Raw genomic sequence first — 71,777 nt, 5'->3', positions numbered from 1 at the left:
CTATATTCGTCGGCCGATATTTGCATCTTGGGATCGACTCTTCCAACTTCTTTTGATTTGGTTCATGTTAGGACCTTAGTCTTTCATTTGATCAGCCTAGCATCAACCATATTTTGATCTCCTGAGAAAGGATTATTATCAACTTTCATTTTTCAAGGCATATCAAATTTGAGCCTCCCTTGCTAAATAGCACTCTATATATGCTGCCAAAAAATTCTGCATTCATTAGTGGAATGAGAAGTAGTATTATGGAACTTGCAGAACTTTTTATTCTTCAACTGATCAGGGGGCAACATAACATAACCATTAGGTAGCTTGATCTGCCCCTTCTCAAGCAAGAAATTGAAGCTTGTTTGATTTGGTGACATCAAAGTCATAGCTCTCCATGACTCCTCTTCCCCAAGGATTTGACACCATTATTGTTTTCTTGCCCCAATTCCATTCAGCCATAGCAACCTCTTCTTCTTCATCTTCATAGCCATCATTGACTGAGTATGGATTGTAAGCATCGGCCACTGTGGTACTTTTCTGAAATCAGGTATCTCTACGCATACTCTGGAATTGGCTATTGAGCGCTGCCACTCATTGAGCCAATTGATCCAATTTATTAAATTCTTGTCCCAGTAGCTTTTTCTTTTCACATTAGCAGCATTCCCTAAATGGGTAAAGCAGCTAGTTGATCATCAGCCAAGTTTAAGGAGAAGCACAAGTTCCTAGTCTCTCAGAACCTCTAAAGAAACTCAGTGCCCAATTTATTAGTCTTCTACCTTATAGTTGTCAGATCGGTAATCTTCTTTTCTCCGGCCCCAGTATAAAAATATGTATGAAACTTCTTCTCTAGGTCAGCCCAATTGGCGATGGAATTGACTGGCAGTGATAAAAACCAAGTGAAGGCTAGCCTTGACAGAGACAAGGAGAAGAAACGAACTCGATGGGCATCCTTAATTGATGCTTTGTCTAATTGTGTAAGATACTGACTGACATGTTCTATCGTGCTTGTACTGTCTTGGCCAGTGAACTTAGCAAACTCTAGGAGCCTGTAATTTGTGGGAAGAGCGACCAAATCATACCATTCTGGATATTGGCATTTGTATGAGAAGGTCAACCCTTTTGGCTTCAGACTGAACTGATTCTTCAGACCGAATTTGGAGCAGAGGTCGTGGTGAATTTGGATTCCTTTGTACTTGTTGACCTATCTATGAATTGAAATCCCATGTGCCTCGGTACCCTAGATTCAAAATCATGTGAAGGGTATTATAATCTATGCGATAGTGATACCCTTGTGGAATCTCCATCTGCTGGGTTCTTTACTGGCTTGCTGCTTGAAGTATCTGATTATAGACATAAGGATCTATATCACTATGGATCCTTTGAATTGTGGGTGCTATTTTTTGAGCCAATGATGGTATGTGGCCTATTGTGCCAAAATTGATCATCTGGTTTTGACCTTGCCCCGCCGGCTGTTGCACATGCTGTACTGATGGTTTAGGATTATACTGTATTTGATTCATAGTAGTACCTTGAGCTTGTTCAGATGGACCCTGAACTGCCTAGACATCACCATTACTAGCTGGTGCTGCTTCTTGATGGCTGGTACCAACTTGATTAGTCCCTTAGGGTCGATGGATCTAGAATATTGTAATAAGTCGGCCCAACTTGACCAACTAGAAACCCATGAATCACTTCTTTTATGGCGTTGTGGAATGTGTCCAAGAAAGCTTTATTTTGGCTTGATATGGCATCATGAACAGATTTGTCCACAACTTCTATAAAGAAACGTCTGTCTTTAGCTTCAGTTGTAATTGTCTACCCTTATAATAGAACTCTTGGTAGTGGAAATTTCTGAACAAAACATTTGCTCTGAAACTCTTCTGTAGCTTTGCTGATGACACCTTTATCTCCATCAGGTAGATCTTCGTAATGTATCATAAGGATGTCATTGTTGTTATGAACCGCCATGATGATTGTGGGGTCCCACCGAGCGTGCTAGAAACATGTGTCGACATAGAATTTCGTCCCGTGCCGAGGGCACATGAGCAAGCCAGAAGGGTTTGCTCGATGGAGCTAGAGATCCGCCTAGCTTTAGTGCAGGGGTGGCCAATCCTGAGCACTCCTCCCAAGATGTGTCAGTTAATTTGACCCCGCAATTGATAAGGAGAGAAAGGTTATCAGTAATTAAGGCGGAACATGCTAGTATTGCCAGACAGTCCCGAATGTGCGGCTCTGAGAGCTGATATGAAAGAAGATCGACTAAATAGTCGATTCTAGCATATTTATAAGAATAAATTGGTTAAAGCTCATGGGGTTGTGTAAGAAGAATCAGTTATCGTTCAGGATGAATATCATTCTTTAAACAAATATTGGTCAATGACAATAAGATATTAATAATAATTAGTTTATGCTAAGCCAATGACTAGTAAGTAACCGAACTCCTTTATAAAAGAAACAATTCATCATCATTCAACTATTTAATAGAGATAAATCTAATAAACATATTAGATCTCATCTATCGCTATAACCAGTGGGGCATGAGGTAGAATCATGTAGGCCGTAGAAACAACAATAGACTCGATGACCCTAACTTAATACTAATATCTGTGGGGTATGAGGCAGAATCATGCAAGCCATAATACAATAATAAGATCATGGGCTAACACATCTTTCAACCTATCGCTACTTCAATGATCTCGTGATGCGAACTGTTTGTGAAAGCGCTCGATATCAGCTAAAACAGTCGATTCAGGCATAGCGCATAGTTAAGGCCATGTCCTCTCAGGAATAGATCTACCAAATAACGATCCCCACTCCACGGTGCTAATAGGGGGGTGTGAGGCAGAATCACACAGGACGTGATAACAAGCTATGAAATAGTTTTCGCTAGACAATAGATCTACTCAAGATCAAACATGCCTTAACCGCATGCTATGCACGATCAAGATTGATGTAAAACAGCTGATAAAACATAATTCACCATTTAAAGTGCAGATTAGATCAGTTTAGATTAACAAATGATGGGTTAAAAAAGAAATAAGGCCGATCTAGATCAATCCCAATCGGGTAATGTGATATTGTTGTAACTAAATAAATAATGGAAGCAACAAGCAATATTGGTAACTTAATGAATCTATCTGAAGGAACACTACCCTTAGATAGAGCCATCAGGGAAGCCACAAGCTTCTTTCTAGCAGCTTCCTAGTCATCGAGAAATTAGCTGGGCATCTGTTAGGCAGGTGGCTTTTTCCCTTCTCTATCATATTTTTATTAACGAGCTGATGTGACTCGGTTTATGATGACTTTCGACCCTATGGGGATTCGAACTCCTTTCAATCCAGAGAAACCTTGGTGGGCAGATTGCTGGTCAATGTAAATCTTTTGTATCCATCCCATGATATTATGTAACTTGGGAAAGTAATAAGTCTGAATCTATTATCTCTTTGTTATCTATTTCCTGAATTCCCAGAGTGTCGATCCATTTCTGTATCTGATTTCAATTTCATACCCTCGGCGAAATCTATCTCTTCACCTTCCCGGGCTATATATACGGGCTATGGCTGGGGATCGAAAAACAACTCACTTCACCTCAAACCTTCTGCATCCTTAGTATAGTTCCTGCTCTTCCATAGGTTTGAGATCTTGGAGAATAACAACAATTTTGTTGAGGAGGCCCTCAATGGACCTGCATCATCGCGTCAACGCCATCATCGTCCAGAGGGTACAACTCGTGGTGCCCCCACTATCTCAGGGGATAGGACCGGCTCCGTTTAGCCTTTAGGGTCCTTTTTGTTAACAGCTCGTTGCCAGCTCGTTTGTTATCAAAGGAGGCAGATTGACAACGATGATCTGCTTGCCTCCATTGATCAGCATGGCCAGATTGCCTATGGAGCATGTGGCGGAATTCGTCAACGCTAGAGGCACCATCCCGATGGTTTGTCTGCATGACATCCTGAACTGTGTCAGGGAGGTCACTTTGCATGGCATTCGCCATGGTGCTGCCATGGCGTTGGCTTCTACGTAAGTCCATTCTGGCCTTGAGCTTCGGTTCCTTCCCCATGGTTTTCTAGCCGTGGTGCACCCTGGGGATTATGAACTCCTAATTGAGGATTTCTTCAGTGCTGCTAACTCTGTAGCCTTTATCTCCCAGGTCGATGATATAGTAGCCAGAGTGTTTTCTGACCCGTAGTTTGTAATAGGTGATATTAGCAAACAATTTCTACGTCTTGAGTGATTTTTCCTTTTGTTTTGTACTTCATACTATATGCATCACTTTGTTCATGTTTGCTTTGCTCCTACGAGCGATACACATTGTACCGGCTTTTACCCCTCTAGGTTTATCTTCGCACTAGAAGCTATACCCTTCTGGTATCGGCTATTAGAGCTGACAACCGAGCAAATTGGTTGTTAAGTATTAATCCAAACGTTAGGGTAATATTCCTTTAAATATTGCCCATTTGATTGCCCTGTTGAATTCTTCTTCTCCTTTCAGTGTTTCCAAAATATAAGTATTACCAGGCGCACAACGCTTGATCCGATAAGGTCCTTCCCAATTAGGTGACCACTTTATCAGATTTGCTGTCCTTTGACCCGATCGGCAATTTTACTCTCCAGACCAAATCTCTCTCAGAGAATTGCTCATTCTTGACATTTTAACTATAATATTTTGCAATCCTCAGTTTATGGGCTTCAATGTTTTTCAAGAGCACACAGCCGAAGGCAACTCAAGTCTTCTAAGTCATTCATCACAAAATTCTTGTAGACTTCGGCTGATAAATCTCTCTGCAACATAACGCGCCTTGATCCAGTTTGAACTTCCCAAGGAGGGACTGTATTATGGCCATACACGAGTTTATAAGGTGACTCTATCAGCTCTTTTGCTCTTGGCCATCAAGGGTAATTCATCCCTAGCCCTCTCTAGAATCTTATCTCCCTTCTCCATTTTTGAAGATCAGATCCTGAAGGTGACACGGGCTTCAGGGGAGTCTTTTGATCATGAAATTCTTTTGGAAAAGGGGAACTCGAACAGGCATGAGGCTAAATGATTGTCACAATCGATTGATCACCTTTGTTCTGGCTAAAGAGCCAATTTTGAAAATAGTCGATTCCCACTCCATGGTGCTAATAGGGGGGTGTGAGGCAGAATCACACAGGTCCGTGATAACAGGCCATAAAATAGTTTTCGCTAGCCAACAGATCTACTCAAGATCAAACATGCCTTAACCGCATGCTATGCACGATCAAGATTGATGTAAAATAGCCGATAAAACATAACTTATCGTTTAAAGTGCAAATTAGATCAGTTTAGATTAACAAACGATGGGTTAAAAAGATATAAGGCCGATCTACATCAATCCTAATCGGGTAAAGTGATATTGTTGTAATTAAATAAATAATGGAAGCAACAAGCAATATTGGTAACTTAATGAATCTATTCAAAGGAACGCTACCCTTAGATAGAGTCGATAACTTGACCTTAATCTAGTTTGAGCAGTGGAGGTCAACCAGATCGATGCAACCGTACTTGAACTAGACAAGAGTCGATAACTAACTTATACCAAAGTCACAAGCGGAGGTCGACTGGATCAATGCAGCCATACGAACAGAGATATAAGCCATGACGGTACTTATAGATAAGCAGTGGAGGTCGATCGGATCGATGTAGCCATACTTGCTGAAGAACTCACCGAGATCTACTCTACTCCTACTCCTAAGGGGTGGCTAGAGCCAAAAAAAAGTAAATAACTTGTATTGGATTGATTGTGTGTTTTTTACAATAGCCGGGGTTTGATATTTATACCCGGGGCCTACGCATGACTCCTATCTAAGCACAACTCATCACAATCTTTGGCCCTAAGAGAAAACATTCCTAATTTAAGATAACTTGGACTCTAATATTTCCCTTTTTGTAGAGTCCAACATGTCTTGTCCCAGCGCCGATTGTAGTTGTTATCAGTTATCTGCTGGCGCTGTCTGAAGAAAGCCGATTCTAGTGCTGCATTTGAATCAGCTGGTTTTGATCTGCACACAATTGATTCCTTGATAACATGATCTTGGGAGCTTTCGAGTCCCTATGACTCTTCTTCCAAATTTTGGTGTAAACAATGATCTAAATGACATCAATCATAAACTATCCAAGCTCCTCCATAGCCACATCAGGTGTTTTTTCGAGATGAGGAATTCTATTCCTAACATCATGAAAGCAGTAGTCATCACTGCCTTTGTCTGAGGACTCCATTACCGTGACCTTTGCTCCAAATTCAATCATAAGCCACCAAAGGGGATTGGCGAGATGATCACGACCACCGATAGTACACCTGATGCTGAAGAGGCTGAAGTTCGCTTCAATGAGGATGTGGGCACTCACCACCCAACTCACTGCAGTGATGAGCACCCTGATGAACAATGCCATAGTGACCGCCACTATGACGACCGCGACCACCATTAGGATAGTGGTCCGTGATCGGCCGAAAGGGTCCAAAACTGGTCAATATCGCCACCGTTGACTGGACAACATCATCGCCACCATTGATGAACCTCGCGCCAAACGAAACTACGATGAGTAGTACAAGAAAATCCTTGAAGGCCCATGCTCCCTCCACAAGAATAGCAAGCACAAGATGAAAGACTACCTTGGCTTGGCTAAGGAATTCTAGGGCAAAAAGAAGGACGACGACAACGATGACGGAGCCAGAGGTCACCAACCACTCGAGGACAACAATAGCACCTTCTAGGATCACAACAAAGTGGTCGCCACTATCCTCAGGGGCCTCACCTGCACCGAGAACAAAAGAGATCGAAAACTCATCGCCCATCGGGTGCTCGTCGTCAACACAGAAGATGCTATCACCCACCCTAGTTATCACCCTTGGTCTGAGGTTCTCATCACCTTCAGTAGGGCCGACTAGTGGGTGAACATCCCTTACACACGGTGTTCCCCCCTCGTTCTCAATGCAACCTTCAAAATAGTACTCTTTAGGAAAGTACTCGTCGACGGCGGAAGTGCCTTGAACCTCCTCTTTGCCGGAGCCCTAAAGGAACTGGGCCTTCGAGTATAAGACCTCAATCCCTCTGACTCCTCCTTCTAGAGTGTGGTACCTGGTAAGGTATCATGACCGCTTGGAGAGATAACCCTCTTAGTACTGTATTGAAGATGCCTACACCTATAGGAGTTCTGGCCCTATGGGCCAACCTCTCCATTGCCTACGCCTGTGAAACAGAGAGCCTCTCCCTCGCCAAAGTCATTGACCTCTCCATCCATATGGCTAGCATGGTCACCGATGCCAAGATGGTGCCCACCGATGACCTAGCAATCCTAATGCTAAGGAAACGAAGGTGGTCGGCCTCGGCCTCGACGACCCCACCAAGACCATCAAGATTGGGGCTCAACTCGACCCCAAATAGGAAAGTGCGCTCATCTCCTTCCTACGTGCCAACACTGATGTGTTTACTTGGAAACCTATAGATATGCCAGGGGGTACCACGGGAGAAGATCGAGCACTCCTTAAATATCTCACCAACCGCCAAGTCAATTAAGCAGAAGCTCTGACAATTCATGCCAGACAAGGAGGCTATTAGGGTAGAAATAAAATGGCTCCTAGTAGCTAGATATATTAAAGAAGTGTATCAACCTAAGTGGATGGCAAACCTAGTCCTTGTTCAAAAGAAGAATAAAGAATGGAGAATGTGCGTTGATTACACTGATCTCAACAAACACTACCCTAAAGACCCCTTTGGTTTGCCTCAGATAGACAAGGTTGTAGACTCCACCACTGGCTATGAACTCATCTCATTCCTTGACTATTACTCCGGCTATCACCAGATATCCCTCAAAGAGGACGACCAGATCAAAACTTCGTTCATCACGCCTTTTGGTGCGTATTGCTATACCACCATGTCTTTTGGACTCAAAAACTCTAGGGCGACCTACCAAAGGGCCATCCAGATGTACCTTGACCAATAGATAGGTCACAACATTGAAGCTTACATCGATGATGTGGTCATCAAATCCAAATCTACCGACAGTCTCATCATCGACCTTGAAGAAACGTTCGCCAACCTAAAAAGATATAGATGGAAGTTGAACCCATCAAACTACATCTTTGGAGTTCCATCCAGCATACTCATGGGCTACATCATTAGTGCCCACTGGTATCGAAACCCAACCCCAACAAGGTCTCCGCCATTACCAATATGAAATGGCCAACCTACGTAAAGGATATACAGAAGCTCATAGGGTGCATGGCTGCTCTTAGTAGCTTTATATCACACCTCGGTGAAAAGGGACTATCATTATTCAAACTACTCAAGGCCTCCAAGCACTTCTTCTAGGTCAGGAGGAAGCTAATACGGCCTTTGAGCAACTCAAGTTGTTTTTTATGAAGCCTCCGATCATGACGGTGCCTCAACCAGATGAGACCCTACTAATCTACATTGCCACCACTTCTCGAGTCATTAGCACAGCTATCATCGTCGAGCCCAAGGAAGTTAGACACGCCTATAAGGTACAATCTATGGTCTACTTCATCAGTGAGGTTCTTAACGAGTCCAAAACTCATTACCCTCAGGTTCAGAAGCTGTTATACGTCATTCTGATCACAGTCATGAAAGCTCTACCATTACTTCGAGTACTACAAGATCATCATGGTCACCAAGTTCCCTCTAGGGGACATCCTCCATAACAAAGAGGTCAATGGTTGCATCATCAAGTGGGCCTACCATTAAGTCATAGGCTGTTGGCTGACTTCATCGTTGAGTGGACTGAGATCCAAGAGCCCATCCCCATTGCTTGCCCTGAGCACTGGGTGATGTATTTTGATGGCACCCTCAACATCAACGGTGCTGGTGCTGGCATTTTATTCATTACTCCAACTAAGGACAAGCTCTGTTACGTCCTCCAAATTCATTTTCTAGCTTCCAACAACGCCTGTGGAGTACGAAGTATGTCTCCACAGGCTTCGTATAGCAGTCGAGCTCAGCGTCAAATACCTCATGGTATACTGAGACTCCACGCTGGTCATCAACTAGGTCAACAAAGATTGGTCCTATTCTAGTGAGAAGATGGATGCATACTAGTGCTGAGATCATGAAACTCGAAGGAAAGTTCTACTAGTATCGAGTACCACCACATGGTACAAGACCAAAATCAGCTCGCCGACCACCTATCCAAGATAGGCTCTTCTCATGCCAGTGATTTCGCTTGGGGTTTTTGTTCAAGACCTCTTCACACTATCTATTAAGGAAGTGAAGGAAGTTCAAGAAATCCCCCCACCCCCCGCCGAGCAACTGGTACTTGCAGTACCTTTGCCAGCCGAAGATTGGAGTGAATAGTTCATCAAGTACCTAACCATCATCAACGTACCTATCGATAAGATAGAAACTAAACGCCTCATCCATCATAGCAAGCATTACATGCTGGTGGATGGGAAGTTAATGAGGAAAAGTGCCAAGGAAGGAATACTACAGAAATGCATCATCCAAGAAGTAGGGAGTGAAATTACTCCTTGAAATTCACTCTGGCTCCTGTGGCAACCACATGGCCTCCAGAAACCTAGTCGGCAAAGCTTTTTGAGTTGGTTTTTATTGGCCCATGGCCATTGCTAACGCAGAAGACCTCGTTCGATGTTGTGAAGGATGTCAATTTTTCACCAAGCAAATACACGTGCTGGCATAGAAATTGTAGACCATCTCAGCTTCTTGGCCTTTTGCGTGCTGGGGACTGGACATGATCGGGCCTTTCAAGCCTATGCCTAGGCAGTTTTCGTTATGTATACATCACCATTGACAAGTTCTCCAAATGGATCGAATACAAGTCCGCTTGTTTCAGCCACTACAAAGAAGATAGTCGAGCTCTTCGAAAATATCATCCATAGATTCGGTCTCCCAAACAGCATTATCACTAACCTTGGAACTACATTCACTAGTCAACATTTTTGGGACTTCTGTGAAGATCGATGCATCTCCATCAAATACGTCTTTGTTGCCCATCCTAGAGCCAACAGCCAGGTTGAATGGGCGAACAGCATGATCCTCGATGCCCTCAAAAAGAGACTATACTAGAAAGAGGAAAAGCATCCGAGTAGATCACTCAAAGAGCTCTCAGCTGTGCTCTAGGGACTATGCATTCAAGCTAGTCGCAACATCGGTATATCTTCATATTTTTTGGTCTATGGCTCAGAAGCCATACTTCCGACGAACATTGCCTTTCGAGCACCTAGGGTGGAACATTATAATAAAGAGCAAGCCATAGCTGTTTACACTAAGGACATCGACAGAGCTAAAGAAGAACAGCCTGATCACTTGCATCTGCATTGCCAAACACCTAGAAGGCATGCGAAGATACTACAATCGCAATATCAAAGGTTGTTCATTTGCGGTCAGCGACCTCGTTCTCCGTAGAAAGTAGAAAATCGAAGGGATGCATAAGCTCTCCTCCCCCTAGGAAGGGTCTTATGTGGTCAAAGAGGTTACCCAACTAGGATCTTACCGGCTATATGACATGGAGGGAATCGATATCCCCTAATTCGTGGCACATCAAGCAACTTATACGTTTCTATCCTTGAAACGCTCTAGATATGCACTCTTCACATTTATGATTACCATCTCCAAGCTACTCCTTAACAAACTCCGACAAATATACGTGATCTCCATAAATGCTTCACCCCGATTCTCCATACTAAAATATCTTTAAGATATTCTGCCAACCATCGAGCAGCACATATTCTGCTCTATGTTCTTTGGAGAAAACCATGTCTCCTGATCTCTCCCTACATGTGTTATGGGCTCCAGCGCTCTGCGTTATGGGTGGTTGGTTGTGGTTCCTCAGTCATGTCTATTCCCCCTACACGTGCATGGGCTCTAGCACTTGACGTTATGGGATACAGGCTAGCCAAGGCCAAGAGCCCAGTAATGAACTAACTACTCAGACACTACTTATACCACGTATAAATGTGTTAGGGTTAACAACATGTCTCTTTTTCACCGAAAGTGCTAGCAAGCCACATAAACACGCATACGACGTCTACTTATAACATTTATACAAATACATAAATGTTTGCTTAGGCCCTTGTGCATCTAACTCCCTTTCCAATTCTCCCATATAGGTTCCTCTCTACTCAGGCTATTAGGCTTGGCCGTCACTGTCTACCTCACCGAACAGATCGACATCACCGGCTAGCTTCTTTATCGTGTCCTCCACCTCATCTTTCATCTTCTCCTCCATCGCACCCGTCCCTCTGGTGAATCTGGCCCCTATCGCTCGAATATTGATTGCAGGGTAATGAGACCGGACCACCGCAAGAGCATGCATCATGATGGAGACAACGACGTCTCAGTTGAAGCCTTTGAAGTTCTCCCATGCTGCCTTGCACCTATCAATGATGGCGTCCGAATGGGGCAGCCTATCGTCGGGCTAAGGAGCTACCTCCATGTCGATACAGTCGAGCACCGGCCTGGACTCCAGCCACCACGGCATCAAGTTTTAAACTCTAGATTTTTGCCTTCAGCTCCAACACGTCGAACTATGCCTTGGTTCTTTGATGGTATTCTGCAGACACCAAAAGGATTTGTCAAATGAATAAATCATTTTAGCAACAACTCCGACCATAAACTACTCACCTTTCAGATCCTCGGCCAGTTTCTCTGCTTGCCCAGACACCTTCTCCTTCTCTTCTTGGAGTTGACCTAATGACTTGATGCAATCGACTGAGCTCCACATCTTGCTCTACAAACATAATGGTCGTCAGCGACATCAAGATTGTTCAGCAATGTAGAACAAATTCACTGATCTATAGTACCTTTCTTCTGCTCGAAAACACTTTTTAGCTACTTGGAGGTGCACCTTAGCTGCTCAGAAATGCTTTTCTTCTGCTCGGAGGTGCACTCCAGCTGCTCAGAGACTGGTCTTCAACTGCTTAGATAAGGTGTCCTTTTGATACTCTAGGTCCTTGGTGTTTGATTCAGCAAGATCCCTTTCACACTAGGCCCTCTAGATGTTCTTCTCCATCAGTTTCACCACCTCCTTTAGCTTCTTGTTCTCCTCAGTGAGGGGCTCCATCCTTTTGATCAACTGCTGCCGTTGTACGATAGTTTGTGCTATGCCCTGCAAAGCACCAAGATTATAAAGTACCATAGTATCCAATGCCAAAGACAGACACCGCTGACTGCAATACTAACCTTAATTTGCTTCATAGCTGTGGAAAGGGTGGACCGTAGCCTCTTCACCTCCTAGGTGGTATCCTCCTTTTCCATGACGACAACTTTGTTGCCTCGCTTATGGAAGATGCAGGGGGTTTGAGATCTTGATCCTTCACGCTCAATCTCCTCAACCTCGTCCTCTTCCTCCACAGTCAGTGGTGCTCCCTAGGGGCTTAGTGGCCGCACAGAGCGATCCGACCATGCCCCGTAGCATCTCAGGGCATGGTGTTTGCTCCTCTGACGCTGTCGGCCTCTACGCCCTAGATTTTGGCATGATGTTGGTAGCACTCGCTTCTACCATTGAAGACTCGGTGGCTCTTGCTGTTCCTCCTGGTGTCTCCATCGAAGCGCTCATCGTTGTTGCCAACCGCTCTTCATCTCCAACTCCATCAATAGCAATGGTCGAATCCTCCACAAATTGATGAGCACCTAGGGACTTTGGGATGGAGCCCATCGGCAATGTCTCCACCCTAGGACCAGCTCCTAGCTGCTCGCCAGTCTAGCCTAAAAGATTTAGATCCTCTGCGCGCCCTGTTTTGCATCAAATTAGCTCATTGGCCACCGCAACTATAAAAATCAGATAGCAACTGATTCCAAGGCAAAGATACTTACACATCAGCTTCTTGATAAACTGGTTCTGAACCGGTGCTACCTCCCCAAGCATCCAGGCACTACTCTAGGGTCAACCCGCTTGTCCTAGGCTGGAGGTCTTGCGGCCCTCGCCATCTGCATCTTCTCCGCCTACTGCTCAGGGAATCCTTCCCCTCCCTTCGACTGCACTTCCATGCGCTTGTTGCGTGGTGACGCTTCAGTGCTCAGAGGGGGAGCTACTAGAGCCTCGTCGTCGTCCGACCACTCAGATATCACCGTGCTCTACATCCAAGCAGTCCAATCACCACCAAGTGAGATGTCGCCCGGCTTGTGGGGGGCTACATCCACTGTTCTTCTCTTCTTTTGGGCCTAGTTCATCTTTCGCCGCCCTTTTCCCCTGAACTTTCTCTGATACCAGGAGGGACTCTCCTTCCGACCAACACCTTTGCCTCTAGATTTGGACAAGGTGCTGACGGCACCTTCCTTTGACTGAGTGGTCGGCCTAGCGTCCAATCGATCCTCAGCATGCCCGAGAAGTACGCCGCTCGTTCCTACCAATGGATCTTTCCACAAGCGAATTAGTCCACTGGTCAACGCCGGCATAGGATAAAAAGCAGCAGGAACAACAGTCGAGATTTTTACCTGAGGAGGTGGGTTCGTATAGTTGAAGAATTTTGATTGTCTCGGCATGGTGTACGACATGTTTGGAGCGAATAGTTCAGCGGCCTGGTGTAGCATAGCCTCCTTCGCCAGTCTCTCTGTCCTCTCCCGGGTGCCGTCAGTATCTCCTTTGAAGTCAAAGCCTGGATGATCCCTCTCCTTGTAGGGCTGGATGCAGCGCATTATGAAGTTCACCACCACCACCACCACTCCGCTCATCTTCATGTCCCTTATTAGCTCGAGGAGCTCCTTCACCTATTCCATATTGCCACTGGTCGGCTTCTCTGACCAGCTCCTTTGGTTCTTCAGAATCTGGTCGACATCGCATCGGATGGCAGGATGACTCTGCTTCATATAGAACCACCTTGTATTCCACACCTTCAGTGAGGTATTCAGCGGCACAGGAATGTATTCGCCTGCCATCCTATCGCGGAGCTATAGATACACACCACCGACAACTTTGGAACCGCCCCCTCCTTTCTTCTTCAGTCAGAAAAAGTGTCGAAAGAGATTGAAATAGGGGAAGAATGCCAAGGTAGACCTCACAGAAGTGAATAAACATAGAAATGTGCAAAATAGTATTTAGATGAAGATTACATAAGCTCACTCCCCAATACTCCAATAGATGCCGCAAGAAAGGATGTACCAAAAGTCCTAATCCACGCCAGAAATAATCTTCAAAGGCAACAAGTTTGTCGGTGTGTGGCATCGAATAGGGCTCACCGTCAACCAAACGCCATCCAGCGGTGACACGATCAGGAAGAACGCCCACCTCCACCATCTCGTTGAGCTTCGTCTCCCCCAAGAGTGATGGTACCCATTCCTTGTCACGACTCGCCCCGGTGGTCGCCTTCTTCGCGTTACCACCTCCCCTCTTCGATGCCATCCCTAAGATCTAGATCATAACTGGTCCCTTTATGCAAGCTTTTTAGCCCTAGTGGCGGAGCGCGTGTGAATGCTAATAGGGGAGTGTGAGGGCGAGGAGGAAGATGAAGTGGCGGAGTGGCAAAGGTGGGAGCGCGGAGTGTGGCGACGTAGTTATAAAGATACCCTGCCTACTTTTCTCATTCAAGGGTTTTTGCAAAACCACACTATGCTGATTTGCGCCTCTCCGAATTGCCCAAAGCAGCGTGCTGGGTCGTTATCTGGGCTTTCGTGCAACTATGGCCCATATCACCCATTTTTCAACGCAACCCGGTACTACACACCGAATATTCGGCGACCTCTCCACAATACCATTAAGGCTCAGTAATTTCTACTGTATAGTCGTTACTCTAGTTTTTTCTCCATGATTTGAGTCATCGGCACTTCTTGATTTACTTGAGATTTTCACTTGTGGCTCGGGGACTACGTCATCACTATGATTTGATTTCTTGCCATACTGGGGACTTTTTTGTTACTGTTGTTTCTGACCCTGGCACCATGTGACCACGTCACCTACTGCCAGGCTTGGGGACTAAGTGGGCACACTTCACCTTGCGGTAAATGTGTGCTTTTCATTTTAGGGCTCAGCCCATAGACTGGTTGTCTGCTCGGCTGGTCTTCTGCCTTTCTTCTACTTTCTGACCCTATCACCACGTGACCACGTCACCTACTGTTAGGCTCGGGGACTAAGTGGGCACACTTCACCTTGCGGTGAGTGTGTTTTCTTTAATTTAGAAGACTTCATGCCTCTAGAAGTTGAAGAAGATTATCTCCCTTTCTCGTGGTCGGACTCTAAGTGGGCACACTTGGTCCACTGTGAGGAAATTTTTGATTTTGAACTTGAGCTCCTTATATCCTTCTGGCAAGCCTTACTTGAGTAAGCCCATGCTCGGCCAGATAGTTAAGCTGGTCGGTTATGGTTCACAACTGCTTGGTGACTCATTATGGTGGTTGGATTATGAGTCTGACTGCTTGGCTTTGTTTACACCTACTCAGACAAGATCAAGATGGTGTTGCATAGTGGATACAAGGCACTCAGCGACTAGCTGTGGGGGGTACGACCCCAGATACCCATGGTAGACTACATGGGTTGTGCCTCCTAGGGGTAGTCCAGCCCACAAAACAAAGACTTACGATGCACTGATACTACTCGGTGTGTACCGCAAGACATCAAGGGCGATATCCTAAAGATGCTACGAGACCTATTAGGATATATTCGATCTCATGATTCCTATAATCTGTTATTACTTATCGGTAATCTCCTAGATCTAACCGACTTGTAACCCTACCCCTGGCTATATAAGGCGGGTAGGGGACCCCCTCAAAACACATGTAATATCATATGATAGCCAATACAAACCAACAGACCACAAGAGTAGGGTATTACATCATGTGGACGGCCCGAACCTATCTAACTCTTGTGTCTCTATTGCCTTCTTGTTCTTGATTACACACACCTCTAGCCGATCAATCTACCTTCAGTGGAATACCTCTCGGAGGACTGCCGGGCATCTTTTGTCGATAGTATTCTACTCCTCCATAGGCTCAGGGGCTACTATCGGGTATCGATATTAAGGATAGCCAAAGCAAGAAAGTTAGTGCCCACGCTGACTTCCCCGGATGGCTCAAGACGTATTAAAAGGTCTTGCGCAACCCCAAGGCCACGAGCTCTATCTTCGCCCAAGGCCACGGGCTCTGTCTTGCCCGACCTCGAGGTCGCGGGCTCCGTCTCGCCTGACCCCTTAGGTGCGGGCTCCGTCTCGCCTGACCCCTTAGGTGCGTGCTCTGTCTTGTCCGACCCCAAGGACACAGGCTCTGTCTCGCCCAAGGTCGTAGGTTCTGTCTCGTCCGATGGGGACCCATACTGCCACCAACCACTCTAGGTCCAAGCGTATGGGCCTAGCTCAAAACTCTAACATCAGGGAAGAGGTTGGCACACCTCGATGTAATTCATGGCCATGACAAGTCATACCTAGGGATTCACATTAAGAACAGTGTCAGGTGTGCCGGTGTTGTTCTGCCTAATCCTTGTACGAACGCTGACATGCGCGTCAGTTCACCACGACGTCTGTCGGGACAGAGTGGAACACCATGACCGGTAGATGACGCCTACACATGGCGCCAGTGACGAACAGGGCCACGACATGGAGTCGTCCCTATTGACATCTATAGGATTGGTGGGACCCTGCATAAAGGAGAAGGACCCGGCAACCTAGGAAGCCTTCTTCTCTCTCTCTCATTCTTCTCCTTTTCCTCCTCTGTAGCCCACGCTTTCCCTTCGCCTATAAAAGGGGAAGCAGGGCGCCCCATGAAAGGGGGATTGGAACATATGAGCATGACATGAGCACACGGCTGAGTGGCAAGCGAGCTCTCAGCACCCATTCACTCCTTCCACCAAAGACTTGGGATCCTCTCCTCTCTCGCCTGTTTGTAACCCCTACTGCAAACCAAGTGCCGGTAACACGAGCAGCAGCGAAACTATACATAGGGACGTTTCGCCCAAACTAGTATAAACTCTTGTGTCCTCCAAGCACACTATCCGAGCCAAACGAGCAAATACAAATTTACTCGTCAGTGGTCCGAAAACACTGACAGTAGGGTTAGGAACAATCCGATGCTCACAAAAAAGTGTGTAACGACTAGTTTTGGATGTTGGGGCTATATATTCCATTGCTCGGCCATTTGAGGTGTGCTACAACTGAGGAAAGTGTGTGGAGAGTTGAGGCTTATCCATTTGTGCTCTAGCCACAAAAAGTGCTTAGGGAAATATTAGATGCTTAGCGTAGGTGCTTTGCAAAGTCCTTGGGCTAATTAGACCACCATTAATGTGCTTGCCCTAGGTTTAGGCCTAGTGTTTAGTGAGGTTTGGATACCTCTTACTATTTGGTGCTTGCGCCCACCACTGTTGTACACTGGAAGGGCTTGTAGTATTGCAAGACCACACCACCGCGTTTGTGTGGCTACCATCGTGTGCTAGAGGGAATGAGACCCGCATCGTTTTGGCAAGAAGCTCGATAGTGAAGACGGGGAAGCGGTTCAAGATAGGTAATCTCGGAGACCCACTTGTGTGTGGGAAGGCTCGAGGCTATCCATGGAGTTACCCGACCGAGAGCTTGGTCCTTGCGAGGGCTCCAGCGAAGACTAGGGGGAAGCAAGGACCTTCTCGATATCTTTCGCACTTATATTATATACCTTGGTTGTGTGCTTTACATTAAGCTTAGTTTGATAGGCTAGTGATAGGATTAGAACCTCGAGTGCATAACTCTTTTGCAGTAGAGATAGCAACACACCTAGCAGAACCGTAGTTGCACATGTCGATAGATTAATTCTTGCATAGGAGTTTAGAGTAGATTTTAATTTTACAAAGACTAATTCAACCTCCGCTAGATGACATGTTAGGATTTAAAGTGCTATTGTTCTTTTAGTGGTAAGTGACATGTTAATCCACAGCGAGATGTTTGTGATGATTTTGCTAATTTCAAGATTTATCGACTCATTTTTTTTGAAGGTTTGAGAAAAAAAAGGCAACAACCAATTATGTTTAGCGGTCCGCATGTCCTCACATTTATCCATGATTTTTTAACATATATATGTCACTTCTATTAATCAATATCCCGTGCAGGGGTATGGATTGCTGGAGTATTTACTGTAATTACCATCTGATGGGAAAGGTCGAATTTCGAAGCTGATAGATCTGGCGGAAATTTGAAATGTTCTGCCCTGTTTATTTAGAGAGAATTCCTTATTTGACATTGGGAAAATGAGCCAGTTCCTTTTTTGGCCCTGAAATTTTTTTCGTTCCTTATTTGACACTCACTTGAACTTTCATCCCTAATATGACACTACCGTCCGATCCGTTAGCTTCTTCCGTCAGAGAGCCTGGGACGCGCTGTCAGATATTTTGATTAGGACAAAATTGGCCTCCATCGACTCTCCCGTGCGTGCGGTTCCCAGTCCTCGCTCCCGTGCGTCCTCTCTCCCGTTCGTCTGTCCCAGGCTGGATCCGGCGGCGAGCGGCGAGATTCCTGGCGGTGGCCGGCTGTCGGCGGCGAGATGGAAGGAGATCCGGCGGGGGAGGATGTGGATCCGGCCGGCGGCTCCCTCGGGCGGGGCTTGGCGGTGGCGGCGAGGTCCCCCGGGCGGCGCGCGCAGGCGGCTACGGCGAGCCCCCCCCCCCCGGCGGGTTGCGCAGGCAGCGCCGGCCGCGAGGTCCCCCCGGTGGGTTGCGCAGGCGGCTGCGGCAAGCCCCCCCAGCGGCGCGTGCAGGCAACGGCGGCGAGCCCCCCCCCCCCCCGGCGGGTTGCGTAGGCAGCGGCGGCCACGAGCTCCCCCCAGCAGGTTGCGCAGGCAGCGCCGGCCGCGAGCTCCCCCGGCGGGTTGCGCAGGCGGCTACGGCAAGCCCCCCCTGCGGCGCGCGCAGGCAGCGGCGGCCACGAGCTCCCCTGGCCTGGTTGCAGATGCGGCGGCGAGCTGGGGTGAGCTGATACGCGGACTCTTGTGTGCATGCCTCTGTTTACCTCTTCTCTTTGATTTGCACAATGCTTTATTAGTTTCAGCATTGCTATTTTGCATTTCGTTCAGCTCATGGGCTGTAGAATTCTGTTCCATGTGGATCAATATCATTATCTCCTCTTGTGCTATAGGAAATATTGTTCTGCTTATCTGTCATGAGAGACGCCAGTGATGACTGCTTTTAGAACTCTGAATTCTGAGAATGGTGCCAGGCAGGCAGTCTCCCCCCCCCTAAAAGAAACCGTCTCTCCTTTTTTCGACTTAAAATTGAAATATGATCTGCATTTTCTTTTTGCAAATAGAACACATATATATTGTTGCCACTATCGAAATATGATCTGCATTTTCCTTTTGCAAATAGAACACATATATATTGTTGCCATTCTGGCTTGCTGATCCAATGAGTTCAACATATTCTAGTACTTCAATTTTTGCTTCAGCCACACCTTTTCTTTTGAAACAGAATTTATGTCCAAAGTACCTATTTGCACACTGCTTTTCATTCTTGTGTGTGCACACTAGTAATGGGTGCTTTTAGAGCTCTGAAAGTCTGGGAATGGTGCTAGCCAGGCAAGGTGGTCTTTCTTAAAATACAAAAAAGGTGTCCCATCTTTTGCAACTATGGATATCTAAGAAATTGTCACTTAATATGCCTTTCCTTTTTCATAGCTAGAACATATATATGTTGGAAAAATCATATGGCACCCAGGAGGGCTGGCGCCATCGTTAGCTAAAAGACTAGAATACCATGTTAGAATGTTTCAAAAGTCATCATAAAAATCATGTATGTCAGTTAGCTTGCTGATTCGAAGAGTGGAATGCATTATATCACTGGATAGAATCTTTGCTTCTACCCAGGGGGGCTGGCGCCCTCTGTTGTTTTGTTGGTTCATTATTTATATTCTTTTGATCAAAAAAATAAATATATTTCCGGCCAATTGATGGATGGATTATTCAATTCATGATATCTGAAAGTCTGAGAATGTTGCTCGCCAGCATATATAAGCACGCTCATTGACTTGTATTCAAAATCCAGGCAGCACGCTCGGGCGGGATTTAGGGGGCCATGGAGGGTCTGATAATGCTGGCACAAAGCCAGACTGGCTCCTTGAAGGGTGAGTGCTAGCCTTCGATTCATCAACAAGTCATTTCTAGTATTGGAGCATCAACAAGCGCGGAGATTACATCCAAGAAAAAGGCAAATAAGGGCAAATCTAGTTCTGGAGCATCAAAAAGGTAATGAAACGCAGTTCATGATATAGCTACTGTACTTCTGTATCTCGTTGAACATTCTTCGTGGGGTTTTCTAACTCAATAAGTGAAGGTTGAGCGTAACACTTTTCAACCTGGCAAAATTGACTGGAATATTTTATGCACTGTCATGCTAAAAGAGAATGATCATTCACAATATTACTGAAATCTAGGATTTTCTTGGCCTCATTTGATATGGTATTCATGTCAGTAGAATGATTTGTTCTCAGCTCCCTGTCTCCCTGATGGAGCTACTAGTTTGCCTATTAGTCAATAGTGTAACAGTCTTCTACACCAGATGTCTGGTGCTATATATACAACCCTTTCTGGCAAATCTAGTTCTGCCGTTACTTTGTTGCTACTGTTACTTGTTGTCTCTTGTTCAAATCTAGTTCTGCCGTACACAGGTCAATATCAGATTCAAATGAACCTGCGCCTACTGCTGCTCTAGTCAAGGCAAAGAGCAAAAAGAAAAAGGAGCCTACTAAAAAGAAAACCACCATTCCTATGCTGCCACTTGACAGCCCTGCAATGGGCACAAGAAGCAAAAAGGTCGATCCTGATAGCCATGCAATGAGCACAAGAAGCAAAAGGAGGAGGTTCAGCCTGTGATCCTCATGTATCTGTGAATTTGGACTCCGCTTTGTGTGTGAACTTGCATGTATCCGTGAACCTTTGTGTGTGAACTTGCATGTGAATTTGGACTCCTATGAACTTGCATGTATATGTGAACCGTTTTGTGTTTGAAGTTAATGTGGTGCTGGTCTGTGAACTTGCTATATCATGTGTCATCATCATGCTGTGTAATTGTTGAAAAAATAGTTGTTAGAAATCATAAAGCATGCAGCTGCATGCCGGATTGCTGGTCCTGAGATCGATCGAGTTTGTGTTGCTGCAACTGCAAGCAGGCATGGAATGAAAAAGAGAAAAAAGGGAAAAGGCCAGAGGTCACAGGACACGATCTACCATCCTATCGGCCGACTGGTTAGCTCAGCAAAAACATGTTGACAAAAAAAAGAGCAGCCAGCGACCAGATACGCCTCTGCATGCGCCCAGCGCCCGTGCCTCTGCATGCGCCCAGCGCCCGCTGCATGCATGCGCCAGCACCAGGGGCAAAAAGGTCTTTTTAAACACCACTTAACGCGGTTAGCTGATAGAGTTGACTACGGTGTCATATTAAGGATAAAAATTTAAGTGAGTGTCAAATAAGGAACGAAGAAAATTTCAGGGTCAAGAAAGGAACGGTTCATTTTTCCAGTATCAAATAAGGAATTCTCTCGTTTATTTATGTTATGAGTCATACTTTTTTAGCAAAAAATAATAATATTTTTCTCTCGTAATAAATTAGTAAACAGTATTATTAATTTATTTTTCCGGTGAAGCAAATGTTGAAATTTTCGCAAGAGGCTGTGTCTTGTCAGTACCGTTGTGCTATTGATCCCGACTTTGGAGTGAGAGATTGGTACCAGGTTCAGACGTCCAGGCCTTCTTTAGATTGGGTTAGGAATTAATCCCGACTTTGGAGTGAGAGATTGGTACCAGGTTCAGACGTCCAGGCCTTCTTTAGATTGGGTTAGGAATTAGTATTTGGTACTATAGTACTTTCGTTTATATTTGATAATTATTGTCTAATCATGACCTAACTAGGCTCAAAAGATTCGTTTTGTAATTTACAATCAAACTGTATAATTAGTTATTTTTTTATCTACATTTAATACTCTATGTATGTGTCTAAAAATTTGATGTGATAAAAAGAGAGTGAAAAAACTTGTAATCTAAACAAGGCCTCACTTCAGTTCAGTCGAGTTGTGGCAGATCAGATCACATGCGCTGCAGGCTTTGCACTTGGCGGCACTGGTCAGAGAGTCAGAGACAAAAGAGAGGCTAAAGGCCTGGTTTAGGTTCTCTCTTCCTATCTCATCAAATATTTAGATAAATATATAGAATATTAAATATGACTTTAAAAAATAACTAAATACATAGTTTACGACTAATTTGCGAGACGAATCTTTTAAACATAATTAATTTATGATTTAACAATGTGGCGCTACAGTAACACATATGCTAATGACTAGATTAATTAGACTTAATAAATTCGTTTCATGGATTAATGATGGATTCTATAATTTATTTTTTATTAGTATCCGAAAACCTATCTCTATGTGACAGCTAATATGACACCTTAAATCTTTATATGGTACCCGATGTGACAGCCTGTATAACACCCATGTGATACCTAAATTTAAATAAAGGCATAATTGAACTTGGACCAACCGGGGGCCTCCACAAGTCTGTCTGTCTACAGACCACACAGACGGCAGCGCACTTTGCCGGGGCATGAATAATTCCCCGCTACAAACTCTCGTGTTTGCCCAGTGTACTTGTCTGGTACACCATACACTAGATGATTGGGATGTCTCCTTGGGTCTATCACTCTCTTCTCGCAGTGGCGGGTACTAATTGCTAGGTTAAAGGCACGTTTGACACCGAGAGCTAATTGCCAGGTTACTTAAAAATTAGCTAAAATTAATTCTAGTGCATCTAAATAGAAGGACTAATAGGTGAATTAATTTTTTAGCTAAGTTTTTAACTAGTTGTTAACCAACCAGCTAGCCAACCTTAACTAATTTAAACTAGCCCTTCTGGCAAGTATTTCTAGCTCATCCAAAGAGGCTCTAAGTTTAGTTCAGATTCATTAGAATGCTCGAAAAGCAATTGTAGATCGTGCAAGTGTTGTAACACGGCCTCCAAGAGTGGCGGAGACCTACGCGGCCAGCAGTTCGCAAAGACATCTCCGACCAACTACCTAAGCAAAGGCTCAGCTACCACGCCTCCAGACCCAGACAGATGACGGTTTCTCAGACTGCTTGTAGGACACTACCGGTGACCATGGCGCAGCCTCCGCCCGGTTAGCTCGTAGGCGTCTCCGGGCGGAGGGGGTGTAGGCCGCCCCGCTGCAAGGCTAATCAAGTGCCAACATTACCTACGTGTGTGTGCAGGTAACCAGAGGAAGGCGCTCGTGGACGGCGCGGGCGCGCCGGTTCGGCCTCCGCTCGTAGGGGCAGAGACCCAAGCAGGAGGACAGCAATACTAGGCGTCGGGGGTCTGCGGCCTCGGCGTCCCAGGGGCGGAGACCGATGGCGGAGGTCCAAAGGCCCGTCAGCCGAATCCTGAGGCCTGATGGGGCGGAGACCGACGACGGAGGTCCAAAGGCCCATCGCCGAATCCTAAGGCCTGATGGGCTGGCTGATCGCGCAGGCCCAGTACCTGAGGGCGGCATGACAAGATTACCCCTGAGAGGAAAGGCGAGTAGTGGAATATTCCGAGAATGTACTGTAGCAGTTGAAGGGTACTATTGTAAACTCTGTAAAAGTGATAGTTGAGCCCTATAAATAGGTAACACTTGTAACAGTACCGGTGGTTGGAAAAGAAATTAATGAAACCCTAGTTTTATGTGCCATTTCCCCACACGCCCACTTGTTGTGCCTGTTTCCCGAGCCTCCGCCCAATGGCAGCGCTTGGCGGGCGGAGGCCTCTACCTCCTCCACACTGTCTGAGACCGCAAGTCTCAAATTGGCGCCCACCGTGGTTTGGCCAAGGCAAACCAACGATGGTAGGGAAAAGAAAAACCACAACCAGAGCAGCAACGACCACGGGTCAGAGAGGAAGGCCTAGGCGCACCACTCGTAGCACCTATGCAACCTCAGCCAGTGGAGGATGACACCAGAGCAGATGCCCAGGGTCAACCACCGGAACCCCAAGATCTAGAGATTCAAGATCCGGAGGCCCAACCAAATTCAGGCACAACACTCGAGCAAGAATTGCAACAGCTGCAAGCACAGTTGCAAAGAGCGCAACAAGAAAGGGACAGAATGGCAGCAGCATTCAGCAACTAATCAGCAAGCTACTCAAGCGTCAGCACAAGCAGCAGAAATAAGGCAGCAGTTGGCAGTCCTACATGCTGAGATGCTAAGTATGCAGCATGCAGTACCAGCGTCAACCTCTGCAATCCTAGCCTCCGCAGCAACACCAACTGCAATCATACCTCCGCCAGTGATCAGCCCGACCACGATGCCATCTCAGGTGATGCGGAGGCCTATCGATCCTAAGTCTCCACTCTCTAAAGGCATACAACAATCGCCATGGCCAACGGCGTACAAGCCAATCACACTACCAAAGTTTAACGGAAAGACAGACCCCCATCAGTTCATTATGAGTTACTGAGGCAGCAGTAGCCTCTGTCGGCGGAGACGACGCCGTCCTGGCAAAGTCATTTGTTATTGCTGCCGAAGGTGACGCGCTGGCTTGGTATTCCATGCTCAAACCAAGCACGGTCTATTCTAGGGAAAACCTCCAGGACAAGATATTGGTAAATTTCAAGGGGCTAACTAGCACAGTCGCTGACATCCACATATCTGTTCTAGTCCAAGCAAATGTAGGGAGAGACACTACATGACTACTTCCAAAAATTTGTGCAACTAAAGGCGAAGGCACCAGACGTCCCAGATGAGATCGCCATTGAAGCAGCGATCAAAGGCCTCCGAATTGGGCCGTTCATAGCACACCTACAAGAAAGAAACCAACTTCCATACAGCAGTTGTATGACGAGTTCGAGAAATACTACAGATCAGATAACGACCTCCAGAAAAGTCTAGAGGAGCAGGGTCAAAACAGACATCAAAACAGCAGCAAAAACTCCCAGAAGTGCTATACGAACCAGAATGCATCAAATCAGAAATCAGGCCAGGGGCAAGTGCTCAGCATCGAGGGTCAACCTTACCCCGAACAAGGGCAACTGGCAGCACTAGCAGGGCCGGAGACTCAGACTAGGAACCAAGGTCGGCAAGGTTACCAAGGCAAAAGCTGGGACAAAAACCACAAGCAGAAACAACGCAGGCCATATTGCATTTTTCACGGCGAAAGCGCAAGGCACCGCACCAAAGATTGTCTGGAGACAAAAGAGACACAGGAAAGGATGAAGAACAAGCAGACTGCCCAACCTCTGAACACAGCAGAGCACAAGAGAGGTCAACACCACCTACACAACTGGACACCAGCAGTACTGCCCAATATACCCAGTGCTAAACACAAACCAAATACATCCCTCCACACTAGCCTCTGCCTATTACCCAAACTTCCTACCAGCATGGCGGTCAGCGCCTTCGCAGTAGCCTCCGATGGGTAACTACAGGTCAAAGGCAAGCCGGACCTACATAAACCCAAAACCTCCCCACATAACCTACCTCGAAACAAACCCACCGCCACAAAACCAAAGCAGGTTCAAGCATCCGCCGCAACAGCAGCAACTGCAACAACTGCCTCCACTGCCACCTCACAACCAACCCCCAACACCAAAAATGAGCCAAACCCAGAAAACCAAGTCAACCCTCATGGAGCACTACCAACAATAGGCATGATACTACCAATCGTCGGAGGATCATCAATGGAGTTTCAAACGAAAAAGCAGAAAAAGGATCACCTCCGCCTAGTAAACAACGTAGCAGTCCAAGGCCTAACAAAATACACAGATTAGTCTAGAGTCCCAATCACCTTCATAGAAGAAGATCTCCAGCTAGAAAGCTACCCTCACACAGATGCAATGGTAATCAAGACAAACATAGCAGCATGGGAGATAAGTAGAGTGTTGATTGACACTGGCAGTTCAGCAGATATCATCTTTGCAAATACCTTTGACCAAATGAAGCTCAGCAGGAAATCAACTATAGCCCTCCGAATCCCCTTTGATAGGATTCGGAGGCAAGCAGATATAAGCACTAGGAAAGATATCACTCCCAGTGTCGTTTGAAACCCAAGCAAATGCTAGAACCGAATACATAACCTTCGACGTCGTCGATCTGTATTACCCATACAATGCCATCTTGAGCAGAGGATTCACAACCAAATTCAATGCAGCCCTACATATGGCCTACTTGTACATGAAAATACCAGCACTCCATGGTATTATCACAGTCCAAGGCAGCCAGAAAGAAGCAAGAAACATAGAAAAAGCAATCTACAGAGCCCAAAGAAACATCAATGCAGTCGAGTCGGCAGACAAAGAACTAGAGCCTCTGGATATGCCCAGAGGAAAAATAGATATGACAGGTCAAGAAGAGACAAAGGTGACCCCTCTAGAAAAGGAGTTACTAGACAGAAAAGTAACAATTAGCTTAGAATTGAGCAAAGTAGAGGAGGAAGAGCTCATAGAAACTCTAGTAAAAAACAAAGACATCTTCGCCTGGTCAGCCTCTGACCTCCAGGGAGTCAGCAAGGACATCATACAGCATGAACTGGATATCAATGAAAACATGAGGCCAAGAAAGCAAAAATAGAGAAAAATGTCGGAGGACAGAATCCTGGCAGCAAAGGCGGAGGTGCAAAGATTGCTAGATGCAAAAGTCATCAGGGAAGTCAAGTATTCAGAATGGCTTGCAAACGTAGTACTGGTACCAAAAAAGAATGGCAAAATGAGAATGTGCATATATTTCATAGATCTGAACAAAGCTTGCAAAAAAGACCCTTTCCCATTGCCAAGAATAGATGCCTCCATCGACAAGGTAGCCAGATGCCAGAGGTTTTCTCTCCCCGACTGTTTCTCTGGGTATCACCAAATCTAGATGAAAAAAGAAGACAAGGACAAGACAAGTTTCACCACTCCATTTGGGACATATTGCTACACCAGAATGCTGGAGGGCCTCAAAAATGCCAGAGCAACCTTTGCCAGAATGACAAAGGAAGTTTTGGGCTCACAACTAGATAGAAACATCATAGCCTACATCGACGACATAGTGGTTATGAGCAAGAATAAGGATGATCATGTCTCCGACTTACAGGAGACCTTCGCTAACCTCAGGAGAGCTAGCCTCCGCCTCAACCTAGAAAATGTATATTTGGAGTCACAAAAGGGAAGATGCTCGGATAAATCATAAGCAGCGAAGGCATCAAAGCGAACCCAGACAAAACCAGAGCAATAATGACAATGGCAGAACCCAAAAACAAGAAAGAAGTGCAAAAGCTGACGGGAAGAATAGCAGCGCTCAATAGATTCATCTCAAAATCAGCAGAACGTAGCCTCCCCTTCTTCCAAGCTCTGAGGGGCGGAGACAACTTTGAGTGGGGGTCTAAGCAATCGGAGGCATTTCATAACTTGAAAGAGTATCTGGCAAACTCACTGGTGATCTCCGTCCCAGAATTAGACAGCCACCTATTGCTATATGTGGCGGCCTCCGACCATGCAGTCAGCGCAGTCTTAGTTCATGAGTTAGAAAAAGAATCAGGCAAAACTCAAAAGCCAGTTTATTTTATCTCAGAAGCACTGTCCAGAGCCAAGCTAAACTACACTGAGGTAGAAAAAGTTGCCTACACAGTGCTGATGGCATCAAGAAAACTAAAGCATTATTTTCAAGCCCACGAAATCTCAATTCCAACATCGCTGCCACTACAAGACTTGTTCAGAAACAAAGAAGCCTCCAATAGAATAGGCAAATGGGCTACAGAGCTATCATAGTTTAGTATCTCGTATGTCCCCAGAATAGCAATCAAATCACAAGCACTAGCCAATTTTGTAGCAGATTGGACACCTCCGACAGAGCCTAAGGTACAACTAACCACTCAAGGCTACATAGCATTCACGGATGGAGCCTGGGGCCAAGCCAGAGCAGGAGCCTCCGCCGTCCTAACGGCACCCTCCGGTGTCAGACTGAAATACACAGCAAGGCTAGAGTTCAAATCAACAAACAACATAGCAGAATATGAAGGCCTGATCCTAGCGCTCAGTAAAGCAAAGGCCCTAGGGGCAAAAACATTGATAGTCAAAATAGATTCTCAAGTGGTTACTGGCTAAGTAGAGAAAGAATACACAGCAAGAGAGCCAGAACTCATCAAATACCTATCCGTTGTCAAAAATTTGGAGCAGAGATTCGAGGGCTTCACCCTGAAGCACATCCCAAGATCAGAAAATACAGAGGCAGATGAACTAGCAAAAGCTACGACAAACAACCTGCCACTGCCACCAAACACTTTTTACCAGATCCTAAAGTCTTCGGCAACTATGGAGACATCTAAGGCACCTAAGCCCATACTACACCTGCAAAATGAAGATTGGAGAAAGGCGATAACAGAATTCTTAGAAGGCAAAACCATTGAAGAAGATGAAGCAAAAGCAGCAAGAATATAGCCTAGGGCAAGAAATTACACAATCATAGATGGTGTACTGTACAAGAATGGAGTAGTCTAGCCTCTCCTCAAATGCATATCGTAGAGCAAAGGCATAGAGTTGCTTCAAGAAATACACTCAGGAATTTGCAGGTCGCACATTGGCTCTAGAGCATTATCAGCAAAGGCAATAAGGCAAGGCTTTTATTGGCCAACACACATACAAGACACAGAGCAGATAGTCAGAACATGTAAAGCATGCCAAACATTCTCTCTCGGGCAGTCAAAACCATCGTCGGAGACCAAGCTTATACCCCCAACATGGCTGCTACAAAGATGGGATATGAACCTAGTTGGCCCATTACCACCATCCCAAGGAGGAAACAGATTCATAGTAGTGGTAGTAGAATATTTTACAAGATGGATAGAAGCAAAGCCGCTGGCGAAGATAACCTCAAAAACTATCAGAAAATTCTTCTGGCAAAACATCATTTGCAGATTCGGTGTACCGAGGATTCTGACAGTAGACAATGGAAAACAATTCGATTCAGAGAACTTCAAAGAATTCTGCAAAAGCATTGGGACAAAACTAGCCCTTCGCCTCAGTATACCACCCAGAGTCCAATGGTGCTATGGAAAGAGCAAATAGAATAGTGTTTTCAGCAATATCAAAAACATTGCTGGGCCTACGCAAAGGAAAATAGGTAAATGAATTACCTAGAGTGATTTGGTCATAGAATACATCCATCTCAAGAACAATAGGATTCACACCATTCAAACTGCTTTATGGAGAAGAGGCCATGATGCCAGAAGAAATCAAGCATGAAAGCCTCTGCACAACGAGACAGCTAATGTTGCAAGATGAAGAATATGCAAAAGAAACAATAGAAGCCATAAGACTAGAAGCAGTCGAAAACATTGCAAAATATCAGTCCCAAACCAAGAAGTGGAGAGACTCTCAGGTGGTAAGGAAAGACATAAAACATGGAGACCTCGTACTTAGAAGAAAACCCAACGCACAACTTGTTGGCAAACTGCAACCGAAATGGGAAGGCCCATACACAGCAACAGCAGCAGGACGCCCTGGCTCTTTCCACTTGACCGACAGCGAAGGTGTCACAACAACCCACACCTAGAATATTGATAGCCTCCGCAGATACTACATCTAGGCAATGTACCAAAGGGCAACCTCCACAAATAATAAGCAGAGGCCCCTCCGTTCATTTACCTTTCAGCTCTTTTTTCTTCAACCCAAAAAATGTAAAAGAGCCTGTACTCTTTTCCTCACAGGGGAACTCCAAGCGGAGGTGAGGTTTTTAATGAGGCAGGCTCAATGTAAAAATCCTCTAAAAGTATAAAGAGGTAATTCCCCAAAAGAACGATTGAAAAGTCCAAAACCGAAAGCGGCCAGCTCTGGCGCCGCAATATTCGATGAACAAAAATAAGCATAGGTCCTTTCAAAGCACCAGCCACAGGCATTGGCAATTTGAAATGACCTCTATGGCTAAATAGGCCTTCGACCTTGACAAAGACCTGTCCAGAGTCAGGCATCAAGGAAGAAACCACCTTGGCCAAACAGGCCATCGACCTTGACAAAGACCTATCCAAATTCAGGCATCAAGGCAGAAACCACCTTGGCCAAACAGGCCTCCGACCCTTGACAAAGACCTAACCAGATTTAGGCATCAAGGCAAAAACAACCTTGGCCAAATAGGCCTCCTGACCTTGATGAAGACCTGAACAAATTTAGGCATCAAGGCAAAAACAACCTCGGCCAAACAAGCCTCCGACCTTAACAAAAAACCACCCCAAGCATCAGGGGCAGCACCATTATGGTGCTAGAACCAGGAAGAAGGTCTCCACCATCGAAAAAAGCAAAACAAGGAAAAGGTCTGACAAAACCCTGTCACTTAGGCACTAGGCCTATTTACTTCAAAAGATCTCAAAAGGCACGAATAATTCAAGCAAGATATAGGCCATTAAAGCCAAGATACGTTCCAACAAACAACGTACCAAAAATTTAACAACCAAAAGCCACCACCCCACTATAAAATGGGTTCCCCCCACGCCCTTAAAACCTCAGTCAGCATAAGGCGCAAGGGGGGAAGAAGGCAGAGCACAAGCACAAGCCACAACAACGGCCATGGAGGTAGGGGTCTCCTTAGATATCTAAGTCAGCCGTAGATATTGTATGAAAACTCATAAAATCAGAGGCACCAGTAGACGGTCGGAGACAGTGGGAAAAGAGACAGGAACTAGGCACGGTGATGAATAGCGCAGGCCTACGGAAGAAGAGGGATATCGCATGAAATCTTGTAACATCCTCCTGACGCCGGAGACCTAACCTGCCATCTCCACAAATGAAACATGTCCCACGGGTGTGCAGCGTCGGAGGCCCATACCACCAGACAGCTAAAACACCCAGCTAAAGAAATATCAAAAGTCTCCGCCGTCTGCATAAGCCACACCAAACCTCCTATCGGATCACACACCGATTCAGCAAGCCTCGCCAGGCGGACTTCAAGTACGCCTCCACCGGCCAAAAAACTGCCAACACTTCTACCCCGGCCATCAAGCAAGCATAGAGAAGGAGAGAACATGGGGCGGAGGTCCTGGCCACCACCTCTGTATCACACATGTTTGCCCAAGCAAAGGCCCATGGTGTGCAAGCTTGGGACTAGACAAGATATGTAGACTAGCACAACAGACATAAGACCCCGCACAAACAATCAAGAAAGTGAACCTATTTTGTATTCCATAAAACGTCAAGTAGCATTCTTACAGGACACAAACTTACAATAAAATCCAAACTATTGTGGCGGAGGTCCGCGCCAAGCAAGTGCGTGAGTAAACCCAGCGCGCTCGTCGTCTATGTCAAACTTAACTGACTCAAACACGTCGCGTGCAATGCTACGGGGAAAGACCGAACGCCAATACTCCCAAAGCTCTCTGCTCACATAAATACTGTTGTTGTAGAGAGTCAAAGGCACGACATCTTGCGTAGGCTCCCGATTCGGAACCTGCACAAGGTTAAAATTTTCCACAAAATCATTCAGAACAAAAGAAACTTTATTTACAAGAGCCCAACTGGACTACAATATACAAGTCAAAACAGCTAAGTCCTACAAAGAGCCTAGACCTCCAGCGCCTCAGCCACAGCAGAAGTCCATGGAATGGAGCCCGCATCAATTGTGAGTGGGGACGGCGCCTGCGGCCTCTGACCATCACCACCGCCGATCGTAGCACCCACCGAAGCGCTAGCGGTGGCGGAGGCACCGCCTATGGTCACCGAAAGCGGAACTGGCAGAGGCCTGCCCATAAGACTCTTATGCGCATCCTATAGCACAGGCTAAAATATCAGTGGCGCAGGCAATGAAAGCTTTCACAGCTTCGCAAAAAAGCAAGGAGAGAAAAATAGCGGCTACAAAGACTAGAAATACCTTTGCCCTCTTTTCCTCTGCCAGTTTCCGGGCAGCAGGTCTCCCAAATGGATCCCAAAAGTACCCAATGAAATTTCTCAAGGTTTTTCACAAACCAAGAGAAGTGTCACCAAGCTCCTTTGGACCCGGTAGCGCTCCCTCCAGAATACTTTCAGTATGCGTACACCCACCGCGCACCAAAAGCTTGGCGTAATTCGCTACTCCCGCTAGCGCCTCGTAGTCTGTGCAGCCATTGATTAGACCAGAGAGCTTCGCAAGGTGACGCTTTAGCCAGGAGGCGAGGGCGTAGACGTTGTCTTCCTCCGGAGGAGCGAAGGTTTTGCCTCCGAACTCGGCGACGATGGCCCGGTAATGGCCAACGGTTGAAGCAAGGACCCCCTTGACCGAGTCCAAATGCCTCGTCGTCAAAGACAGCTGCTCCCCCACCACAGCTTGCGGATTCCTTCTTAGAGGCCAGCTCTCGCCGGAGACCCTTGGCCAACTAGTTCGCCCTATGGGCCTGCTCAGGTGGACAAAGCTTCTGCATCCTGGGCCTTGGCGATATCAGCCCTCAAAGCCTCCTTTTCTTGTTCCTTCTCCACCAGAGAAAGGCGGAGAGCTGCAAGGGAGTTGGCCAAACCCCCTTTTTGACCTTCTAGACAGCTCATTCTCCACCTTGAGCACTTCAATCACAGTATCTTAGTCAGGAGACCTCATGAGTGCAGCGCTCTTCCATAACAACGGCCGTGTGATACCCCTACGATTACAAGAGAAGAAGACCAAGGCGATCAGCAATAGAAACAAAAGCAAGTCTAAAGGCGAACATACAACAAAAAAGGCAAATCACCGAAGACGCACCAAGCTCTAGTGTTCTAGATGAACACGGAGAAGTTGGAAGAAATCCATGTCCCTCAGACGCTGTTTGAAGCAATCTGTTCAAAGAAGAACAAACAAACACAAAACCATAAGGTGAGAAAAGCAAATCTCACAATACATACACCAACTGCCAGAGACCACCTCCGACGTCTCCAAGAACCCCAAGATAGCACTCTTCCCAACCTGAGATAGAAGTGTCGGAGGAGCCTGCGTACCAAAAAAACAACAACAACAACAACTCAGGTCAGAGGGCCGATCAGAAATAGATAATAACAATAGGCCAAAAGACAAGTAAGATAAAAAACACTCTATACTCACTCGGACCTAGCGCCATCGGCCACGACTGCCCCAGGACCAAACCTGACGCTGGCAGTGGCCGCTCGCTCCTCCGGGGTGAGGAGTCCAGCCATGACATCACCTACAAAGCAACAAGTACACTGGTATTAGCACTTGGTAGAATATATAAACAAATAAACCGGGCAAAGATAGTAAACACAAAAATATGCGCCAAATAAACTTACTCATAAAAAGTACAGGCAAGGGCCGCCTGCCGAGCCCCCTGGGCAAAAGTCTCCACCATATCATGCGGCGAAGGCCCAAAGGGCCAGTTTTCCTTAGCCAGCGGCCTGGCGAGCGGAGGGCTCGAAGAAGACTGAGCCGCCAGGGCCTGCTCAGCAAGCACGGCCTCCGACTGCCCGATGTCGACCGTCGGCGTGGGGGGAGGCGCAACAACGGCGGGAGACGAAGGAGCATGCTGCAAGACGGCCTCTGCACCCTCTTCAGAACTTGAATACAGCCTGCCAAAAATGTCGGGCATAGGATCAGCGACGCTAGCCTCCGACTGTTCGGCGACACTCGCAGCACCATGCAAGGAGCGCGTCGGAGCAGCTCTGGCCTCCGGACGCTCCGCACCGCTCACAGCGCCATGCACAGGGCGCACTAGAGCTCTAGGAGAGTCGTGATCCCCGCCGCTCGTGACCTACACGTCCACTGACGGGACAGAGGAGCTCTGAACGTCTTCACTGCCGGCAGAGGCAGCGCCAGCACTACTGGCCGAAGGCACGGCCGCCACGATCACCAGAGCAACGCTCTTCTTCTTCTTTTTCACAGGCGCCCGAGCAACAGAGGGGCCCTTCCTCTTCTTGGACTCGGCCTCCGCCATAACATTCTTCGTGGAGGCCTTCTTCTTCTTGTCAATCGAAGCCAGGACCTCCACAGGAACCTCATGCTCCTGGTAGATGATGCCGAGTTCCTCAAAAACTCGATTGAGCCACGGCATGGTGCCTGCCATGGCTCTCCGAGACATGTACTCATGCTTGAAAATTCTACCGACCAACCCGACGACGGCTTCCTCAACCTCGGAGACAAAACTGTCCTCCGTCACCCCCTCCCTCAAAGACTAGCCAAAGCGGGGGAACAGGATCCCAACCTCCGGCCCAAAAACGGGAACCGCCACCATTTCAAGCTGAAAGGATGAATTGTCTCTTCTCAGGGGCCAATAGTCGGAGGCCATAATCTCCTCCACCAGATTGTGGCCCCTAGAGTAGCGGCATGCCAACGCAAAGGCCCGATCACAAGCCTCCCTCACCGGTGACACCGCCTCCGGTGGTTCCACACGCGTATGCGGCGCCATCACCTCCATTCTTGAGGACAACAGATACTCCGTGACCTCCACACCATCCTTGGTGGTGCTACGGACCCCGTAGGTCTTCACGTAAAACCACTCCTCAAGCCAGCCGTGGTCCCATTTGCCTTTCTGGCAAAAAGAAATCTCCTGGCGGTCCACGCCTTGGTTCCTCTTTGACATGAAGGTGCAACTACCATACTGGTAGATCACCTCCACCTCCTTGCCCTCCTGCATCTCCTTCTTCTTCTTCGGCTGCTTCTGCAGCTTGTAGTAAGCGCAGAAGGTGTCCACATCTAGCTTGGTGCCATAAGAAACACACGCCCAGTAGAATTTGCTGAGCGTGAGGAAGGCAGTAGGAGTCAGATGATAGAGCTAGACATTGAAGGTCTCCAACACTTGGCGGAGGAAGGGGATGTAAGGAAGGCGGAGGCCGCAGGTGAAGAAGTCTCAAAACACCACCGCATATCCCTCCTCCGGTTCCGGAACAGTCTGGCCAGGCGGAGGGATTTTTACCCTCGAAGAAGGAAAACACGATTCCTTCAACATCTCCATGACCACCTCTTCAGTAATGGAGGAGGGGCCGAAATCCCATGACTTTATCACCATGTCTCTGGAATCCGCAGCGATTAGGTCTCCGACGGACGCGGAGACACTCCCCAAATCCTCCTCCACTAGCTTTTCAAATTCCACCGCGGAGGCGGAGGCAAGCATGTACTCCTCAAAGCGTGCACTCCAGTCGGTGGCCCTAATGCCGAGAAGGTGGCGATAGGGTCTGAAGAAGGCGGGCCAGCGAGTATGGGCGGAGGCGGAAAAGAAAGCCACCACAGTGGCAGCCTAGGCGGAAGACGCAAGAGGAAAGACAGAACGCGTGAAGGCAGCTCAGGCGAAAGCGAAGAGAGCAGAGAGCGATTTCTCAGAGGCAAGGAAAGCGAATGAGTAGTGCGGGGGGGACCCCGTCACCAACCCCGTCCTTATATAGGCCGTGGGCGGGTGGTTCGTCTCCCGCCGTACAACGGTCATCTCCGGAGAATTCACCTGCCGCCCAACGGTCATCTCTGAAGAAGTTGCAAGATATACAACGAAAAGCAATACGGCGTAAACGGCCACAGCGTAGGACAACGGCTAGTTTTGTAGCCTAACGGCTACTATGACAAGACTAGCGGCCACGCCAGAGTGGGCCAAGGGGGAACCTACTGGGGATCGGTCGGAGACGTGACTACGCGCAGGTCTCCGCCCCCGTGGACATCCTTGCTTAGGGCGTTTTGAGCTCACGACACGCTCGGGCAGGACCAGTGGTCTCAAAAGGGGAGAACTAGTTGTAACACGGCCTCCGAGGGTGGCGGAGACCTACGCGGCCAGTAGTTCGTAAAGACGTCTTCGACCAACTACCTAAGCAAAGGCCCAGCTACCACGCCTCCAGACCCAGAAAGATGACTGGTTTCTCAGACTGCTTGCAGGACGCTGCCGGTGACCCTGGCGCAGCCTCCGCCCGGTTAGCTCGTAGGCGTCTCCGGGCGGAGGGGGCGGAGGCCGCCCCGCTGCAAGGCTAATCAAGTGCCAACATTACCTACGTGTGTGTGCAGGTAACCAGAGGAAGGCGCTCGTGGACGGCGTAGGCGCGCCGGTTCGGCCTCCGCTCGTAGGGGCAGAGACCCAAGTAGGAGGACGGCAATACTAGGCGTCGGGGGTCTGCGGCCTCGGCGTCCCAGGGGCGGAGACCGATGGCGGAGGTCCAAAGGTCCGTCGCCGAATCCTGAGGCATGATGGGGCGAAGACCGACGGCGGAGGTCCAAAGGTCCATCGCCGAATCCTAAGGCCTGATGGACCGGCTGATCGCGCAGGCCGAGTACCTGAGGGCGGCATAACAAGATTACCCCCGAGAGGAAAGGCGAGTAGTGGAATATTCCAAGAATGTACTGTAGCAGTTGAAGGGTACTATTGTAAACTCTGTAAAAGTGGTAGTTGAGCCCTATAAATATGAAACACTTGTAACAGTACCGGTGGTTGGAAAAGGAATTAATGAAACCCTAGTTTTACGTACTATTTCCCTACGCACCCACTTGTAACAGTACCGGTGGTTGGAAAAGGAAATTCCTCCATGATTTGGCTTTGCATGTTCATTAAGCGTCGTCAACTCGTCATAGACATTTCAATGGTTCTTTCTATCTATAAGAATAAACATTGACAACTTTTGGGCTATTTATTTGGCGCAGTTTCCGATTACCAGCATTTCTGACCAGTGCAAAGGTCAAACTTCATTGTATTATTAGTCTTCTTAAATAAAATCACATTTTCTGCCGGAAAAAATGTAAGATACAAATTTAAAAACCAGTATCTTTTTTTGCGACAATTTAAAAACCAGTATCTAGACCAAATAGTATAACTCTTTAATTGCTTAACAAATGACTTATCTAGTTGCTAGGAAAGTATACGCTTCCAATCCCTAACAGGGCTAACACACCTAAATACCTAATCCTTCCGGGCTCGAAGACGTAAAGTTTTTTTTTATATTCCCAAAACATGACACCTAATCCTGTTGCAAAAAAGTTGCATTTCAGCCAACCGTGCGCTCATGCCAAGAGGCATATTTTCCTTGCCACGACGAATGCATGGACCCAAACAGGGACTTTCCCAACCTAATTTGCTGAAACTTGTCGCGGAATCACAAGCGCCGCGTTTGCATTTGGACAAGAACATATCTGAAAGCGACCTCCACATTTGCGAATAGTGCTGACTTGACATGACAATACTTTTTCTGGTAATTAAGCTTAGGCCCTGTTTTGTTCCGAGCTCCTAAAATTTTTAGGAGCTAAAAGTTTTAGAAGCTTTTATGAGGCTGTCAAAACCTACTAAAAGAGTGTTTAGGTTCCATCTCCTAAAACTGACTAAAAGCAATAAATGCACTAGCAAATAGACCATGCAAGCCCTCCTCTTTACCCCTGCTCCTTCTCTGCTCCCGTCGTGGCCCTCGCTGTCTCCGCAGAGGTGGCCATCTCGATGGACGGGAGCGTGAGCAGCTACACCACGCGCCGCCGCCTCGTCTTGGTCATGGCCTTCCCCCTGTCCGTCGGGGAGCACGGGCGGCGGTGCACTGGTGGCGGCGGGGGCCGGCGGATCCGGCGGCGCGAGGGTCGAGGACGGGGAACTGGCGGGAGGAGGTCAGAGGGGCAGCGCCGACTCGGGCCCCATGACGGCAAGGAAGACGGAGGGTACATGGAGGCGTAGTAGCGCCGCCGCCATCTCCAGGTCCAGCGCGAAGGAGCAGCGGACCGGTTTGGGGCCGGCGGATCCGGCGAGGTGAGGCCGAAGGCGTGGGCGGGAGGGGCGCGGGAGACGGATCCGACGGGCGTCACGCGGGAGGGGAGATCCCGGTGGGTGGCGGCGGCGGGGATCCAGCGGGGATCCGTCGGTGGAGGGTAGAGGGCCGCAAGAGGGAGGCGCGGGTGGGAGAGAGAGAGGGGCAGAGCAATAAAGGAAGGGTAGTGGGGGTCTAGGATAGACTTTAGGAGCTTTTAAGAGAGGGTGGAGCTCCTAAAGTTTTTTTCGCCACTCCTAAAGTTTTTAGAAGCTTTTAGAAGAAGATGTTTGGTTCTTTAGACAAATTCTATCCAGATTTTAGCTCTTAAAACTTTTAGAAGGAGTAACCAAACAGGGCCTTATATTGGGCACCACATATTTTCATCGATGCATGTACAAAATAAATACAGTTCCTTGGAAGATTTGGTTCTTCGCATCAAGTGTAATTCACTGATTAGTGTTATAGCACTTCCTATGGTGAAAAACTTGACATCTAGATTTCTGTTTCCTGATTGAGCATAGTTAATTGTATTTATCATTATTTTTTTTCCTTTTATTATAGGGGCACTATATCTGTCAATAAAAAAATGTCTATGGTTGAGATCCGCCGACCCACTCTCTTGAAGTCATTAATGGGGTCAAGATGTATGCGTGTGCGTTTAATTAGATAAGTGCACGTGTATGTGAAAACGTTTACGTTTGTACTCACCACACTTGGGTTTCAGTTTCTGAATCGGCATAGTGGATTGTATTTATCATTTTTTTTTTGTTTTGTTATCGATGACAAAAATGTCTATGGTTGAGATTCCGCCGACCCACGCTCTCTTGAAGTCATTTATAGGGTCAAGATGTATGCATGCGCGTTTAAATGGATAAGGGCACGTGTATGTTTGAACATTTACGTTTGTACTCACCACACCCGAGTTTTGGTTTCTGATTCGGCATAGTGGATCATATTTATCATTATTTTTTATTCTTATTATAGGAAGAATATCCGTCGATAACAAAACGCCCATGTTGGATATTCCACCAATCCACTCTCTTGAAGTCGTTTATAGGCTCTATATCCGTATGCGTTTCAAATGGGTAAGTACACGTGTATATCTGAACGTTTACGCGTTTGTATGATGTTTTGTGCGGTCAAATTTTACACCTTCACATATTGCCCGTAAAATAATTAACATTGGGCGTGCATTGTTTGACAGGCTTAGTCTTGATGTTCAGCTCACCTTTCATTTGTTTTATTTACAGAGAGCCATCAAGAGTGATGCTTCCAAAGTATCCCTACTTATAGATTTTAGATTAGACATATATTCTTTATTGTTTGCTACTATATCAGTGTACTACACCTTTTCTTTTCTTTCTGAGAATGTTCTCCTATTGTCAGTAACATTGATCCCCTTGACACATTTAGCACTAATTAATGTTTAGGGGGGGCTCAATGTGAGATTTTTAGACCAATTAATACTTTCCTATATCCATTTGGCTGCCATGTGAGTAAAGTAGCGCGCTATAGCGGTGGTCAAGGTGAATACGAGCTCACACCTAGGACGAAAGTGAGGCAAAAGTGGTGCCGTATTTCCACACCGCGTCCATAGGTTAAGAATCCTATGACTCATTTTCATTCAATAGTGTTCACATAAGATCAAGCCGAAGGGAGAAACCAATTGAGAAAAAAGAAATCACCATGTACAGACTCTATATAGCCAATTGGGAGGGACCAGTGAGAGAAAAGATAGTTTTTTTTATGAAAGAGAGGGAAGAGAGTTGAAAAATTAAAACCATAGGAACAGAGGAGAGCATTTTTTTTTTTTTGCCATAAAGAGCCATCGCCTGTTCAGGGTAAGGACATGTTTAGTTTTCAAAAAATTTTACCTCTTACAGTAAAAAAGTATATTTGGACATATGTATGTAGTACTAAATGAAGACAAAAAAAAAACTAATTACACAGTTCTCGACAAAATCACGAGACGAATCTTTTAAGTCTAATTAGTTCATAAAAAACCTTACGTGCTACAGTACCCACATGTACTAATGATCGATTAATTAATATTATTAGATTCGTCTCGCAATTTTCTGATGGATTCTGTAATTTATTTTTTTATTAATATCAAAAATCTCTCCTATTATCCTCACATCCGATATGACTTCAAAACTCGACGGCTAAACACACCCCCACCCCATCGTCTCATCGGTCAAACCGCCTTTCTCTCTCCTACTCTTCTCCCCCCTCCCCGGCTCTCCCTCTTCCCTCTCTAAAAAAAGTAGCGGCCGGAGAACCGAGAGGCTGGAGAAAGAAAGGCGGAAAGAGGGAGCAAAATCTCACTTTGTTGGGAGTTTCTTTCCTCTGTTTCCGACTCCTTTGTTCTCTTAGGGTTCTTCGTTGGTGGAATGGAAGCTCAGCAGCTCCATTTGTGCCCCCGAGATCTTCGTCGTTCCCCTCGTTTGTAGTAGCCTTTTGGTAGGTTGGTGGAAGGGCGAGGCACACAAGAACATCGATAAAGGGAGTCCCCATTTTTAGCTCTTCGTGTTCTTGTAGGAGGAATTTCCGTTCACATGATCCGTGCCTGTACCTGACGGCTTTGTTGCGCTCTGCTGCTTCGCTTTCGGGGAGAAGAGGACAAGACTCAAATCATTTGGTATTGGAGACGTCGCCCTTCCCAGTTCAGGTGCCAGTTGCAAGTCCTCTCCTGTTCTATTTTGATGACTGTACCTTTTCTTGCATCTGTGTTTATGTTTATGATGAAGGCGCATAGGTCGGCATAGAATTTTTTTTCAGAGCTGTTGAGGATTGATGAGATCGTTTGGGGATCGCAAAGTTCGCGTCTTTGGATTTTATTTTTCTCATTTCAGTTGCGGCGATTCAGTGCTTTCTTGGGGGAAAGTTTGCAGCTTGGTTTGCAATTTACTTGCTTGGGCTGTAATATGGGTTCTTCGTTCTGCATGCGAATGTGTGTTTTCGGTCACTCGTAAATGAATTTTCTGGAAAATTTTGTAAAGGCTGCGGTTTATTTTAGTTGATTTGTCAACTCTTCAACTCCTGTAAAGGCTGCGGTTTATCTTAGTTGATTTATTTTAGTTGACGTTTTCTTACTGGAGTTTAGTTGGTCTGTGTGCTACTGGCCATATACAGGTTTATTTGTTTTTTGTGTTCTGCCTTTTGGCTAATTTCTTCTGCTATATGATCCCGATTGGTTTTCAACTTTGTTGTCCTCGCTATGTAAAGAGAAAAAGATAAAGGATTTTTTTTGCTCAATTTTACTACCGGGCAACCTATTTCAACATGACTAATGTGGTACGTATTACATGGCACTTATTTCAGTTGAGAGAGAGTTCTGGCATGGCCGGCGCAAGTAACCATGGATCCCTCATTGACGAATGGTTGCCGCCCCCTACACCAAGCCCAAGAACACTCATGTCAAGCTTCCTGAATGAAGAATTCAGCTCCGAGCCATTCTCTGGTTTTTTCAGTGAACATGGCACCAACAAGACCCATGATCAATCCGAAAAGAGCAGAGAAGTTGTGAATTCGAGCGAGGAGGTCCCTGCTCATGCTGTCAATGACCCATTTCAAAAGGGTTTCTCCCTGAAGCCAACTTTGTTCAGTGCTAATCATAAATCAAACTCCAATGGTGGTTTGGCGGAGCGCAGGGCTGCGAGAGCAGGTTTCAGTGTCGCAAAAATTGATACTTCTCGAGTTGGTTCATCTGCAGTTATTCGATCTCCTGTGTCAATTCCACCTGGTCTAAGCCCAACTACACTTCTTGAGTCTCCTGTTTTTCTCTACAATAAAATGGTATGTGATATTTCCTTAATTGGTTTCTTGTGCTATCAAGATTTATCTGTTACTGTTAGAGTACGTCACGAGCCTATTGGGCCTGGGCTGGCGGTATAGCCCTGCTAGTGTTAGGGTTAATTAGAGATAAGGGTCGCTTGCTTAAGGGTCAAGTAAGCCTTGCTTGGGAATCAAGTAAACCTCTTTATATAAGGAGATGAAATGTATTAATCTAATTAAACAAGAATTAAGAAAGAAATCCCTTCCCTCTTGCTCGGCCGTGGGCAAAGCCCCCGGCCGGCCTCCCGCCTCCAGCAGCCCCAGCCGCCACAATTATGGCCACAAACAGTACCGCTTTACTGTAGCACCGCCGGTACTGTAGCCCCGACAGACGCGGCCTCTCCCTCAGCTCTCTCCCTCTCAGTCCTAGCAGCCACATAACAGTTACACTATTATCCAAGGTTGAAATAAAGTCATAATTGGAGCAAGCACTGAAGACTTTCATATTGCAGTTTTCAGACATTGAATTTGGTACAGTATAGAAGAACATTGATTGGTGCCTACTGTATAGAACATGATTTTTCTACAGTATACTTATGCATGTGACTACAGCACCGATTGTTGTCTACTGTGCAAAACATTGTTATATTAGAAATATAGTCCTCTGATTGGTGTCTTAGAAGCTTGGCTTCTGTTTTGATTCTATAGCTGCTAATTTTGGACCAACACTTACAAATTCATCCCTGTGCCTGCGCTTTAATATTTGCCACGCGGACTTAGCTGAATTGGTTATGATATATATTGCAGGCACAGCCTTCTCCAACCACAGGCACATTGCCATTTTTGATGGCTACGAATGATAAGTCAACAATACCACCAGCTGCCAAGATAACTGAAGATTCTACATTTGATAATGATGTGTTTTCTTTCCAACCCCACTTAGGTTCTGAACAAACAGGTTTCTCTACTGCAGAAAAGGTTATTTCCTTGATTGTTAGTGTCTACCTGTATTTTTCCTCCTTTTTGCAGTGTAGTGTTATAGTACTATTTGGCTTCCTTCTAATGCCAACCTCACCACCAAAATAACCTCTTTTTTGTTTTTTTGTATGAAATACCTTTTAATTGATTCATGTGCCTAAAAAAAGTTTTGATCTACAGGACTATGGTGCCTATCAGCAAAAGCAGTCCTTGTTGAATATTCATCAGCAGGAATCCAGTCTTCAGTCAAGCTTTACCGCAGTCACGGATAACACTAGTGCAACAATTGTTAAAGCGAAGACATCTAGCTCCATGTTCAGTGATAGTTACTATTCAGCTGACCAACAGCAAGCTGACGAAACAAATATAAAGGTGCAGGGCAAAGGTGTCGAGGCTAGATCAGCTGCTTTTCTTCCTGTATCAGCGCATAGTGATGCATCTCTCCTGGAGTCTCAAGATGCAGTTGATGTCTCGTCAACACTGTCTAATGAAGAGGAGGAGAGGGCAACTCATGGTACTGTTTCTATAGAGTGTGATGGTGATGAAGATGAGACTGAATCTAAAAGAAGGTTAATATTGTCTATCAGTTAACCACTTAAGACTTGATGCAGAGACTGTACTGAATTCACTGATACTCTTTTTCAGGAAGCTGGAACTAGATGCTTTAGGCGCTACTGCTATTACTACTACCTCCACCACCAGTACCATTGACATGGGGCCTGCAGCCTCAAGAGCTGTCCGGGAGCCTAGGGTGGTTGTTCAGACCACAAGTGAGGTAGACATTCTTGATGACGGTTATCGGTGGCGCAAGTATGGGCAGAAGGTTGTTAAGGGCAATCCAAATCCAAGGTCACACTTTCACTACCATTTCTTACACTGCTTAACTGTATTCCTCCATCCCCTGAAATTAAGTAACATTGATTCACTTGTCTGCAGGAGCTACTACAAATGTACACACCCGGGCTGTTCAGTGCGCAAGCATGTGGAAAGAGCATCACATGATCTGAAATCAGTCATCACAACATATGAGGGAAAGCACAACCATGAAGTTCCAGCGGCCAGAAACAGTGGGCAAGGTAGTTCTGGTTCTAGCAGCGCTCCATCTGCACCACAAGCTGGTGGTTCTCACCGTAGGCAAGAACCTGCACAAGCCAGCTTCGCTCACTTTGGTACGGCTTCTCCTTTCAGCTCCTTCGGTCTCCCACCGAGTGGACAGTTGGGACCAACAACTGGCAATTTCCGCTTCGGGAAGGTTCCGCCAGGCATGACGATCCCAATGCCCTCTTTAGGATCACTTGCCCCTACAAAGATGGTTGGAAATTCATCAGCTATGCAGGGGTACCCAGGTCTTATGATGCCGGAAGAACCAAAGGCAGAGCCTGTCTCGCAACCACTCTTCCCAATGGCAAATGCATCTCCACCAGCTTACCAACAGATATTGAGCAGGCCTCCTTTTGGCCATCAGATGTAAATAAATAGGAAAGAGAAAAGGGGTAGATTTGCTTCAGCTTGTATACATGATAGCGACACTGCAACATGGCTTTGTTCTAGTGTTCATGGATCGTCCAATTCTTAGTTTTATTTTATTTTTCTGCTCACGCATTTCTTTGAAGCAAAGAATGCTGAGGATGATACTTTGTCGTGCTGTTGTAATCAGGGAAAGGATACCTTTCGTCTTTTTGAGACTATCGAAATTGGAAAACGATCAATCAAAATTTCTGGTTGTGAATACAAATCGGATGAATGCGATAGCTTTGATATTTGGGCATAAACCGCTTGTATTTTTTTGTTGCTGCTCCAGGTATTTCAGGCCTGCAACTGATGAAAATCAAGTGTTCTCCCTTTCCCTTTTGAGGGAATAGACTGGTATAAGTTTGAAGCACCGAAAGTGAAAATAGACCATGAAACCGATCAGGTGCCGCTGCGTTTTGACGGCAATTTTGTATGGATTCGCAGGCTGGTTGCCACTGTCTGACACCATGGGAAACCTTGTTGTTCCTACGGTACTGAAACCCTGAAGACTGTTGTCGCCAGGTCTCCATGTCCATGTTAGAATAATCTACTGCTTCTTTGTGTGAACACACAGTAAGGAGAAGACGACGTCGAAAAGGTTCCCTGCTATGGTACCGTAGCCGCTGCAGAGGCAGGCGTCGAACGGCTCACCTGCCACACTGTAGCCACATGCAGAGACATACGTCGAAGTCAGTCCTACTATGTTATCTAGTTACTATTCCAGCATGTACGCTGTACTAGAACTAGGTGTATAGAGTTGTATAAATAGACTGTCACGGCAACTCAGTAAAGAAAGTCCAGTTTTGCCATCTCCTATACAGGGCTCTGGGCAACGCTGGTGCCTATACTATGTGTGTATACTTTGTTCTCTCTCTTCTTCAACATCTAGCCATAGTGTGTGGGGACGGATAACTGCTCGTTCGTGGTCGGCATAGCTAGTGGGTGCTTCGGCAACACTAGCGGGTGCTCGGTAAGACTGGTGAGTGGTCGACTCACCTGAGCCGGTGATCCTGTGGGCTAACAAGTGGTATTAGAGCCGTACAAGCGTCGTCGCCAGACTAACCGCTCGCGATGACGGGCGGTTCGGAAATGGGCGAACAGCAGTGTCACTGTTGTGGCTGCCCAGCCACAACCGGAGGTCGTTGTTCGCACGGTGCGGGAGGTCAGCGGCACCAGTTGGCTGACGCTAACTCGTACCAACTATGTAGAGTGGTCGGTGACCATGAAGGTCAAGCTCAGAGCCCGACAGCTCTGGAATGCTGTTGATAAGAGTACCGACAATGAGGAAGATGATATGTCAGCGTTGGAGGCTATCCTTGCTGTTGTACCGACAGAGTACAGAGAGCCGTTGGGGCGAAGAGCTCTGCTAAGGATACGTGTGAGGCTATTGCGGCGATGCGCTGTCGGTTCCGATCGCGCAAAGAAGGCGACGGCCCAGCTTCTGAAGCAGGAGTACGCCAACCTCAAGTTCAAGGATAGTAAAATGGTGGAGGACTTCTCCCTCCACCTGTAGACGCTCATCAGCAAGCTAAAGAGCCATGGCGTCACCATCGATGAAGAGGAGGCGGTCTCCAAATACCTCCACTCCGTGCCAGTAAACTACATCCAGATCGTTCTCTCCATAGAGACGATGCTGGACTTGTCTATCCTCACCATTGAGGATGTGACAAGCTATCTACGGGCGGTGGATGAGCGCCTAGAGCAGGCGATAGCAACGAAGGACAGCGGCAAACTGCTGCTGACAGAGGAGGAATGGGCTGCTCGGAGGAACTCCGGGACGGCAGCCTCCTCCAGCCGCAGTGGCGATGGCAAGCGCTGCGGCAAGGCTTCTTCAGAAAAGAAGAAACAGGTCAACCCCAACGCCTGCTGACGCTATGGAAAGATGGGTCATTGGGCACGGGAGTGCCCAAATCGCAACCAGAAGAAGAAGGCTGAGGCTCATCTAGCACAAGCTGATGATGATGATGAGGCCACTATCCTGATGGCGACGTTCTGTGCATTGCACGACATCGAGGCCGAGGAGAAGGAAGAGGCGACGACGGTAGAAGGACTTGGGAAGGCCTTGAAGACTGTTAACCTCGACGAACCACGTGCCCAAGTCTACCTCGGACGTGTGGGCGCCAACCAGGAGCAACGGTGGTATCTGGACTCTAGTGCCAGCAACCACATAACAGGCTTCAAGGCATCCTTCTCCGAGCTCGACGACGATGGCTATCCAAGGACGCGACACCATCATCTTCAGGTGCCAGAACAGGGAGCATCACGCGCTAACGAATGTATATTACATCCCACAGCTGCGTTCCAGCATCATCAGCATTGGTCAGCTAGATGAGCATGGTAGCGAGGTACTGATCAAAGACGGAGTCCTTAGAATCAGGGACCGGAAGCAGCGACTTCTTTCCAAGGTGAAGAGGTCCCTGAACCGGTTATACCTGCTCGACCTAAAGGTAGAGCAGTCGGTGTGCCTGGCGGCAAGGCACACCGAGGAATCGTGGATGTGGCATGCTCGGTTCAGACATCTCAGCTTCGACAGTGCTTAGTCGGCTAGAGAAGATGGTTCGAGGGCTACCCCACATCAAGCACGTAGGCGAGCTAGTGTGACAGCTGCCTGGCTAGGGAAGCAGAGGAGGCTACCATTCTCAAAGACAGTCAAGTATCACGCTGAAGGACGCTCTCGAGCTCATCCATCACGACCTCTATGGGTCGATCACTGCTAGCTACAAATGGTGGTCAGTAGGACTTCCTCCTGCTCATAGATGATTGCAGTCGCTACATATGTGGCTGCAACTCCTAATGAGCAAGGGCGAAGCAGTGGCGGCGATCAAGAAGTTCAAGATGCGCGTGGAGGCCGAGAGCGGCAAAAAGCTTCACGTGCTGAGGATTGATCGCGGCGACGAATTCACTTCGGTGGAGTTCGCTGCGTACTGTGTGGATCAGGGTGTGATGTGACACCACACTGCGCCATACTCGCCACAACAAAATGGCGTGGTAGAGAGGCGGAACTAGACGGTGGTCGGCATGGCTCGATCCATGATAAAGGCCAAAGGCATATCGGTAAGGTTCTGAGGTGAGGCAGTGACCACGACGGTGTTCATCCTCAACCACGCTTTGACAAAGGCCCTGACGGGCAAGACGCCATTCAAACATGTCCTTCCTTCGGACATTCGGCTACATTGGCCATGTCAGGAAGACGAAGTGGAACCTCACCAAGCTGGAGGACAGGAGCACACCGATGGTATTCCTAGGCTACGCAGAGGGTACCAAGGCGTACTGGCTCTAGGATCCTCGCGGACACAAGGTGCTTGTCTCGCACGACGTTGTGTTTGACGAGAAGGTGGCTTGGGACTGGACCAGTCCGAGCATGGGGGAAGCTGGTGGCTTCACCAGCACCTTCGTCATCGAGCACCTGGTCATCCACGATGGTGGAGATGCTGGCAGCCTCCTTCAGCCGCGGTGGCAATGGCAAGCGCTGCGGCAAGGATTCTTCGGAAAAGAAAAAGCAGGTCGACCCCAACGCCTGCTGGCGCTGTGGGAAGATGGGCCATTAGGCACGGGTGTACCCAAATCGCAAGCATGAGAAGAAGGTTGAGGCTCATCTGGCATAAGATGATGATGATGATGATGCCACTATCTTGATGGCGACATTCTGTGCACTGCACGATGTCGAGGCCAAGGAGAAGGAAGAGGCGACGATGGTAGAAGGACCTGGGAAGGCCCTAAAGACTGTCAACCTCAATGAACCATGCGCCCAAGTCCACTTTGGATGTGTGGACACCGACCAGGAGCAGCTGGTGGTATCTAGACTCTGGTGTCAGCAACCACATGACAGGCTCCAAGGCATCCTTCTCTGAGCTCGACGATGATGTTACCGGTATGGTGAAGTTTGGTGACGGCTCAAGGGTGGCTATCCAAGGGTGCGGCACCATCATCTTTAGGTGCCAGAACAGGGAGCATCACACGCTAATGGATGTATATTACATCCTGCAGCTGTGTTCCAGCATCATCAGCATTGGTTAGCTGGATAAGCACGATAGCAAGGTACTAATCAAAGACGGAGTCCTTAGGATTAGGGACCAGGAGCAGCGACTTCTTGCCAAGGTGAAGAGGTCCCTAAACCGGTTGTACCTGCTCGACTTGAAGGTAGAGTAGCTGGTGTGCCTGGCAGCAAGGCACACCGAGGAATCATGGATGTAGCATGCCCAGTTCAGACATCTCAGCTTCAACGTGCTTGGTCGGCTAGAGAATATGGTCTGAGGGCTACCCACATCAAGCATAGAGGCGAGCTATGTGATAGCTGCCTGGTCGGGAAGCAGAGGAGGCTACCATTCCTAAAGACGGCCAAGTATCGTGTGAAGGACGCTCTTGAGCTCATCTACGGCGACCTCTGTGGGCCAAACACGCCAGCTACAAACGGTGGTCGGAGGTACGTCCTCCTACTCATGGATGATTACAGTCGCTACATGTGGCTACAACTCCTAATGAGCAAGGACGAAGCGGTGGCGGTGATCAAGAAGTTCAAGATGTGCGCGGAGGCCGAGAGTGGCAAGAAGCTCCACGCGTTGAGGACTAATCGTGACAGCGAATTCACTTCAGTGGAGTTCACTGTGTACTGCGCGGATCAGGGTGTGATGCGACACCACACCGTGTCATACTCGCCACAACAGAATAGCATGGTGGAGTGGTGGAACTAGATGGTGGTCGGCATGGCTTGATCCATGATGAAGGCCAAAGGCATATCGGCAAGGTTCTGGGGTGAGGCGGTGACCACGGTGGTGTTTATCCTCAACCGCGCTCTGACCAATACCCTGACGGGCAAGACGTCATTCAAAGCTTGGTATGGGTGCAAGCCAAGCATGTCCTTCCTCTAGACATTCGGCTGCATCGGCCACGTCAAGAAGACGAAGCCGAACCTCACCAAGCTAGAGGACAGGAGCACACCTATAGTGTTCCTGGGCTATGTGGAGGGTACCAAGGCGTACCGGCTCTACGACCCTCATAGAGATAAGGTGCTTGTCTCGTGCAATGTCATGTTCGACGAGAAGGTGGCTTGGGACTAAACCAGTCCGAGCATGGGGGAAGCTGGCGGCTTCACTAGCACCTTCGTCATCGAGCACATGGTCATCCATGGTGGTGGAGACACTAGGGAAGAGGTGCCAAGCACTCCAAAAGGGGTGCTAAGCACTTCAGCGGTAGAGTCGAGCACTCTTGGGGTAGTGCTGAGCACTTCGAGAGGGATGCCGAGCACTCCGGGAGGAGTGCCGAGCACTCCTAGAGGGATGCAGAGCATGCTAGAAGAGGTGCCGAGAGGCTCTACAGTGGTGGTGATCACTCCAAGATAGGTGCCGAGCACTCCAGTGGCAGAGCCAAGAGGTCTTGCAGTGGTGCCAACCACTCCAAGACTAAGGCTGAGCACTCCTACAGTGGTGCTGAGCACTCCAAGTGCTATGCGGAGCACTCCGGTGGAACAGAGAACTCCATCAATACTGATTGAGTTCGCCTCACCTCCAAGTGACATCACTAAGTTCGTGGATGCCTTCCACAAAGGTGAAGAGGTGCAGTTCCGCAGGCTGGATGACATCGTCGGTGGCATAGGACCCTCAGGACTGGCTGGTCGGCTACTCAATGACCAAGAGCTACTGCTCGTCAGTGCAAAGGAACCACCCATGTTCGAGTTGGTGGAGCACGACGGAAACTAGCGATGGGCGATGCTGGAGGAGATGAAGGCGATCGAGGAAAATGAGACATGACAGCTCATCGATCCACCAACAAGATGCCATCCGATCAGCCTAAAGTAGGTGTACAAGGTCAAGCGGGATGAGCTCGACGCCATTATAAAGCACAAGGTGCGCCTCATCACCCAAGGCTTTGTTCAGCACGAGGGCATCGACTTCGAGAAAGTCTTTGCGCTAGTAGCGCACATGGAGCCTTGGCAGTAGCAAAGGACTAGCGCGTCCATCACTTAGACATTAAATCGGCCTTTCTCAATGGTGAGCTGGCAGAGACTGTCTTCGTCAGGCAACCTATAGGTTTTGCCATCAAGGGAGAGGAGCACATGGTGCTCTGACTACGCAAGGCACTCTATGGGCAGCGGCAGGCCCCATGAGCATGGAATGCCAAGCTTGACGCCATGCTGGGTGAGATTGGGTTTCAGCGGTGCGCAACCGAGCACGCGCTCTACACGCAGCGATGGGAGAAGGAGGAGCCCGTTGTCGATGTGTATGTGGACGACTTGATCATCACCGACGCGCGCACGGAGGACATCAACGGCTTCAAGCGCGAGATGGCGGCTTGTTTTCGAATGAGCGATCTCGGCTCACTCTCCTACTACCTCAGCATTAAGGTGAGACAGGGAAAGGAGGAACTCACGCTCGGTCAGAGCGCATATGCCTCCAAGTTGTTGAAGCGGAGCGACATGGCTGAGTACAAGCCATGCGTGACTCCGATGGAGGAGCGGCTGAAGCTACCGAAGGCCAATACCTGCGGCGAAGGTGGATGCAACACTCTACCAGAGCATCATCGACGGTCTATGCTACCTAGTCCACATGAGGCTGGATATTGCGTTCACCATGGGCTACGTCAGTCGCTTCATGGATGATCCCAAAGAGGATCACTAGGCTACGGTAAAGCGGCTACTGCGCTACGTCAAGGGGAACGGTGGATCAAGGGATCATTTTTTCCAAGGCCAGGCGAGAGTAGGTTGCATCTCACTGTGTTCAGTGATCCAGACATGGCGGGAGACATCGACGGACGACGGAGCATCCTCTTGCAGTGCTCGTCTTTCTCGGGTCGGCCCCAATTTCATGGCTGTCGCTGAAACAGAAGGTGGTGGCGCTATCTACGTGCGTGGCAGAGTACGTAGCGGTGGCCACAGCGGCGTGTCAAGTTGTGTGGCTGCGCCGGCTGCTGGGCGAGCTGACCGACGTGGAAGCTCACCCACCAGCACTGATGGTGGACAACTAGCCCACCATCGCCCTCACGAAGAATCCGGTTCTGCACGACCGTAGCAAAAACATCGACGTAAAGTTCCACTTCCTTAGGGACTGTGTCGATGGAGGGCAAATCGTCATCGAGTTCGTCGAAACTGGTCGGCAAATCATGGACGTCCTCACCAAGCCGTTCGGACGTCTTCGACTCACGGAGCTGAAGGAGATGATCGGCATGGAGGGATACAAGGAATAGCAATAGGATTAAGGAAAGAATTGTTAGAATAATCTACTACTTCCTTGTGTGAACACACAGCAAGGGAAAGGTGGCGCCGAAAAGACCTCCTGCTATGGTACTGTAGCCGCTGCAGAGGCAGGCGTCGAACGGCTCACCTACCGCACTGTAGCCACATACAGAGACAGACGCAGAAGTCAGTCCTGTTGTGTTATCTAGTTACTGTTGCAGCATGTGTGCTATATTAGGACTAGATGGATAGAGTTGTATAAATAGAATGCCATGGCAACTCAGTAAAGAGAGTTCAGTTTTGCCATCTCCTATACAGGGCTATGACCAACGCTGGTGCCTGTACTGTGTGTATACTCTGTTATCCCTTTTCTTCCAACCTCTAACCTATAGTGTGTAGGGACGGACAACGCTGGTTCGTGGTCAGCATAGCCATTGGGTGCTCGACAACACTAGCGGATGCTCAATAAGACTAGTGAGTGGTCGACTCAACTGAACCGGTAAACGTGTGGCTAACGGTCCATAGGGCACAGAAGAATCAAGGTGCATTTTGTCATATAACTGATTCACGAACCACGAGTCAGAAATTAGAAGTGCTCGCGCAGCGGTTTACACCGGTCGTAAGCAACGGCGGGCACGTGTGCACACGCCGCCGGCCAAACCACAAGTAGTCTACGTGGGGTTCCTCATCACGAAGCCGTCGAACACGATGACCTCGTTGCCGCTGGCCACACCGTGCCACTCAAAGGACCGCGACTCATCCATCACGCTCTGTCCATGTATGAAGAAGTAGGCGCCGTCGCGCAGGAGCGGGAACGGTGCCCCCGCCCCACGCGTAGCCCCAACACCGTGGCGCGCGTGCCCATGGCCACCTCCACGTGGCCCTCGCCGCACCGCGACACGACGGTCACCCGAAGCGGCGGCGACGGCGGCGCGGCGTCGCCACGCCTCTTGCTCTTCTCCGTCCTCTTGTTCTGCTGCTGGCTGCTACTGGTGCTGAGCGCCGTCGAGGAGGGCGACGTGGATAACGGAGCCCTCCATGACGCCATGCCGCTCGATGCCGCTGCCGCTGCCACCGACGCCGACGCCGCCGATGTCGTCCTCGAGCAGGGCGCCGTTGTGGAGCAGCGACGTGGCGGCCGCGGGCCAGCCTCGGCGGCTCTGGAGCTTCTCCTTGACGTCCTGCACGGTGTCGAAGTAGCCCACCTCCATCTTGAAGGCCTCCTCGCCTGAGCACACGAAGGTCACGTCCATGCCCAGAGGTACCGATCAAGGTCCTACCTTAGTGCCAGCAGGCAGCAGGCTAGCGGCAGCCATGGACATGGCCCGGCATAAATACCATGGACAGAATGCAGTGCGTGTGACTCTCGGATCCATCGTCTCCTCGATCTGTTGGTTAGCAGAAAGGATTTCCAGTGAGCACTGACCATGTAATGAGGCGCCATTGCCCGGCCTTCAGAAGTTCAGACTGTACTCATGACCACGAGCCTGTACTGTTGTTCTTGCATCTGCCATGCAAATTGCAGTGATGCAAATGAGGCTATTGTGACACCTTGCCTTGCCTACCCTCACAGAATTGGCATGGCTCCTAGGTTGTTCGGCGTGCCGTTTCCTGCTGCAGTACCCTAACGCAGGAGGGAGCATCTCACATTCTCGATCATGAGCAAGTTGTGACAGAACACATCTCTTTTGCCTGGTGTGGTGCTCAGTCTCTCTGAGCGTGTGTTTACGGTTTTGACTGTCCAGACGAGTACACGCGCCTTTCGGTCCTTTGGGCCTGTCGGACCATAAAATGCATGTCACATAAGTTGCCTTACAGTTCAGAGCCCAGCCCAATCCCATATGGTGGAGGCCCGCACGTTTCTTCTATTTATAGGAGTATAGAATTCCCTCAAAAAAAGAAATTTAGGAGTATTATAGAATGATGGCCTACCCTCCGCGGCCGGCAAGTTGAACACAACAAAACAACTCCTTCCGACCTCCCCGCAACAACATCGCCGGGTAGCAAAACCTTCGATTCCGTCGGAGGATGGCTTCCACCGGCGTTGGAGAAGGCAACAAGACGGCTGCCGGGAGCAGCCTCCACAGCAAGACCCTCCTCAAGAGCCAATCACTATACGAGGTAACCCATCCGAAGCACCAAGCAATGTTTTATCCCACTGCTCGTCTCGTCCGTGCGGCGCTCACCGATTACCTTGGTTCGCTTCGTCTAGTACATACTGGAATCCACCGTGTTCCCGCGCGAGCCGGACTGCCTGAGGGAGCTCCGCGTCGCCACCGCTACCCACCACATGTGAGTCACGCCCACGGATCCGCTAGCTGCTCGTTCCGTGCGTTCGCCTGCGCTCGGAGCGCCTCTTGCACGGTATGTGTTTGACGTCTGTCTGGATGCGCTGTGAAGCGCTGCAGGGCTGGCATGGCGGCGTCGCCGGACGAGGTGCAGCTGCTGGGGCTCCTGATCGAGATGCTCGGAACCAAGAACGCCGTCGAGGTCGGCGTCTTCACCGGGTACTCGCTGCTCGCCACCGCCCTCGCCCTCCCTGACGATGGCAAGGTCAGTGCGTGGCCACTTCACTGCGACTTTGCAATTTGTTTGTGTTTGACTGTTTGGTGTCGCGCGCGGCGTGATCCTTGTTGTATTGTATCCTTGGTCGCCGTGTCTGGCGCGGCAGATCGTGGCCATCGACGTTACCCGCGAGAGCTACGACCAGATAGGATCGCCGGTGACCGAGAAGGCCGGCGTGGCGCACAAGATCGACTTCCGCGTCGGGCTCGCGCTGCCCGTGCTGGACCAGATGGTGGCCGAGGTGAAGAGAAATTACACAGAACCGCATCCATGTGCAAATGTTCTCGCGGTGCAGAGATGATGCCGGCCGCTGCGATTTTGTCTTGCAGGAGGGGAACAAGGACAGGTTCGACTTCGCCTTTGTGGACGCGGACAAGGTGAACTTCCTCAACTACCACGAGCGGCTGCTGCAGCTGGTCAGGGTCGGGGGCCTCATCGCCTACGACAACACGCTGTGGCAGCCGCTCTCCGAGCGGGACCGCGCGCTCGCCGCGGCCACCAGGGAGTTCAACGCGGCCATGGCCGCCGATCCCCGCGTGCACGTCTGACAGGTCGCCATCGCCGACGGGCTCACGCTGTGCCGCCGCGTCGCCTGATCCGTATGCGGTTGCCCATCCCGAAATGCAGAGCTGGGGGCTGTACTGGAAATGTCCATGGTTTGTAATAACGAACTGGTGTTGAGCGAAAATAAATCAACCAGCGCGCTTGCGTGTGTCATCAATCAATCTGAGTATTAAATCTTTGTTCAGCCGGTTGGCTGGGGTGACGGCAGCCCGGCGACGCCAGTGACGAGCCGGCACCTTCTTCCCGGCGGCGTGGGACTTTGGGCCTGGGCGACGTGTATGCGGCGTTGCGTACCACAATTGCCGTTGCTCCTGGGCCGTCAATGCGTGTGTGTAGTTGGGCCCAGAGTAAGCGGTACGGCGCGAGCCCAACCACTTCTTCGTGCAGCCCGATTGCAGTAACAGCCGGCGGCCGGTGACCGGCGGAACCCGTCGCTGCCGACCCAGTCGGACAGCAGCACGCCGCGGCCCATGTACACGAGCGAGCACGGCCCACCTGCGCGGGGCGCTGCGAGCCACTGAAGCTTGCTAGCGTTTCCAACCGGGTGCATGCGTGTTTCTCTTTTATATATATATATATATATACTAGCAGATATGCCCGTGTATTACAAGGATCATAATTCGTTATGTTGCACGCGGCACGATCATGGTTGTACAACAGAGCCGCACGCGAGACACTACGGCCACTGCGAGGTGGCTCGAACCTGCGGCCACGGCACCACGTGCGCATGGTGTCACTGACCATGGCTAGGCAGCCTAGCCCGATAGCGTGATGGCCGCAGTGCGAAACTGTGCCGGCACTACACCGTGGCACAATGCTCTTGCGGGAGACCGGATGTGGCCATGGCAATACGCACGTAGTGTCTTCAGGCAGCCTGGGTCAGAACAATGTGGCAGCATGCGGATAAGCGTCTTGTTGGTTCCCAGATGCATGGAGGCGACCCAATGCACGAGCGCGCTGGCGCCGTATGCTCTGGAGACGGTGCCTTTGATGCGACTTGGCTTTCAGTAGCCTTTAATCCATCGGAACGCCAGGGAGACTGGACTGGGAGTGGCGCGCTGCCTAAGACGTTGTTCGTCTGCCGGCTGCTCCGCATGTCGTGCTTTTAGTTGTCCTCCTCCTTTGCTTAGGCTCCTACCAGTTTGCGTTGTTCCCTGGTGAGTGTGCAAAATGCGCCGTCGTCGAACGCCACGTCCACATGGAGGGACACCTAAGCGACCCTGCCGAGCCACGGGGTAGACAAGACGAGCCCCGTGTCGCGGCGAAGCTACTCCGATGGCCTAGACATGACACCCTGCTGTCGGAGTCGTCCGTCTTCAAAGCGAACCGGGTCAAGCGCCCTAGAGACTCCCGTGATGACCTCGATCTGGCCACCGACGTCCGACTCTTATATATGCAATGATGTCGCCTGGGCGAAAGGTGCTCCTGTCGACGATGCGGAGGCCGCCGCCGGCTGCTAGCACAGTGCCGTTTGTGCGGCGCACGCCACGCTTGTTGTCTGGCATGCGCACCACGATGTCGCGTTGGTCATGGTCATGCTCATGCCTGCTGCCTTTTCTCTTCAACGTCACGAGGTCATACCAGTACACCATGCTGCCGCTCATTGCATCTGAATCTTAATTAATGCGCCTGATGAGCATCAATCAATCAATCAAATCAAACAACTGAAAATAACAATGATGGTACGGCGTGATATATCTATATTATTATACATGTATGTTGTCTCAGGCCCAGTTTGGATGCAAGCCAAAAACCAAAAAATTTTCAAGATTCCCCGTCACATCAAATCTTGCGGCACATGCATGGAGTACTAGACGAAAAAAAAACTAATTACACAGTTAGTCGAGAAATCGTGAGACGAATCTTTTAAGCCTAAATAGTCCATAATTGGACAATTTTTGCCAAATAAAAATGAAAGTGCTACAGTAGCCAAAAAAGCCAAAAATTTTCGGAACTAAACGGGGCCTCAGTCTATCGTTCTGCACCCGGAGTTCGAGTCTAAAAGTTCAACACAAAATAAATTCAAGATAACTATATATCTAAATATGTTTGTGTCTTCCTTTAGTGAGCCTCGTTGCGCTACAAGTCGGGCTGAAACCCCAATCACTGCCATAGTTGCTTCCAACATATAGTATCACTGCCGGTTTGTCAACCTAACAAACCAAAAACTGAACTCGGAATGAGTGAATTAATTAAAAGTGACAGTCGGACAAGATTGTATGAATCACGAATTAGAAGAAACAACACCTCATGCATAAAACTGCCAATGTGCTAGTTACAATGCTAATTTAGCTTGACAACTCAGCATACACAAACAGAAAAATATAGAGACAGGATTAAACATTTATAATTTGAAAGGGGTATCAACAAGAAATAAGTTTAGCAGTACTTCCCAAAATTTATGCATATCCTTCTGGCTAAGGTGATCAGAAATGGATCAGTAAGGTAAAATAGGCAGGGAAGATGGGATGCAAGCTTTAACCATCTTAATTTTCTTTGAAGTAATAACCATCTTATTGTTTTTAAAGTAATAAACATCTTAATTTGATCCGTTTGTTGCTCCGTGGCTATAGGCCATTTAGTTGCTGGGCCAAATTCTACTACACGGGCCAAATTCTAACACAACACAACACTGTTTGACTGATACACTGGGTGTTTCTAAAAAAAAAGAGAGACTCTGATACACTGAGTTGCTAAAAAAGAATGATACACTGGGCCACGGGAAGCATGCCGTTTTTTTAACATGGAACTTCGTATGGTAAACTCAAAATTGTTCCTGTAAGTTTAGGTAACCCTTTCTAAAAACAGTAGGTAAAAGAAAGCTACCTGCTTTCAATCGCCTAGAAAGAAACTCGGAGATTACTCCATGTTCTAAACAGGATATACGTGATTTTTTTTTTTTTTTTGCCTCCCTTTTGACATATAACTAAATAAAGAAAGCGGAGCCTTTTCTATTTGATTATTAAGAGTTCTATTTAGAGTACTCAGATCTGATAAATCTATTTAGATTAGGATTCCTACTCCATATTCGTCTAAATACGTTCTATTCTAACTTATATGTAAATAAAGGAAGCGGAGCAAAATAAAGAACGTAACTCTTATTCTTTTCTATTTGATTATTAAGAGTTCTATTTAGAGTACTCTGCATCTGAGGAATCTATTTAGATTAGGATTCCTACTCCATATTGGTCTATACATGAACTATTCTAACTCGTATGAGCATGGATTATATATATAAGTCTAGATAAAAGAAACTCTCCATTGTTCAGTAGCTAGAGGAAGACGGACAAAAAAGAATGAACGAAAAAAACCATCAGAAATTTTGCCTCTTTATTATTAGGTATGGGTATATGTATAGATATAGATATAGTTCTTTTTCTTTTTTTCTTTTCTCTTTTTTGTGCCTCTTTATTCTTCTATGACGCATACGATTTTCACATACAGCTATATTTCTATGATACATCGCAAGGCTAGTTTTCCCTTTTTAATTTTTCTTCTCCTTTCTTGTATTTTCTTTTATTTGTTTTTCTTTTCTAATTATTATTTTTCTCTGTTTCATGTTTTTCATGTTCATTCCAAGTTTCGGTTGGTGAGTTTCTCTTTTTTCAATTCCTTTTTTTCTTTTCTTTTTCTTTTGATGTTTTATTGTTATTCTTAATTTTTTTCTTTCTTTCTCGTTGTTGTGTGAAAGCATCTAGGCCCCTAGTTGAGTTTCGGTGATTAATGATGACACAGGATTACTATGACTAACGTGTGTTTTGCAGAGGTAATTTGAGTTAGGTCATGGTAATGTCAATTAATTGGGCAATCATGGTTGTCATGCCCCTGTCGATGGAAATCGTTTCGGTTTTCAAAGGATGGACGACAAGGTTAAGGATGGACTAGTTCTAAGTGTCGTTTGGTGTTGAAGAGACACTTAGAGTAGTTTAGAACTTTGTTTTTCCTTTGGCCGTACTATTAAAGGGGTATGGACTAGTAGCTTGACCTAGGTAAGTCTAGTTGGTTAGGTATGGTGCACACTTATCAAACCTAGCACTAAGTAGCTCAGGAATAGCCCTAAGATCAATTGGAGCAAACTTTATTCACATAGGATTTTGAGTTGGAAGTGAATGGAGTGTCAAATGACTGACTGGACGCTGGTCTGGTTGTGACCGGACGCTGGTGGGAGAGTCCGGTCAGTTCATTTGATCAACTACAGTCGTCTGGTACTGATCGGACGCTGAGTGGAGGGGGACCGGACACTGGGTGTCAGCGTCCGGTCAACTCCAGAGAGGTCCTAGAGAAGGATTTTCTTGACCGGACGTGTCCAGTCAGTGCTGACCGGACGCTGGTCAGGATCTGGTAACTGACCGGACGCTGAACAGTAAAGTGATCGGACTCTGAGTGCCAGCGTCCGGTCAACATCAGTAAGGTTTTGGAGAGCATTTTTCTTGATTGGACGCGTCCGGTCAGTGCTGACCGGACACTGGTCAGCGTCCGATCTGAGCATAACGGCTCTTTGTGGGTATAACTGACCGGAGCGTTCGGTCACCTCGTAAAATGCTGACTCAGCCTCCAAATGTTATGTCTTGAATAAGGGGGTATAAATACTTACTCCCCTCATCCAAGGAAGGTCTCTTGTATATTTGTTCAGCTGAGAAACACCTTGAGAGTGCAAGGGAGAGCAAGAGCCTAGTGAGGTGATTGAGATTTAAGAATCCAAGATTAAGGTCCTCATTAGTGCAACGAGAGTAGCAAGTGTGCATCCACCCTTCTCATTAGGCTTGTTGTGGTCAAGTGAGAGTTCGTGCTTGTTACTCTTGGTGATCGCTATCACCTAGATGGCTTAGTGGTGATTGCGAGTTTGGTGATCATCCGGCGGAGCTTGTGGATGACTCGACTCAAGTTGTGAGCTGTTATGGGTGATTCACCATGATGGAGTGTCAAAGAATCAGCCCATAAAGAGCATTTGATCATTGCACAGATCAAGAGAGAGCTACACCCTTGTGTGGGTGCTCCAACGAGGACTAGTGGGGAGTGGCGACTCTCCGATACCTTGGAAAAACATCGTTGCGTTCCTTTCACTCTCTTTACTTTAAGCATTTATATTTGAGCAATTCATTTCTTATCTTTACATTCCTAGAATTGCCATGCTAGAGTAGGATTGGAACCTAGGGTGCAAAACTTTTATATGGTAGAACAATAGAAACACATTTTAAGCACAAGGGGTGAAGTGGACTAAGTGTAGGGTTTAATTATTGCAAAAAATTTTAGAATTAGCCCAATTCACCCCCCCCCTCTTGGGCATCTTGATCCTTTCAATTGGTAACAGAGCCTCATGCTCGCTAAATTAGACTTAACCGCCTAGAGAAAGATGTCTCACGGAGATGGACCTCCTCCTATCTTTGAGGGAGATGATTTTTCTTATTGGAAAATCCATATGGAGGCCTATTTAGAAGCTTTAGATGTTGGAATTCATAGAGCCACCTCACAAGGCTTTCCAAAACCTAAGGATCCCACACACCTTTAAGGTGATGAAGTTAATTACGAGAAATAGAATGCAAAGGCTAGAAACATTATCTTTAGAGGCCTTTACAAAGATGTTTTTAACAGTGTGTGGAACCACAAGGATACCCATGCACTATGGTCAGACATTTGTGTGCTCCATGAGGGAACCAAGAGTGAGCGTGATGAACGCTATCATCTTCTTATGAAAAAGCTTAATTCATTTGAGATGCTTCCTAAATAAAGTGCTAATGAGATGTATTCATGTTTGAATATTCTTGTAGAAGAAGTCAATGGGCTTGGACTCACACAAATGCAACCATCTGATGTTGTAAGAAAGATCTTGAGTGTCCTCCCCATTGACAAATATGGGCATATTATGACCGTGCTTCATCAAGGTGATCTTTCGACCGCTACACCAACTCAAATATTAGGAAAGATCAATGCACATGAGATGTACATGCACATCACACCATAAGATGGCTCTTCTTCCACCAAGAAGAAAGACTTGGCATTTAAGGCTAGCCAAGAGAAGAAGGGCAAAGCAAGAGTTGATCATGAAAGCTCAAGTGATGATGAAATTAATGATGCAAGTCTTGCTCTCATGGTGAGAAGAATCACCAAGATACTTAAGAACCTCAACAAGAACGGTGTCAAGTTTGATGGCAAAAAGAAGAAATTCTTCACTAGCAATAGAAGGAAGCCCATCTCGAAGATGGATTGCTATAATTGTGGAGAACTTGGTCATCTAGCTCATTAATGCCCTAAACCCAAGAAAGACAAGTACAAGAAGAAGTACAAGGGCAAGAAAGATGACTTAAGTAATGAAGAAGATGATGAGAAGAATAAAAACAAGCCATACAAGAAGAAGGATGGCAAGAAGAAGAATTTCCACAAGAAGAAGAAAAATGGCAAGGCATATATTGTTGGTGATTGGCTCATGGATATTGATTTATCAAGTTACTCATCCGATGATGAAAGTGAGAAGGAGAAGGTGGCCGCTATTGTAATTGATTCTTCACTATCTTCACCAATACCACCACCGTCATCCTCTACACACCTATGCCTTATGGCCAAGGGTGAACGAAAGGTACAAAATGATGATGATAGTAATGGTGATGATCATGCTAGCAATGATAATAGTGATAGTGATGATGAATTTGAATCACCTTCTTATGATGATCTTGTCAAGTTGCTAAATCAATATACTAAAATCATTAGAAAGACAAGAGCTAAAAATGAAAAGCTAGAACTTGAGAATGACTCACTCTTAGCTAAATATGACATAGCTGAAAAAGCTAGTGTTGAGCTTAGAGAAGAAAACAAAACTATGTCATCCAAACTCAAGGAGCTCAAATCCTCTAAAAAGGAGCTTAAAGAAAAACATGATAAACTTGAGGGGATACATAATGAGCTCACCAGTAGCTACAATATGCTAAAAGAAGAGTACACAAATCTCAAGGTTAATCATGATAATCTTGTTGTTTCTCATGAGTTATTATCCAATGAGCCATATGATGCTACTAACCATGTTGTTAATATTGATATAGCTACATCATGTGATGACTTAATTGTTGAGAGCATTGAGCAAAGATCTAGTAGCAAAGGCAATAAAGTGGTTGAGACCGACAACTATGATGAGTATGTCAAGCTCAAGCATGAGAATGAAAATCTCAAGAAAGATCTTGAAAAACTATCAATCACCAACACAATTGTGATAGAGAACCTTGATCATGATTGTGATATAGCTCTTGAGAATGAGAAACTCAAAGAAGAGAACAAGAGACTCAAGATGGAGAAGAATCATGATGAACTTAAAGAAGAGAACAAGAAGATCAAGTTGGAGAAAGAACATCTCAAGACCGACTTGAGCAAGTTCATAAGAGGCCAATATCTCCAAACTGAGCTACTCATGAACACCATAATGAAGATGGATAGAAGTGGCATTGGGTATTTGGCACATCAAGAGAAGAAAGCTCAAGCTCAACATCAACAACACAAATCAAAGCATAAGCCAAAGAGATGTGTTGAATGTGGACAAGAAGGTCACTTTGCCCATAAGTGTCAAACTCCACCACCACAATCCTTGCCCAAGCATGCTAGACCCTTTGCCTTCAATGCTCATTACATGCTTAGAAAGGATTCTATTAGAAAAATAAAAGTTATGTTCTTAGGTCCACCCAATAAGAATAGGCCTAAGAAAATTTAGGTTACAAAGTCACTAGTTGAGAAAGTCAAGGGCCCCTATCAAGTTTGGGTCCCTAAACAATAAGCTTGATCTCTTATGTGTAGGTGAACTACAAGATCGGTGGAAGTCATTAGGTTATTGATAGTGGTTGCACTCAATATATGACCAGTGATCCTCGTATATTCACCTCACTAGATGAAGAAGTAGATGGTCAAGAAAGGATAACATTTTGTGATAATTCAAAGGGCAAAGTTCAAGGATCAAGCTTGTCAAGCCGGCAAGCAAGTTGCAAACACTCATCCAACCAAAGCTTACATGTCAACAACAAGAGTGCTTGAGCTCTTTCACATAGATCTATTTGGGCCAACAACTTACAAGAGTTTAGGAGGAAATCTCTATTGTCTTGTGATTGTTGATGACTACTCTAGATATACATGGGTGTTCTTCCTTTATGACAAGACTGAAGTGGCTTCATGTTTCAAGAAGTTTGCCAAGAGAGCACAAAATGAATTTGAAGTGAAGCTTAAGAAGATAAGAAGTGACAATAGAAAAGAATTTGGCAACACAAATATTGAAGCATATTGTGATAAAGTTGGAATCAAGCATGAGGTCTCCACAACATATACTCCTCAACAAAATGGTGTGGTAGAGAGAAAGAACCGGACACTTATTACACTTGCAAGAACAATGCTTGATGAGTACAATACACCCGAAGCTCTATGGGTGGAAGCTATCAACACCACATGTTATACATCCAACCGCCTATTTCTTCAAAAGTTTCTTGGCAAGACACCTTATGAGTTGCTCAATGGGAAGAAGCCGGACGTATCTTTCTTCCCGGTGTTTGGTTGCAAATGCTACATCTACAAGAAGCGTTAACACCTAGGGAAATTTCAAAGACGTTGTGATATTAGCTTTCTTGTTGGTTACTCATCAAAGTCCAAAGTATATCAAGTATTTAATCATGCCACAGACTTGGTTGAAGAAACATATGATGTGAAATTTGATGAATCTAACGGCTCCCAAGAAGCACATGAGAATCTTGATGATGTAGGTGATGAACCATTGAGGGAGGCCATAAAGAACATTCCGGTTGGAGATATCAAGCCCAAAGATGATAAAGATGTTATACAAGTGATTGATTCACCTTCCTCATCAAATGTGCCACAAGATGATGATAAAGATGGGAAAATAGAAAATGAAGATACTTATGTCTCTCATGATCAAATGGTGGCACAAGCACAAGATGTTGATGCTCCACAACCTTCCCCTCAAGTGGTTGATAGAAGAAATTCACCTCTACTACAAGCACATCCATAAGATCTCATCATAGGGAGTCCTTCAAAGGGTGTAATGACTCGCTCTCAAAAACTTGCCTCATTTATTAAACATCACTCATTTATTTCTTACATTGAGCCTATAAATATAGAAGAAGCCCTTAAAGATCTAGATTGGATAAATGCCATGCATGAAGAGTTGAACAACTTCACCCGCAATGAAGTTTGGACACTTGAAGAGCAACCACAAGGTGCAAGAGTCATTGGAACAAAGTGGGTGTTCCACAACAAGCAAGATGATCAAGGTATCGTTGTGAGGAACAAGGCAAGACTAGCTACAAAGGAGTTCTCTCAAGTTGAAGGGTTGGATTTTGGAGAGACCTTTGCACCGGTTGCAAGACTTGAAGCCATTCATATCCTCCTTGCATATGCATCGCATCATGAAATGAAATTATATTAAATGGATGTTAAAAGTGCATTTTTAAATAGCTTCATAAATGAACTAGTCTATGTTGATCAACCTCTCGGGTTTGAAGACCCTAGATATTTGAATCATGTTTCTAGGTTGTCCAAGGCACTATATGGGTTTAAGCAAGCCCCAAGAGCTTGGTATGAACGCCTTCGGGATTTCCTCATTGAGAAGGGCTTCACCATTGGGAAGGTCGACACCATACTATTCACCAAGAAGCTTGATGGAAAGATCTCCATTTGTCAAGTATATGTTGATGATATCATATTTGGTTCATCAAATGAAGATTATTACAAAGAATTTGGTGAATTGATGTCGATGATTAGAGAGCTTACATTCTTTCTTGGTTTTCAAGTCAAGCAAATGAGAGAAGGGATTTTCATCTCTCAAGAAAAGTATACAAAGGATCTTCTCAAGAGGTTTAATATGGATGAATGTAAGCCAATCAAGACATCAATGTTATCTAATGGGCATCTTGACCTAGATGAGGGAGGTAAATTGGTTGATCAAACTCTCTACCATTCTATGATTGGTAGCTTGTTATATTTAGCCGCATCTAGGCCCGACATCATATTTAGTGTGTCTATGTGTGCTAGATTTCATGCTAATCCTAAGGAAACTCATTTGGTTGCCGTTAAAAGAATCCTTATGTGCCTTAAGCACACAGCAAGCATTGGTCTTTGGTATCCCAAAGGAGCTAGATTTCAACTAGTTGGCTATTCTAATTCGGATTATGCCGGTTGCAAAATTGATAGAAAAAGCACATCCGGCGGGTGCCATTTGCTTAGTAGATCACTAGCGTCTTGGTCTTCTAAGAAGCAAAATAGTGTGGCTTTGTCCACCACCAAAGCGGAATATATTGTTGTGGGTGCTTGTTGTGCACAAATTCTTTACATGAAGTAAACTTTCTACACTATGGTGTAGTTCTAGAAAAGGTATCTATTTTGTGTGACAATGAGAGCGCAGTAAAGCTTGCTAATAATCTGGTTCAACACTCTTGCACCAAGCACATAGATATTCGACATCACTTTCTTAGAGATCATGTTGCTAAAAATGATATATCACTACAAGGTGTAAGGACCGAGGATCAATTGGTAGATATCTTCACTAAACGGCTAGATGAGGCTACATTTTGTCGGTTGAGGAATGAGCTCAATGTGCTTGATTTTAGTAACTTTACTAGAAAATAAGCTTGTGTTGTCTCTTGCATTGCATTGTAATATACAATATGTTTAATTTTTGAGAATGCACTTAGGGCTTGTCTAACATGGTTAAGATAACCGCTGAAAAATATGTGAAGAAGCTTAACCTTGGATCAAACTTGACAAGCAACTAGAATTACTTTCAAGTATTGCATTGCATATGCATGTGTGTTGCTTTGTCGTTTCTTTTCGGTTATCTTTTGAGCACCCACTGTGTTTATCCACAAATAGGGAGAGCACTTGAAGCTTCCATTGATCATAAAACCCTATTATGTGACCACAATGTTGTTCCTCTCCCCTTTTATTGCCTATTTTCTTAAAAAGAATTATAGCCCAAGACAAAATATTTTTGAAAATTTTGAGGGTTTGAGAGAGGTCACTCACATCAGTCCCAATTGATGTTTATTTGGGTCTTATTGAAGTTGAGACTTGATTGGAAATAGGTAGCGCGAAGGAACTTTGAAGATTTGCTGAAAAGGGGTGACCAGACGCTGCATCGGACTCTGCTTTCAGCGTTCGGTCAGTTCATAGGAGGTAAACAGAAGCAGCACAGAAGTGACCGAACGCTGAAACAGTGCTCATCCTATGTCCGGTCAATCGAAGAAGACGAACTCAAGATCAACTAGACTCTGGCTGCATCCGGTCAAGGGTAATCGGACGTGTCTGGTCGCAACTTGAGGGGTTTTGGACCTCTCTGTTGTTGACCGGACTCCAGGTGACAGCGTTCAGTCATTGCCATCGGTGCATCCGGTCAGTGGAAATTGAGTGGATCTAGATTTCTTTCCTTTTCTTATCCATCATGTGGGGGCCACCTTAAATTGAGTCTTCTTTGTTTCCATCTAGGTCATCATCCGCACCGTGCCCGTGCCACCGTGCCCGTGCCCTAACTGACACGTCAACTTCACCGTCGCGTAGCCACCGTGCCTGTGCCCACCTCTGTAGTTGCGTCACCGTGCCCGCTCCATAGTCACGCCACCATGCTCGCACCATAGCAGCACCGCCATGCCTGTGCTGACCTCACCCACGCCCGTACTACCTCACCACAACTATGCACTAGCGCCACCCCCTGCTCCTCCATCACTGCACCCGTGCCTCCTACCCATGCTGCCACGGCCCCTGCAGTCGCGCCCCACGCCGTGCACCAGCACCATCCATTTCCTCACGTGCCTACATTGCACTACCACTGCATTTCCTTGGCCGCCACACCACTTTGCGCTGGAACCCTAACCCTAGCCTTACATTGCCAATTTCGATGGTGCCCCATGGTTCTTTCCTTTTCTGATCAGTCATCGGTTTGTCAGATTTCATCAGGTAGCAAGCCTTCATCTTCAATTTCTTATCTACTGCTTGCTTCTTAGGGTTTTGCACCTCTAGATGAATATTGTGATTATTTATATATCCTATCTATTCTATTGTGTAGCGAGTCGGTGCTCTTGTGATTATTTTGGTAGTTGTTAGTAAACTCGGAGCCAAGCCCGTGAGTACGGATTGAGGCCAAGCCTCATGAGTGTCAGTCGGCTATTGTTTCCTGTCAGTGATAGTAATTCTCGTCAGCTTTAGCAATGGCATGTTGCAAGAATACCAGTGGTGGTATAGGTGATGAGGACCTAAGGCCTCTGCCTTGCCTGACTGCTCAGGAAAAAGGAAAGGCGAAGAAGACGATTACAAAGAAGAAGCAAAAGTTCACTGATGTGGAGATAGGGAGAGCAGCAATGGTGGTAGCTACCACAGAGTGAGCAGAGAGAGGTGGACCTAGGAGTAGAGTTCACATAGGTGATCAACTGTCACCAACTCAAAGGGACACTATCGAGAGGATTGAGTCTTGTCATGGTAGTCCACCTAGGACTATCATGCTTGGAGGACGACGTGTCTCTTTGTAGGAGAGTCTGCCTCAGGGGGAGACAGAGCAACAGACATAGTTAGCAGAGTAGACAGAGGGTACTCAGTAGATAGAGCAGGTCGAGGAGACCAAGCAAGCAACACAACCACAGCTTTGATGCTCTAGTTGTACATGTAATCAGGTGTTGTCGAGGCCTAAGACATAGAGGAGGGGCTCTCGTCCACTTCCTAGACCATAGGGTCCGCCTCCCGTGGTTCACCTTGACTTGCAGGCAGCTACAGCCAGACAGGTGCAGCAGCTCCACTTTATGTAGTTTGAGGACTGGTTTCCATCGAAGCGGGATGATCATGCATCAGAGAACTTCTATACTGTGTTATAGGAGGATTTCTTTAATGTTTACCTTAATAGTGGAGTTGCCTTCAGATCTCAGAGAGTTTGCTCCATGGAGTCTATTATTGTAGCTATAGGCGAGTAGATCTATCCTCACCTTTTCTATCTACCAGGCTTGACAGATCTTGTTGGATGGACTAGCCGCTTTATTCCATCATGGGTTCATGAGTTCAACTCCTCTCTTTGGATTGACCTAAGGCACAGATTCATTCACTTTACATTCAGAGGTCGTGACTATAGGCTCTAGAGCTCAAGGGTGAGAGAGATACTGAGGATTCCGGAGTCACCCATTCGCCTTCATGAGGTGTGCTATGGACAGACAGAGCCTCCGAGATGCCCTCATGGTGGACTTATGTCACCCATAGATATTGTTAGACCTTGCTTCACAGAGCCTTTTGGCGAGGGATCGAGTAGGACACCATGTGACCTTACTCCTATAGCTCGGCTTCTTGATGCTATTATAAGGAGGACTCTACTCCCGAGGATGGGTTACCATGAGGGCTTGACTCACATTCAGTTGTGGCTAGTATATCACCTGGTGTCTCAGTCAGTCTTTGATATTTGGGATGTGATACTTTCAAAGATGGAGGATACACTAGTAGAGGGCTTCAAAGGTCACCGTCAGCTGTCGTATGCTCATTGGATCACTTTCTTGATTCGTAAGGCAGTTACATAGAAGTCTCCTAAGACAATGACAGAGTATATAGGTGCTACTACTAAGTTTCCGCCATATAACATGACCTAGATGCTCTGCCATAGTAGTGCAAGGACCCCTCGCTAGCCGAGCTATTGCCCAAAGGTCCCGGAGACAGTAGCCCAGTAGGATGAGATCATTAGGGGCATTGCAGCGATAGAGGAGGAGGAGCTTGATGCACAGTAGGTGGATGTGATAGAGAGCGACTGGAGTGACAGCTCTGATGATGACTATCAGCCTATTCCACAGATGGCTCCTCGACCACACGATAGAGAGGCCAGTGGCTCCAGCTCCGCTCCACCACAACCATCATAGATAGACCCAACTCTTCTAGCTATACTTGAGCAGATAAGATTGGACTAGGCATGCCAGGCACAAGAGACCACAGCTACACTTGCTTAGGTTTAGGCTCGATGGGACAAGTTTTAGAGGCAGCAGTAGGCCATGCAGCAGCAGCAGCTCATGATTCAGCAGCAGTTACTTGGCTTCATGCAACACGTATTCTTTGCTATCAGGGCCGCTCCTCCACAGTCTACACCTCAGATTGGCTAGCCTGCCACCACCACTTCAGTGACTCTAGCTGTATAGCCCAATGGGCTTTAGAGTCAGGGACCACTAGCTACTTAGTTTGCTTCACCTACAGAGCAGGTGTCCTAATGGTTTGCTTACCCAAGGAGAACTCATGGTCCACACTTTACCCCTATTGTTATGGGCTTCACTCCGACTCAGACTTCTTTAGAGTTAGTGACGGACACCCCAGTCTTTAGGAGTCTCGGCGCTACCTTTAGTGAGCTTATAGGGCAGCCTACACCTCTAGAGTTATAAGTCCCTATCCCTACCATAGTTGCACCAGTTATCGGGACTATAGAGACGATCCCTTCATCTGTTGCATCATCAGCGACAGAGGTAGATGTGGCTCCACTTCCTACAGTGATACTTCCAGAGTCATAGGCCACGCCAGTCACTGAGCAGACCCCGATCGCTTCACCTTCACTGTAACACCTTTGGTGTTACGAGCTTGCTTAACACCAAGATTTAGACCTAAGAGAATTCACCAAAATGATTTCCTCGGATGTTAAAATTTAACTTATTTTTAAAAGTGTCAATTTTGGTGAATTATACTGAACAACGGGTTAATTAGTTCCTAGATGTTTTGTTTCTATGAGTTAGTATGACGTATGGACCGGTGCTTAAAAATGTTTGATAGCAAATAAATGGCGAATGGCTCGTTTATTTGATTAAGCATGAAAAATAATTTTTATAAACAAAAATACGACACAACTAGTATATAGTACTTAAGTAAAATTCAGAGCATGATTTTGTTGCATTTAAAAAATCAAGTAACGAACTTTAGTGCTTTAGTAGTGTTTGAAAAAATATATATAAGAACGTCGTGAGTGTGTTAGTATGTTTGTTTCGAGTATTGCTGTGATGTTTGTTAGTTTCAAAATTTTGTTTGAAAAGCAACAAAAATGGAAAACCCATTCGTAGTTTGTGTTGATAAATAATAGTCAATTTGAAAAGTGTTTTTTATAGATGCGATAATAATATAGAACGCGTTGGGGACGTGTCATTGGCGCTCTGTTCGTGAATCGGCAACTGTAGCGAATGATCTCGGCCGCTCACCCTAGCTACATCTCCTTGCTCGCTCTCGGTCGTTCGTTCCATCTACCCGAGCTACCGAAGCCACCAGCGCATAGCGCAAATAGCATGCATCATTAGCAGCTCATAGTACTTGCAGCGCTCAGTGGGAGCACCCTGTCAGTAGCACGCCATCGCAGCATGGGCATGCCTTAGTTGCTACCGTCCTCGCTAAGCGCCACTGTCCGACTACCAGTTCCGTCGCTTCACCCTACAGCACCATCAATGCCGCTTGTCTTACCTATGTTTCCTACCTGGCTTGTCTCTGCTGCTGCAGTCTTGTCTTTGCCTACCTCTGCTATCTACCCCTGCATTCTTGATTAGGTGGAGGCCTTGTCTCATGTTGTTTCCTCTCCCTTATGTCCTTTCTCTGAGAGCGCCTTAAAGAAAGTTGGTTGGACTGCTGCTACCGACGTCGTCGAGCTGTTGCTTGCTCATTTGCTTCCCTCTGCTTGCCTTGTGCCGACGTCGCCATGTCGTGCCAACCGCCCGCCCATCGCCAATATCTTCTCCCCCACCTCGCACGTGCATGCCCCATGGCCATGCTAGATCGACTGCTCCATGGCGCTCCACATCTAGCACTGTCTTCCTATGCCACTCCACCTTCATGCTTGGCCACCGCCGCTGCTGTCGCACCAGTCCGTCGGTGTCGGCCTTTCCCCGCATGTGAGCCCCTGGTCTGCTCTAGACCGTTGCCCCTCCCATGCGCTCGTGCCCGCATTGATAGTGCCACCGTCGTCGGTCCTCCCTCGTGGGCGCACAAGAATCCCCTCGACCCCCGTAGCGCTGCTCCTCCTTGCACCCCATGGTTCCTCCCGCGCTTGGCGCCCCACGCGCCAGCGCCCCCACTGCCCTACCACTACAAGCGCAAGCGCGCCCGCCATAGCTTCGCCTCACGCCCATCGTTGCCCTGCCCCCCTCACGTGCGTGCATGAGCTCCTCAGTCCACGCTAGACCTGTGGCTCCTCAGCACACCTGAGCCATAGACCCACTGTGTTGTCCAAGCTCATAGCACCCTACCACTATTGCGCCCATCGTGGTCGTTTCCACCGCCGCCCCGCTGTCGTCCACCTCCACAGCATTGCCTAGTCGGGGGAGCGCTAGGTCCACCCGGTGCCAAAGGGGCTAGCCCTCGCCAGCCACCGTGCCATAGCCTTACCGTCGTGTCATCACTACCGCACGATGCCGCCACCACCAAGCCCGCATTGCCACGCCGCTCTATCCCCGTCTTGTGCTGTTCTCGCTTGCCGTGTCCGCCTACGGTCGTTAGCTGCCATGGCTAGGCCACCATGGGCTGCTATGGGTCGAGCTATGATCTGTCATGGGTGCAGCTAGACACCGCCATGCCGTGCGGCTGTGCAGCTCGCCCTCACCGCTGACTGGTTGCCCGATGGCCAGAACAACAACCGGTTCTATCCCCCTCCTCTGCTCTATATCGAAGGGAGAAGAAGAAAAGGTGAGAAGGTAAATAGAAACTATACAGGGTTCTTAGTGCAAAGTACGTGACTCGCATGAACAGTAGAATACTAAATAGATAGAAACATAGGGTCATTTTTGCCAAACCACCAGGCTAGTTTGGGTAGGCCACGCGTGGGCTGGCTTGCCTAGGCCGCTCGAGCCACGCGCTGGGCCGGCCTGTGGCCATCGCGTCTGGGCCACTCGCGCCGTGCACTGGGCTGGCCTATGGCCGCCACGCCTAGGTCAGATCGGTGCCACCTATACTGGGCTACATGTTCTAATTGGTATCACACTTCAAAGGTCCATCTTTTATACCTTAGCATCATTTGGTAGATATTGTCTCCTATATTTCCTATCTAAGCATATGTACAAGCTTTAATCCAAACTCTTAGGATATATGTAGGGGGAGCAATTGCTACCATTTGGGGTTCATGAAACTTGTCCATATCCTTTTACATATGGTAAATATGCTTAGGCAAGCAACATGGATTCAATTAAATTTCAATTCATATCTTTGTGAAAGAGTTGTCATCAATTACCAAAAAGGGGGAGATTGAAAGCTCTACTTTGGTTTTGGTGAATTGATGGAACCCTAAGTGCTAACCTAGTTTATCAAGTGATCATGATATAGGTAGCACACTCCAAGTGGTGAAGCAAATAAAGATCATGACATGATGATGGTAATGCCATGATGATGATCAAGTGCTTGGACTTGAAAAGAAGAAAAAGAAAAACAAAAGGCTCAAGACAAAGGTATAAATGATAGAAGCCATTTTGTTTTGGTGATCAAGACACTTAGTGAGTGTGATCACATTTAAGAACGATAGTCATACTATTAAGAGGGGTGAAACTCATATTAAAATGCGGTTATCAAAGTGCCACTAGATGCTCTAACTCATTACATATGCATTTAGGATCTAGTAGAGTGCTAACACCCTTGAAAATATTTGTGAAAATATGCTAACACATGTGCACAAGGTGATACACTTGGTGGTTGGCACATTTGAGCAAGGGTTAGAAACTTCACCGGTGGAGTGTCCGCTCGTAGAGTGCGAACAATCCGATGGTGCCACCG

At 47.1% G+C, this 71,777-nt stretch overlaps 2 protein-coding genes and 1 pseudogene across 3 annotated transcripts; 2 read left to right on the top strand and 1 right to left on the bottom strand.

The window, feature by feature from the left end:
- The first annotated feature begins 39,676 nt into the window (after positions 1-39,676).
- On the top strand, positions 39,677-44,031 carry LOC136552000 (probable WRKY transcription factor 2). The gene is made up of 7 exons (XM_066543543.1): positions 39,677-39,958; positions 40,037-40,166; positions 40,820-41,293; positions 42,080-42,250; positions 42,431-42,819; positions 42,896-43,099; positions 43,187-44,031. The coding sequence occupies exons 3-7, from the start codon at positions 40,838-40,840 to the stop codon at positions 43,719-43,721; spliced, it is 1,755 nt and encodes a 584-aa protein (XP_066399640.1). The 5' UTR covers positions 39,677-39,958; positions 40,037-40,166; positions 40,820-40,837; the 3' UTR covers positions 43,722-44,031.
- A 7,570-nt stretch (positions 44,032-51,601) lies between these two features.
- LOC136548766 (uncharacterized) lies at positions 51,602-52,183 on the bottom strand (annotated as a pseudogene).
- Positions 52,184-52,903: 720 nt separating this feature from the next.
- Positions 52,904-54,189, top strand: LOC136551999 (tricin synthase 1-like). Of its 2 annotated transcripts, XM_066543542.1 has the most exons (5): positions 52,904-53,051; positions 53,143-53,222; positions 53,339-53,483; positions 53,602-53,736; positions 53,825-54,189. In XM_066543542.1, exons 1-5 carry the CDS (start codon positions 52,959-52,961, stop codon positions 54,041-54,043), a joined length of 672 nt encoding a protein of 223 aa, XP_066399639.1. In that variant the 5' UTR covers positions 52,904-52,958; the 3' UTR covers positions 54,044-54,189. The 2 variants fall into 2 exon arrangements, with proteins under 2 accessions (XP_066399639.1, XP_066399638.1); XM_066543541.1 differs by having other exon boundaries at positions 52,904-53,222; positions 53,331-53,483.
- The last annotated feature ends 17,588 nt before the right edge of the window (positions 54,190-71,777 follow it).

This window comes from Miscanthus floridulus, chromosome 4 (assembly GCF_019320115.1).
Source record: "Miscanthus floridulus cultivar M001 chromosome 4, ASM1932011v1, whole genome shotgun sequence".
In the NCBI taxonomy this organism is placed as follows: domain Eukaryota; kingdom Viridiplantae; phylum Streptophyta; class Magnoliopsida; order Poales; family Poaceae; genus Miscanthus; species Miscanthus floridulus.
This window is presented reverse-complemented; position numbering and strand designations above follow the sequence as displayed.

What these genes read in the sequence shown, in the direction of transcription:
- LOC136552000 (XM_066543543.1), top strand. Translation starts at nt 40,838, where the DNA reads ATGGCCGGCGCAAGTAACCATGGATCCCTCATTGACGAATGGTTGCCG. An exon ending in TTTTTCTCTACAATAAAATG is followed by an intron (nt 41,294 to 42,079) that starts GTATGTGATATT and finishes TATATATTGCAG; the next exon opens with GCACAGCCTTCTCCAACCAC. An exon ending in GTTTCTCTACTGCAGAAAAG is followed by an intron (nt 42,251 to 42,430) that starts GTTATTTCCTTG and finishes TTTGATCTACAG; the next exon opens with GACTATGGTGCCTATCAGCA.
- LOC136551999 (XM_066543541.1), top strand. Translation starts at nt 52,959, where the DNA reads ATGGCTTCCACCGGCGTTGGAGAAGGCAACAAGACGGCTGCCGGGAGC. An exon ending in GCCACCGCTACCCACCACAT is followed by an intron (nt 53,223 to 53,330) that starts GTGAGTCACGCC and finishes TGCGCTGTGAAG; the next exon opens with CGCTGCAGGGCTGGCATGGC. An exon ending in CCCTCCCTGACGATGGCAAG is followed by an intron (nt 53,484 to 53,601) that starts GTCAGTGCGTGG and finishes CTGGCGCGGCAG; the next exon opens with ATCGTGGCCATCGACGTTAC.